Source organism: Dama dama, chromosome 17 (genome assembly GCF_033118175.1).
Source record: "Dama dama isolate Ldn47 chromosome 17, ASM3311817v1, whole genome shotgun sequence".
Classification (NCBI taxonomy): domain Eukaryota; kingdom Metazoa; phylum Chordata; class Mammalia; order Artiodactyla; family Cervidae; genus Dama; species Dama dama.
In genome coordinates, this window is record NC_083697.1 from 32,063,277 (window position 1) to 32,135,365 (window position 72,089).

General features: G+C 36.2%; 1 protein-coding gene and 1 non-coding gene across 2 annotated transcripts; both read left to right on the top strand.

The window, feature by feature from the left end:
• The first annotated feature begins 11,828 nt into the window (after positions 1 to 11,828).
• EIF4E (eukaryotic translation initiation factor 4E) lies at positions 11,829 to 50,843 on the top strand. The gene is made up of 7 exons (XM_061164361.1): positions 11,829 to 11,963; positions 35,630 to 35,736; positions 41,099 to 41,194; positions 43,997 to 44,060; positions 44,909 to 45,022; positions 47,072 to 47,211; positions 49,269 to 50,843. The coding sequence occupies exons 1-7, from the start codon at positions 11,946 to 11,948 to the stop codon at positions 49,381 to 49,383; spliced, it is 654 nt and encodes a 217-aa protein (XP_061020344.1). The 5' UTR covers positions 11,829 to 11,945; the 3' UTR covers positions 49,384 to 50,843.
• Positions 44,481 to 44,596, top strand: LOC133071965 (U5 spliceosomal RNA). The gene has a single exon (XR_009696578.1). It is a non-coding gene; the product is annotated as a U5 spliceosomal RNA (small nuclear RNA).
• Positions 50,844 to 72,089: the final 21,246 nt, after the last annotated feature.

A 72,089-nucleotide genomic window follows, 5' to 3' on the forward strand; every position in this document is an offset into this window, starting at 1 on the left:
AGGTTGATACAAGACTTTGGAGAACAATGTGAATTCCAATATGTGTAAAAAGCAAAAGTTCTGTTGTACAAATTCCATTGCTGAAAACTTATCCTGAAGGAATTATCTAATCTATGTAAACAAATTTCTCATGAATGTATGCATTAGTGCATTTTTCTTAATAGGAGAAACCTGAAAATAACCAGAGTATGTAACCATGAAGAATTAGGTATGGTAGTGTATCTACTTAATAAAGTATTCTGAGACCACGAAAGTTACCAGTGTTGACGTGACACACTGGGAAAGACACAATATTACTGACGCAGTATTTTTGCCAAAAATGTACAAGTTCAAAAGTGTTGCATGAACATAACAAGTTCACAATATTGTAACCCTATCAGCATCAAGTATTCAACTGTCATAGGAAACAATCAGACAAACTAAATTAAAGGATATTCTTCAAAACATCTGTCCTTTACTCTTTTTTTAAAAATTATTTATTTATGTGTTTTTGGCTGTGCTGGGTTTTCGTTGAGGGGCTCTGGCGTTCTCTAGTTGCAGTGAGTGGAGCCTGCTCTCTAGTTGTGGTGCACAGGCTTCTCGCTGCGGCGGCTTCACGTTGCAGAGCATGGTTCTAGGATGCACGGGCTTCAATAGTTACAGTGCATGGGCTTAGCTGCTGCAGCACCCAGGATCTTCCCAGACCAGGAACTGAACTTGTGTCCCCTGCGTTGGCAGGCGGATTTGTAGCCATTGGATCACCAGGGAAGTCCTGTCCTTTACTCTTAAACATTTATTTATTTATGTTTTAATTATTTATTCGTTTGGCTGTGCTGGATCTTGGTTGGGGCACACAGGATCTTTGATGCCTGTTACAGCGTGCAGTATCTTTAGTTGCAGCATGGGAACTCAGTTGCTTGTGGCATATAGGATCTAGTTCCCTGACCAGGGATTGAACTGGGGTCCCCTGCATTTGGAGCTTAGCGTTTTAGCCACTGGACCACCAGGGAAGTCCCTGTCCTTTACTCTTGAGTGCCAGTGTCTGAAAAGACAAGCTGAGGAACTATTTCAGATTAAACTGAAGAGATATGACAACTAATGCAATGCATGATCCTAAGTTGGAAAAAAAATGTAAAAGTCATTATTCAAACAATTGGAAAAATTTGAATATTGAGTCAGTTATTATATTTTAGGTAAAAGTTTTGAATATTACGTTTCCTGATTTGTGTTATGGCTCTGTAAGAAAATATTTAGGAGGAACTTGTTGAAATATTTAGAGGTCATTGTGTCTGCAACTTGCTCTCAAATGGCTTGGAAATACTGAAAGAAAGATTGAGACAGATAAGGCAACATGTTGACAACTGGCTAATTTAGAAAGGTTTGTGGAAGTTACTATTGAACATATTCTGTAGTTTGATAATTTTTCAAAATAAAATGTTTAAAAAGTATTATCCAGTCCACAGTGTTGAAAATTTTTGCAATAAGAGACCATGTGAAAAATGCATAGTTCAAAATTGCATGTGCCCTATCATAAAAGCATAAAATGCTGGCATATAGATATATTAGGGTAGTAGGGGGGATTTTCCTTAAAAATTTTTTTCTTTAATGCTGTTTGTTGTTGTTGTTGTTGTTGTACAGTCACTAAATTGTGTCCCACTCCTTGTAACTTCACGGACTGCAGAAGGCCAAGTTTTCCTGTCCTTCACTATCTCCCGGAGTTTGCTGAAACATGTCCATTGAGTCGGTGGTGCCATCCACCCATCTCATCCTCTGTCATCCCATTCTCCTCCTGCCCTCAGTCTTTCCCAGCATCAGAGTCTTTTCCAGTGAGTCGGCTCTTTACATTAAGTGGCCAAAGTATTGGAGCTTTAGCTTTAGCATCAGTCCTTCCAGTGAGTATTCAGGGTTGATTTCCTTTAGGATTGACTGGTTTGATCTCTTTGCCATTCAAGGGACTCTCAAGAGTCTTTTCCAGCTCCATAATTCAAGAGCACCAATTCTATGATGTTTGTTATATTGTATTTAAAATGAAACCATTATAAGATTAAATGCATTTAAAAAAGAAAAACCAAGGGGTAAAAAAGAAAAAAATAATCACCAAGCTGAAGAACAGTATAAAATAAAACAATAAAAATAAAATAATTGTTTAAAGAGTTTTTTTAATGTGGGCCATTTTTAAAGTCTTTATTGAATTTGTTATAATACTGCTTCTGTCTTATATTTTGGCCCAGAGACAAGTGGGATCTTAGCTACCCTGCCCAAGGATGGAACCCAAACCCACCTGCATTGGAAGGGGAAGGCTTAACCACTGGACTGCCAGGGAAGTAATAAAATAATTTTTTAAATTCCAGTTTTACTCTATGATTCCTTAAACTTTTTTTTTCCCTTGGCCATGTATCTTCAGGGCCCTTTGTTCCTCGACCAGGAATCAAATGTGGGCCTTTGGCAGTGGAAGCAGGAGTCCTAACCACTGGAAAGCCAGGGAATTCCTTCCTTAAACATTTTGAAGGACAAAAGTTTAATTTATAGATTCAAGCCAATTTAAGCAATTGTCCCATCCCAGCTTCAGATTGAAAGGCAAATAAACACATTCCCCTCTGGAAGTAGGTGTGATTTTTTTTTTTTTTTTTTTAATGGAGCTAAGCACTAGACGTAGACCTACAAGACCTTCTAGAACTAACACCAAAAGAAGGATGTCATGTTCATTATAGGGACTGAAATGCCAAAGTAGAAAGTCAAGAGATATCTCAAGTAACAGGCAAGCTTGGCCCTGGAGTACAAAATGAAGCAGGGCAAAGGCTAACAGAGTTTTGCCATGAGAACACACTGGTCATAGCAAACACTCTCGTCCAATAACACAAGAGATGACTCTACACATGGACAACACCAGATGGTCAATGCTGAAATCAGATTGATTATATTCTTTTTAGCCTAAAATGGAGATGCTGTATACAGTCAGCAAAACAAGATTGGGAGCTGATTGTGGCTCAGATCATGAACTCCTTATGCAAAATTCAGACTTAAATTGAAGAAAGTAGGAAAAGCCCCTAGTCCATTCAGGTATGACCTAAATCAAATCCCTTATGATTATGCGGTGGAGGTGACAAATAGATTCAAGGGATTCAATTTGATAGAGTGCCTGAAGAACTATGGACGGAGGTTCATAACCTTGTACAGGAGGTGATGATCAAAACCATCCCCAAGAAAAAGAAATGCAAAAAGGCAAAGTGTCTGTCTGAGGAGGCCTTACAGTGGCTGTCTGAGGAGGCTGTCTGAGGAGGCCTTTTTCAGGCCTTAGCTGAGAAAAGAAGAGAAGCTAAAGGCAAAAGAGAAAAGGAAAGATATACCCATTTGAAAGCAGAGTTTCAAAGAATAGCAAGGAAAGATAAGAAAGCCTTAAGTGAACAATGCAAAGAAATAGAAGAAAACAATAGAATGGGAAAGACTAGAGAACTTTTTAAGAAAATTAGAGATGCCAATGGAACATTTCATGCAAAGATGGGCACAATAAAGGACAGAAATGGTATGGACCTAACAGAAGCAGAAAATATTAAGAAAAGGTGTCAAGAATACACAGAATAACTATTTAGAAAGAAATCTTAATGACCTGGATAACCATGACGGTGTGATCACTCAACCTAGAGCAGACATCCTGGAGTATGAAATCAAGTGGGCCTTAGGAAGCATCACTAGGGACAAAGCTAGTGGCGATGATGGAATTCCAGCTGAGCTATTTAGATCCTAAAAGATGGTGCTTTTGAAGTGTTGCACTCAAAATGCCAGCAAAATTTGAAAAACTCAGCAGTGGCCACAGAACTGAAAAAGATCCGTTTTCATTCCAATCCTAAAGAAGGGCAGTGCCAAAGAATGTTCAAACTACTGTACAATTGTACTCATTTCGCATGCTAGCAAGGTAATACTCAAAATCCTTCAAGCTAGGCTTCAACAGCACATGAACAAAGAACTTCCAGATGTGCAGTTTGAATTTAGAAAAGGCAGAGGAACCAGAGATCAGATTGCCAACATCTGTTGGATCGTAGGAAAAGCAAGGAAATTTCAGAAAAACATCTACTTCTGTTTCATTGACTATGCTAAAGCCTTTGACTGTGCGGACAACAAACTATAGGAGACTCTTAAAGAGATGGGAATACCAGACTACCTTACCTGCCTCCTGAGAAATCTGTATGCAGGTCAAGAAGCAGCAGTTAGAACTGGACATGGAACAACGGACTGGTTCCAAATTGGGAAAGGAGTACGTCAAGGCTGTATATTGCCACTCTGCTTATTTAACTTATATGCAGAGTACCTCATGCAAAATGCTGGGCTGGATGAAGCTCAAGCTGGAATCAAGATTGCTGTGAGAAATATCAATAACCTCGGATATGCAGATGACACCACCCTAATGGCAGAAAGTGAAGAGGAATGAAAGAGCCTCTTGATGAAGGTGAAAGAGGAGAGTGAAAAAGCTGACTTTAAATTCACCATTCAAAAAACTAAGATCATGGCATCTGGTCCTGTCACTTCATGACAGATCGATGGGGAAACGATGGAAACAGTGATAGATTTTATTTTATTGGGCTCCACAATCACTGCAGATGTCGACTGCAGCCCTGACATTAAAAGACGCTTGCTCCTTGAAGGAACAGCTATGAAAAACCTAGACAGCATATTAAAAAGCAGAGACATCACTTTGCCCACAGAGATCTACATAAATCAAAGCTATGGTTTTTCCAGTAGTCATGTGTGAATGTGAGAGTTGGACTATAAAGAAGGCTGAGCACCGAAGAATTGATGCTTTTGAACTGCGGTGTTGGAGAAGACTCTTGAGAGTCCTTTGAATGGCAAGAAGATCAAATCAATCAATATTATAGGAAATCAACCCTGAATATTCACTGGAAGGACTGAAGCTGAAGCTCCAATACTTTGGCCACGTGATGTAAAGAGCCAACTCATTAGAAAAGACCCTGATGCTGGGAAAAATGGAAGGCAGGAGGAGAAAGGGAGGACATAGGATGAGACGGTTGGATGGCATCACCAACTCAATGAACATGAGTTTGAGCAAACTCCAGGAGACAGTGAAGGACAGGGAAGCCTAGGAGTTCATGGGTTCATTGCAAAGAGTTGGACATGATTTAGCAACTGAGCAACAACAACAGTATCTTCTATCAGATATGTGATTTAATCTCCCAAAATAATGATATAGTTAAGTTGTAGTGTGGTACAGTTGACATATAATGTAACATTTCTTTTTAAGACAAAAAATGTTATTGAGTTACATTTAAATGTTTTCATTCAAATAGTTTGAGCCAAGTACTATTGATTGATTTGCTCTTCAAGTATTAATTACATTTAGCTAATCTTTTTTTTTGTTACTTAACAAAACAGTAATTCCCCTTTAGTTTTTCAGTTTCAACAATGACTGCTGACATTTTCCTATATATTTCCAAAATATATTTCAAAGTGTAAAAATTAAGCCCTAATAAAGGAATAAGATCATGTTTACTTGCCATCTTATTTTATTGCAAAATGAAATAGATATCCCATTTGACTATTATTATCATATGAACCTATTTTCTTACCCTTCAGGAGAGAAAAAAATATAGACATATACGGGGAAATGTTTAAGCAAGGTCAGATTTTTTTTAAGGTTCCATCTCCATAAACTGCCTCACAATTAAACTAACAGGTTTCATAAATCTGCCCAGCATGGTTTTTTTTTTTTTTTTTTTCCATTTCCCAGAAGTCACTTTTTATAAACTAAGTACATCCAGTGGAAAAGACCCTGATCCTGGGAAAGACTGAAGGCAAAAGGAGAGGAGAGCGGCAGAGGATGATTGGATAGCATTACCAACCCAATGGACATGAACTTGGGCAAACTCCAGGAGATAGTCAGGGCAGGGAGCCCTGGTATGCTGCAGTCCATGGAGCCACAAAGGGTCGAACACGACTTACTGACTGAAGAGCAACAACAGCAACATCCAGTCTGCTGATATGTATATCAGGGTCAAATCCTTTTCGCCTTCTTAAAACCTGATAATCTCAGGCATTGATCCCTGAAAATCTCAGGCATTGATGTGAGGAACTATGGGCCTTTGTTTCCCAACTTCCCATTTCAGAGCTGTGAATGCTGTCACATTTGCACTAAATGCATCCACAGACCTGACAATACCAAGTCTCCCCAAATACCAAGTCTTTAATAGTGATTTCTCATTTTTTAAAAAAAGATATAAATGGCTTTCTGGGAGTATAATTATGATTATATTATTTATTTTTACAAAACTAATCATGGTTTTCTATTAGCTACTAGAAACATGTAGGGTAATATCTGAGAATTTTTAGTACATCCCCTGTTTTTAAGAATTTAAAGGCAGATGAATTAAAAAATTTATAATTCACAAGTCTCCAAAGATACTGTTGGAGAAGAACACTTGACAAGCCCTAGGGAGGGTAGCCATCCAGACAGTTCCTGTAGATTTTGGCATTTCAACAGAGAATCATCACAGTCTGAGGACACACACAAAATCCAGTCCACAGGGGTAGTTTTCTTTTAGCCAAGCTACCAGAGCATAAGTAAAACAAGCTAAAAAACTTAATGCCATTTAAAAAATGGTCTCTGATCAGTGTAACTATTGTGGTCTAGACATTCATGTATCCATATCAACCCTACATATATACAAATCAATACCAGAAGATATGTTCATTATATGGTTGCTTGGTAAACCTGGAATCAATACAAGGCAATTGTATAGTTGTGGTGTCCCCAAGAAACCATTCCCATTGGGGGCCAATGGACCAGAGTTCATATTTTTGTACCAGGGTACTCTGTCCCCTCAACCCTGAATATTCATTGGAAGGACTGATGCTGAAGCTGAAACTCCAATACTTTGGCCACCTGATAGGAAAAACTGACTCATTGGAAAAGACCCTGATGCTGGGAAAAATTGAAGGCAAGAGGAGAAGGGGGCAACAGAGGGTGAGATGGTTGGATGGCATCACTAACTCAATGGAGATGAGTTTGAGGAAACTCAGGGAGATAGTGATGGACCGAGAAGCCTGGCATGCTGTAGTTCACAGGGTCGAAAAGAGTCAGACAGGATTTAGCGACTGAACAACGACTCTGTCCCCAGAACAATGCTAGATCATCAAATTTTGTTATCCTGGATTCCTCTGTTACACATGGCAAGCAGATCAACTTCCACCCATTAATACATTTCTTTCTCTAGACAATTCAGTGTAAGCACTTACTCAGATATGTAGCAATGAAAATGCAGTCATGGATTTTCAGAAAATCCTCTCTGAAGTTCCACCCAAATCTCTGAATTTTGGGTGTTTACAATCATGCAGATTATTTCTATAGACTACTGATTGCATCCCATACATTTAAATTTTTTTCAAATTTCAATTTTAAAAGATGCATTAAGTGTATTTATAGTAATTGTTGGTACTAAACATGAATTTTTCACATACTATTTGCAGGTTATTTCTCATTGTTTCCAATGACTGACTTTCTTATTAGGCAGTCCAATTACAATCTAGTCAATATCATATATTGTTAAGAGCCCTGAAGGCAGAACTATTTCTGGGAAAGTTATTTAACCTCAGTTTCCTTATCTCAGAAAGTTCTTTTGAAGATAAAATGAGGTACCATCAACACATGTAAACTGCTTAACATGATGCCTGGACATAGACATATTTTTTCTATTGCATTATTAGTCCTGAGGCCAGACTTTGGTGAAGTTTTAAAAATTAGATTTGTGTTTTCCCCAAATATTGGTTAGCAGTCTACCTACAAATCATCAAGGAGCTAATATTATGCTAGTGGAGACAACCGACAATTAAATATTTAATATAATACTGGGTTTAAAGCAAGGGTAACAAAGTGGTCTGATAAAGCAGTGCAGGGGGGATAAACAGTAATGACCATGATGATTTAGACAGGGTGGTCAAGGAATGCTTCCTTCAGGGGATGGCACTGGGACGGAGATCTGAATGCAATGAGGGAAGAAGCTCAGTGCCTGTCTCTATCATTAGGTGGATGAGTTTATTATGGTGCTTGTGAGCTGCACCGTCTCGGTTCTTAGTCACACTTCTTTATATGGGTAGTGAACTATTTATATACCCATGACTTAGGATGGCAAACAGATTTTACAGGCCAGAAAGGAAGTGCCTGGGCGTCCCATGTCCCGTCAGTATCCTTCAAATATTACACATTTCCCATTACTAACATAGTTCTTCTTGAATTGTCAAGTTTTGTAATTGAACTTAGTACTAAAAGTTCTTCAAAGAGACCTAGGCATTTTGGAAGACCCTGTTGGAGGAAAGCAGCTCTGGTATGGAGGAAAGAATATCTTAGAGTTGAGAGAACTGGGTTTGGATTCCGGTTCCCCATTGGCTGGGTAGATTTGCCTGTGTCCCCTAACTTTACTGAGTCTGTCTATAGATGGAGGTGATAATGTTTAATTATGCTTAAAGACAGTGAGTGGGGGTTGGCTCTCTGCATAAAAGAATTTTTAAGCATACTATACTATACAAAAAGTAGAAATCAGAAATTTATGTTCATGTGATATTTTATCATGGTAATTATAGTTAACATAGTGCTACTATGTTGTAAGAACTATTCTAAGCATGTTAATGGATTAATTTATTTCTCACACTGATCATGCAAGGTAAGTACTATTATTGGCCCATCTAACTCATGACAAAAAATGAGGCAGAAAGAGACAGATATCTGCATATGGTCACACAGTAAGTGGTAGAATGAGGATTATGAACCAAGAAAATTTGACATTGGAGCTCATGTTCACAAATACTAAACTAATTGTAATTTAAAAGATTATTCATCATGTTAGAAGCCATCGTTTTAGGTCCTTCCTAAAGTAACATCACTGTAGAAAGTAACGATAGCAATTTAAAAAATAGACTGTAAAGTATAACCAAGTTTGAGAGTGAAAAAAATGAAAAAAAGAGTGAAATGGTTTTTTAAAAAGCGTTAACTAGAAGTTGATTTAGATTATATCTAAAATTAACACCCAACATTAAAATATTAAGAATCATTTACTTTATTATGCAATTTCATATCCTCAGTCTCAAAACCTACCCATTTTAAGACAAATGATTGCTTTGTACTAATCAGAGTCTAAGAAAGGCATCTAATTTAAATAGACTGTCTAAAATTCCAAGGCCTATTTAAAAAAATTTCTAGACACTGCAACAGTAATATTTTTGAGGGACTGATCATAGCAGATGTGATTAGTTTGAACCATAGTTAAACAGTGTCCAGTAAAACAATGACTTTGGTTATCTAGAAACTCTAAATAAAATTCCAGTGACAAAATACATGATAAAAATGATGTGATGTTTTTATTATGATGTATTCTATTAAATTATTTAAAGTCTTTTTACTATGAGTTAAATCTATAAAGACTAGTAATGTATCAGCTTCAGGAATATACTATGCAGAGAAAAGATCATGACTATTTACAGATGTTAAATGATAACCAATTATTCCAGGCTTTTAAATAATAGTTTCACTTCACTTCACCATGATACTATGCTGGGTCATTAGTTATGTATTAATTATATAACTCCAATAAATATAAAAGTGTTTTAATACTATATCCCTCTTTAAGTACAAGCACAAATATGTACTTTTTCTGTGGATTAGAAGATAAAGTATAAAATTTCTGCTCTGTGTATTTCAGGTTGGTAAAACAAAGCAACTATATAGATACATAGATTAAAAACCTAATCACCAAGTTTTTGACATGGCAGAATCTGATGGTAATATTAAGCAAAGACATATGAATGTGCCATAAAACACATGCAACAAAGCTCATACAAAATAGAAATTAGCTGTAAAGAATAGGAGTATATACACATATATTGTAGAAGCACAAGGATGATTGACAAAAGTGAGGTGTGTTTTATCAAGAGAAAAGCTAATAAAATGGAAGCTATCATTAAAAACAAGTTTTAAAGACATCACTGGTTTTCAGTCCCACATGGGAACTAAAATCTCTTCAAATTTTAAATCTCTTTTGTTCTGTTAACTAGCAGCACTGGGAAAATAATACATCTATACTATATAGTCAGAGCGGGTAACAGGATACTAATTTTAAACAACAGAAAGTAAGATGGAGCTCCACTGTAATTACTTCGGATAGGCTAAAAGTAGATAGTCTCTGTAAATAGAAATCCATATTATCCATTTATTTTTTCAGAATTCTACTTTAAACCTACTAAAGCTAAACTGACTGGTCAGAAGCTTTCATTAATTGTCTCTGACATCCAGGTAAACCAAAGCATATGAACAGGCCGTGGTTTTTGAGTTCTTATTACAGCCTCAATTATGTGTTAGTCAGCTCAAGCACCCATTATGTACTCAATAATAGGTATGACACAGTTAAGAACATCAGCAACACTATAAGCAGGCAGGCACAGGCAACCTGCTTATACTTATTTTTCTGGTGTTAACATTCTTAAAAAGCATGGAAAGTAGAAACTTTATAATGTCTTCCTCATTAAACCTTAGAGTAGCACTCTACTAGATATCTTTACCTCTGTCTATAGCCGTGCAGAGTAACACTGCCTTGAGAAATGACAGCACAGTATGTTACATGGAAAGGAGATGTAGGATGCCATAGTGGGGATGAATTTCTAATTGCCAGTGATTATTGTGAATATAACAATATTTTCCTGAACATTAAAGTCTCTGTGGAGGGTAGCTACAGTTAAAAAGGGGGACGGGGGGAGCTTGTCCTGAAACTTTAAAATTGCATTGGTGTACATGATAATGTAACAAAGTACACAAAAGAAAAAACTTTTTAATTGTTTAAAAAAAAAAAAAAAACCATCAAGGGAAGCCGCTGATCCTCAGGAAGACACGAGGTTGCCTACTGAAGCATTTATAGAGTCCGATGCTTCTTCAAAACTGGTTACAATCATTAGCACAGCAAACCCTTGTGAGGTAAGTGTATTATTATCTGTGGTTCATAAATGAAAAAGCTGAGGCACTGACTAAGTCACTTGCCTAACGAGAATGAGTCAACGTCAAGAGTCATAGTTGACCTGGCCTAACGACTCCTGACCGTCAGTCCAGGGCTTAGTCAGCGGGGGCCGGAGTGGCTTCCCTGGCTGGCACCTGGACTTGGGCTGTTTCCGTTCACGTTAAAGCAGAACAGTGGAAGCGAGAGGACACAACTTGCAAATCATTTTTACTTCCACGCAAGATCTAACTCTAAGGTCTTAATTTCAGGAGTTGGAACAGGAAAAGCTGTCGGGTGCACTCCCCCTCCCCCAACCTGCGGCAAGTGGGTACTGTGGGCGGTGCCGCCACCCCGTTCGCAGTGATGGCGATGAGTGACCACCAGTGTTAGCGGAGCCAAGGGACCGGGGAGGGTTGACTGCTCACACAACTATCCTCCATCGCCAGCTCTTTGTAAAACTAAGAGAAAATGGTGAGACCTCAAAAGAAAATCAAATAAACACACAGGCAACTCGTCCTAGGACCTCAACTAAGCAAATGAAGCCTTATTGAGCGTGCTGAGCCTTCGGTTCCCAACCTTCCAGGGAAGATGGGAGGACAGGGCGACAAAGGGCACAGGAGGCATGCCTGGCAGTAAGTGCGACAGCATCTATCCAGGCGGAAGAGCAGGGCACTGAAAACCACCCTGCAGAACGCGAGTGTCCGCAGCGCCGAGAACCGCGAACCGTACCCATCGGCCACGTGACCAGTTCTTTTTTTTTTTTTAAACTTCTTTGCCTTAAAGAAAAAAAAAGGGGGGGCGAGAAACTTCACTTCCCAGAAGCCTCTCGTTAAACACGCAGCCGCAGTCTTGCGCAGGCGCCGCCAGGGCCAAACGGACACGTCCGTCACGTGAACAGTAGCCGGCCAATCCGGTTTGAATCCCCTTTTTTTCCTCTCACCCCCCCCTTCAGGAGCGGTTGTGCGATCAGATCGATCTAAGATGGCGACTGTGGAACCGGTGAGTATTGCCTTTGGCCCCCACCCCCACCGGTCCCCGCGCTCCGTCTCCCTTCGGACTGGGGGACCCCGCGGGACGGCGTTCCCGGCGCGCATGCTACCCCTTGCCGCCCCCTCCCCCTCTTCTTGGGCCTGACCTCCCCGCGGACAATTGGGGGCGCCCCGGAGGTTGGCCGCTACGGCGTGTGGAGCACACGTTCTGGTGGGGGCCCGAGAGCTCGGGGAGAGAAGTGGGGGAGGGGCGGCGCGGCGCCTCCGGCAGAGCCTTGAGGGGGCCACGAGGATGGAGGGTGTTCGGGGCCCTGGGCTAGGGTGGTGGGAATTGTGTTTTCGGGATAGGAGGGCGCAGGGCCGGCTCCGAGCAGGCGTCGGGATCCGCAGGGACGGTGGGCGGCGAGCCGGCCTGGAATGAGATGGAGGAGGGAGCCCCGGGGCAGCCTTTCCCTCTCTCCCTCCCGAGCCTCTATCCAGCCCAGGGACTCGGGTGCGGCGCGCGTGCCGGGGTTCATTAGACGGGTGGGCCGGGAGGCCGGTGGGCGCGCGTTGCCAGAGGGTGGGTTGCGCGGGAGTGGTGCCGCGGCACGCGCGGAGAAGCTTCGACCTAGCCGCGGGGAGCCGAGAGGGGCGAGCGCATGTTACTCCAGCGCGTCGGAGAGTTGCCGGGGTTGGCGGCAGGGGAGGCGAGAAAGGTTTGGGGTGGGGAGGAGAACCCCGTGCCGCGCGGTAAACCTCTGAGAGGAGGATGAAAGGGCGGGGTGGCGGGGGTGGTTAGAAGGGGGACCACATTGTCCTCGCCCCTCCGTGCTCGAGACCGGGCTGTCATGGAGGAGGGAAGGGGGAGGAGCGAGGCCTACGGAGAGCTGCAGCCGGTCTGGTTGCCGGCGGGACCTGCTGCATTTCACACGCGCCTGTCTTCCATTCATTCATTCTTTCCGCGCTGTGCGCACGCCTCAGAGAATGCGACTGGGTCTAGATCCGTCTGTTCTTCCGAGTCTTTATCGTCTGGAAGATTTCACAGACGCAGTTTATTGGAAATAGAAACTTAACTTTTCAAGTTAATTTTCCATTTGATTCTCTCTCTATCCGTTCTACTGGCTTCCCTCCCATTTTAGGTATCATCTTAAACTTCCTTGAAGCAAGTTGATCCCAGAGTACAAAGTTGATTGTTCCCGCTCAAAGGAGAGAGTATCTTTGACATAATTTGGTTTTGCCGGCACTGGCTCACTGAAACTTCTAGGCCTATGTTGCCGTTTTAGGAATATCGCATCTAAGTGATAATTTAGAGGCGTAATACATTCGCCAGAAAACCTTTGATACTCTGGAACCAATTCCAGACCTTCGTTGCCAGATGTTTTCGTGTATCTTTAATGGTAGTTTGTGATTTTGATAATGGTTTCCCAGTTTGCTTTGACTCTTTTTAAAGATTTCTATAACTACTTTGAAAACTAGGTATGGAAACGTCTGTAGAATACAAAAATACTTACTTTTCATTACATTGATGTAAACTATCCTTAGCTTACTGTCGGAGTTTAAGGCAGAAAGCTTGGTTATTTCTTCTTTTATTGGTACCAGTATGTGTTTATTTTCCTGGAAATTAGATTGACTACAGAATTCTCTTTAAGTTGCTGATACAATTAACTGATTTTTAGAACATTAATGTTAAATAGCTAAACGATAAATATGTAAAAACCTTTAACTTAAAACCATTTAATGGGCTATATGATACTACTTATAACTCTCTTGCCCTCTGTGCTAGCATCAGTTAAAAGCACTATAGCTGGTCATAGGGGCAAGGCTAAACGCTCTAAACAAAACAATAATGTATTCTCTGAAGTTTCAGTAACATTTAGGTCCTTTGGGTTTTCAAAGCTATGCTGTTTTGTTTCAACAGCAGGGAACAAAACTACAAAGTGTTGAAGGAGTGTATTTAGTCAGTAAATATTTATAGCCCCGGATATTTTTAGGAGCTTGTACCAGGTGTTCTTGAGGATACAAATTATACAAAATGGGATTCTATACCTTGTTCAGTGTAAACTTTTAGAAGCTTAATTTCTAATGATCCTGGTCCGTGATAAAGTATAGTATTCCTTCTAGTTGTTGACCCTTGGGAGATTTGAATACTTCATTTAAATTTGGGGAGTAGGGAACCTAAAAATCTGGTTTGTGAAAGTCGAAAGCCAGATTGAAACTATAGTAGTTTGAGGATGCCTGTAAAATACTTCAAAGGGTTCCTTTTTAGTGTAAAAATGTGATTTTAAAAAAAAAATTTTTTTTTTTTTTTTTTAAGTATTTTTAATGTACCCTTGTCTGCAGATTAGTCATTTAGAATTCTTTTTGGCAATTTTAAATAGTGGCTTTTTTTTTTTTTTTTTTTTTAAAGCAACTGATTAGTATTTGTTGCAATTGAAGTATCCTTGTAAAAGCCTACAGAAAAGTGTATTTATTCATTGCTATTTCAGTTAGCTTGTGAGTTTCCTTATTCCTTTTTTGCTGGGCATAATCATAAGCACCTAAAGAGTCATAGGTTTTTCCTGCTTGTCCCACCTTGGTAGGCATTTGGGGAATTTTTGTCTCTGAAAGTTACGTAAAATATCAGTTATTTTCAATTTGATATGTAATTATCGAGCGTGGGTGTGTGTGTGAGATCAGTTAAATTAAGATGTGTCTTACACGGAATCTAAAGAAATGATTAAAATGAACTTACTTTCAAAACAGAAATAGACTCGCGGACATAGAAAACAAATTTATGGTTACCAAAGGGGAAAGGGAGGAGAAAGGGATAAATTAAGAGTTTGGGGTTAACAGAAACATACCAGGATATATAAAATAGAGCACAGGGGCCTGCTTTATAACACAGGGAACTATATTTGGTACCTTGTAATAACTATAATGAAAAAGAAGGTAAATATATATGTGTCTGTGTGTGTATATATTTAAAACTTTGCCAGTATACCTCAAATTAGCACAACTTTGTAAATCAACTATACTTAAAAAAAAAAACCCACGACAGAACACATGGACACGCAGAAGGATACTGGATAATACTAAATTTGTTAAGAAGGTTGATAGGCAAATTAAAGGAACCACTTATCTCTTAACAGGTACTGTTGGAAAATTTTGAACAATACTCTCTTGTTAACTCTGTTGGCATTTGAATTGTGGCCTGGTCAGAATTAGAGCTTGTGAGTAGATCAAAGTTAGACTTAATATCAGTTGATAAAAATGGCAGGCCATCTTGCCTCCAGTGGGTCATTGTTTTGGTAGCTTTTATCTTCATTCTGTTTTCTTCATTATTGGGTTGTTTTTTGACTTGTAATTCTTTCAAAAGTAAGAGATTTTTTATTTCCTTAGTTAAACTGTAGGTATAGTTTTGCTTGCTTTTACATTATATCTTTTGAATTTTTTTAAACTATACCTTAGTTTCATAGGTGGAATCCACTTGGACAGTCAGCTAATCTAATGTTTCCTTTTCTATCCCTTAGAAACATGTTTTGCAGAGTTTATAAAAAGTAAAACTTAAATTCATGTGACAAATATGTTACATAATGCCATGTTTTTTGCTAAACAAAGACTGTTGACAAGCAGACCTTGCATATTAATATGCGTGTTTTTCCTTTAAGAAAACGTAGTGTTATAAGAGTCCATTCACCAGCCAAAGAAATTTGGTTCTAGTGTTTATATTTTACATTTTACTTTGTTTTTTACTCTGAATTCATATTATGCCTAATTATTTGACTTAGAGAAGTCCAGCTTAGAAACAGACATAGTCTGCACTCCAAAGTTGCAGAGAATAAAATGTTTAATGAATTATGTAACCATAATCCAGTTTGGATAGAAAATTCTACACACAAAAAATTTTTAAGTATTCTATTTAATTTATATAAGATTAAGAACATAGAAGTACCTGCAATCCTGGATGTAACAAGGAACCAGTGAAGTAGTTGTTATAGCAATGGTAATTTCGTCTTTCCTTCTCTGCTTCTATTAGAAATTTTCTTGCTGTTTTGGAGTTGCTCCATCTTTGTCATAGAGAATTTTTTGAGAAGTGGAAATGAGCCTGAATTACAATCTAATTTTAATATCTGTGTTGAAACCTTGAAATTTCTAAAGCTAGCTAGAAAATGGGAATAAGTACAGTGATTTTGATTTTCAAATAACAATATTTAGAGATGACAATTTGTCAGTTATGAAGAACTAGATAAAGTTAATATTCCATTGATGTACTGCATGCAGGTGTATTCATGCATGGGTATGCTTAGCTTTTCCTCTCTTTGCTAGGAGGTTCACATAGCTGACTTTATTTTTATCTTTTCTTTGTCATTATTCAGAAATACAAAGCTTATGACCTGTAAATGATTGATACTCTTCCCACTGTTTACAGTAAAAATCAGTAGTGTTTTAAAAGTTCCTATATGTGTCTAGAGAAAAAAAATGACTTTTATCTCTTAAGTACTATGTAGTCATTTCTAGTCTCTTACTTCTAGAACCTGAGAATGTGATCAGAAAAATAAGATTTTCTTTTCCCCCAGTTGGAACTTTTGATACATCTTTCATAGAAACAATGGGAAGCTGTAGTTTTTGCTCACTGTGTTCACTAAGAGTCTGTGGAACTATAACAGATCTAATCAGCTTTGCATTTCTAGGGCTACAGATTTAAAGTTCTAAGCAACTGACTTAATAGAAATGTTCTTTTAAATACAGTCTGTAATAGTGAATTTTAACTTAAGCAATCTTTATAGCTTAATAATAGTTAACACATCAGGCATCTTACTAAGTGCTTTACATATATTCATTTAATTTTTTAGCAGCCTTATGAGGTAGGTATTATTCTTATTTCACAGATAAGGAAACCAAGGCACAGAGAAATGAAGTAACTTTGTGTGACTAACTTGCCCAAGATCACACGGCTAATAAGTGGTGGGGTGGAGTTCAAACTAAAGCAGCCAAGTTCCAGAGTGTGTTAAACATGATACTGTCTTTCCAAGAGGCATGTAGTGTGTGTTCCTTGTGTGACTTGGAAAGATTAATTTGATAAACTTAATAGATACTTTGCTAAAGCTTTAAAAGAAAATATGTGGACGTTTGTTTTTAGTTTCTGTTGTCCTGCAATGTTTGCTGATATCCAAAGTATAGAATCTTAAGAAAATAGCAACATTGTGTCGAAAGTCTAAGGACTAAACAAGTTAGTTATACTGTTCATTCTTCAGTAAATGGTCTAGGACTTTGTGGGTTGATTTCTAAGGAAAGTGAATGATCTCTTCCCTTCTCCCCCTTCTCATTTGATTTCTGGACCTTGTCAATTCAAATGATTTGACAGGTGAAATATTTTGCTAGTGGAAACAGTGTAGTAAAATTTTTTGAAAATTGGCAAATATGGCATCTATTCTCAGCTACCTTTGTACTTTTAGTAATTTTGGTGAAAGAGACCGCAAAGAGTTAAGCAGTTTTGAAAAAGTTTCAGTTATAGTATGTTACTCATCTTAAAAGCTGAATTATTTGGAGGAGGTGGTAGTAATAAGACTTAAGATTTCTCTGAGTAATCTTTGAAGTAAATTCTTTGCAGTAATCTATAAAGCTAAAATGTCTTTAGTTATGTATTTTAAACTTGTTACTGTAAAATGCTGTGCTTATTATAATGACAGCCAACAAGATTTTAGTATTTATGTGAACTAAAAAATTGTTATAAAAAATTCTTATGTGATTTTCCATGGGTCATCTTCAGATAACAGTTTATGTAACCACAAAGTCTGATAACTTAAAGTATTAACTAAGGCAAGAAATATTTCAGTAGAGAGAAAATGCACATCTTTTTCTTGTAGTTTTAAAAAAATTTTAATGTTGTGGGATAAATACTTTTTATTGGTGAAAAATTCACATTTCAAGTAACTAAAAAACAAAAATTCTGCCAGGGTCACATAGTTCCTAAGTGAGAGCGCTGGAACTCAAACCCAGGTTCTGCCTACAAGCTTTATTACTACACTTAGAAAAAAGAAACTAAAATTCAACCAACACTCAGAAGTCCAACTCTTTACCTTCAGGAAAAACTCTTACCTTAAGGATAGAACTGATTCATAGATTGCGCACAAATAAACATAAAATCAAATCTGAAAGGATGTATGGGTGGTTGCATGATAGGATTTATGAGTGATACAATTAATTTTTTTGTTTTGAACTTGAACAACTTGTATTCTCAAACAGTATTTAGTAAAATCACCTTTGGATCTTGATTTATAATTAATGCTATTTTAGCTTTTTTAATTACTTTTTCCTTAAAGGTGATGGATCTTTTTAGCAGTCTGCTGGAGCATGTGACCTCATTATCAGAATACGGTTTTTAAATGCATTAAATAAACTATTAATACTTAGGATTACAAGGAAAATAATTGAAGAACAGTGAGGATTAAAAGCGTTAACATGAAACATTAAGGATGCTGCCTGGCACAGGCCAAGTCCTGTCTTACTGGTGTGAAAAACCTATCTCCTGTTCTTTCCAACCACCTAGTTCTCTCCAAAGCATTCAGATGTTAACTGGCTTATTTGAGGATTCTTCTGAAAAAATGCTGTCCAAGAGAACTTTCTGTGATGGTCAGAGTGTTCTATATTTGTGCTTCCAATACAGTAGCCACTAGCTGCACTGTTGAGCCCTTGAAATAAAACTAATCCAACAAAGAAATTATTTTTAAACTTTAAATGTAATTTTTAATTACTTGTAATCTAATTCCATATGTAGTAAATGGATACTGAATTGGACAGTGGCTCTAGAATCTAGATATATCCTGGTATATAAAAACACATGTTGTATTGCAACTTTATAAGGAATAACTGGATACAACAAATGCCAGTTTGGTTGGGCAAGTTATTGTTTAATTCTAGGAAGACATCTTTCTAATTTTTCTTCTATATTCAACTTGCAAAGATAATTATTTGGTCTTGACAAAACTGTCATGTGACCTTGTTTTGCTGTTTAAGAAAGTGTGTGTGTGAATAGCCAGTTGTTGTTTACATTGTCCACAAATCAATTTTTGTACAAAAGAGTATACGAGGTTTTCTCAGGCTGTTCCCATCCAGATGGATCACTTTTAGGGGCAACCAGCATGGTCAGGTGGTCAGTTCATATCTTTCTGTGGAAATTTGTATATTCAGTGTCCCTCCCACCCCCACCCCGGATTTCCATCCAAGGATTCAATCAACTGGATCAAATTTTGGAGGGTTCTCTGTGCTGTGCCATTTTATTTAAGAGACTTGAACATCTGTAGATTTTGGTATCTTAGGGTGTCCTGGAACCAATCTGCCACAGATACTGAAGTGTGTGTGTGTGTGTGTGTGTGTGTGTGTATACTATATATATATATATATATATGTATATATATATATATACACTAAATTATATATATATACACACAAGCAAATGTGATATTGACCCTTGAACAACCTTGATTGGAAATGTGGGGCTCCACTTATGTATGAATTTTTTTTCACTAAATACATTCTATGATACTACATGATCTGCAGTTGTTTGAGTCCGCAAATGCTAGGTTTTGGATGAGAAGGGCTGACTGTAAAGTTGTGTGTGGATTTTTGACTGTATAGTGTCGGTACCCTTAACCGCTACATTGTTAAAGGATCAACTGTACATTCTTTACAAAAAATAAGTGGTAGCCAACTCTATACACTATTCTGGCCTCTTGTGTTTTTCTTTTATTATGTCTTTTAGAGCATTTCATATCAACAATCAAGTTTTCATTTTTTTTTCTGATGATATATATTACATGGTTTGATCTTAAAACATATTATTTCTATGTTGATGAACACTTCCTGGGGTCCAATTAAGGCATATAAGTATATCAAAGTTTATTATCCTGAATTGATTATAAGAGGGAGTGTGATTGTTAATCTGGGGATGAATTATAGTACCATTTGTGTTTATTGGTTTGGCTGTGTTATCCATACCAGATAAACTGAGGACTAGGTGATAAATTGCAGATGGTGATTGCAGCCATGAAATTAAAAGACGGTTACTCCTTGGAAGGAAAGTTATGACCAACCTAGATAGCATATTAAAAAGCAGAGACGTTACTTTGCCAACAAAGGTCCGTCTAGTCAAGGCTATGGTTTTTCCAGTGGTCATGTATGGATGTGAGAGTTGGACTGTGAAGAAAGCTGAGCGCTGAAAAATGGATGCTTTTGAAGTGTGGTGTTGGAGAAGACTCTTGAGAGTCCCTTGGACTGCAAGGAGATCAACCAGTCCATCCTAAAGGAGATCAGTCCTGGGTGTTCATTGGAAGGACTGATGCTGAAGCTGAAACTCCAATACTTTGGCCACCTGATGCGAAGAGTTGACTCATTGGAAAAGACCCTGATGTGGGGAGGGATTGGGGGCAGGAGAAGGGGACGACAGAGGATGAGATGGCTGGATGGCATCACCGACTCCATGGGCATGAGTTTGAGTAGACTCCGGGAGTTGGTGATGGACAGGGAGGCCTGGCGTGCTGCGATTCATGGGGTCGCAAAGAGTCAGACATGACTGAGCAACTGAACTGAGGTGATAAATTGAACAGTTAGAAAGATTTGTAACTACTGTAATTATTTGAGAAAAGCAGTAGAAAATTCAAAGATGTGAAAGATTGTTACAGTTATGCTATCTATAATCATACCTCCCTGTATCCATGTAGCCATACTTTTGAGTAGTCTACAGCTCCCCTCCTGTCGTACACACACATCCCTTACCTCCCACCCTACGTCCCATCCCGTTTAGCCATGTAACTTACTTTGGAATTCCAACCATTTGCTAGTTTAGTGCTGTGATGAATAACTCTTATCTGTACTATTCTATACACGAGGTGGTGTATCTGTAGGGTGAATGTTTTGGCAACAAATTGAAAATTTAAAAACTCTACTGATAAAGCACTTCTGTTACTGTCATTGGCTATCAGGCTACAATTTTTTTCTTTTTAGAACTCCTTTCTGAGATATTTATATGTAGAAAAAATATACCCGTGTCTGTAAGTTTTAGAGTAATAAACTGAAGACTCGTCATGTAAGACATCATTAGTGCTTCCGCGTTGTACCGCATGGTTACACTTTAATTTCTCTGCCTCCTCACCTACTCACTAACCTGACTTTCATGTTAATCATTTCCTTGATTTTTTTTGAACAGTCTAATTATCTTTAGAGTTTAATATCCAGTCTCTGTATCTTTCAGCTGTTTTAATTTTGAAAAACTAAAAACTTAGATGATGTATAAGGAAGGCACAGTATTGCTGCTGTAGCTGAACACACCTTCTGGGTTATAGCTTGGTTTCAACTTCCTGAAATTTCTACTAGAGCCCTTCTTGGGAAAACCAACGGGTGAGATTATGTTCTGGGAAACACAGGACTCTATAGTTACCTGGTGGGGCTGTGAAATGGGCCAGGAGGGGAGAACCTTCAGTTAATAAAGAGGTCTCTTGGAGTGAGTTGTTCTGTATTTAAGAACAACAAAATATAATTTTGGTGTCAAATTCTTAGCTGTTCCAGGGAGCAGGGCACAGAAGAGGGAAAAGGGAGCTTTGTTAGCGTATGTTTAAGCTGAGTTAAGTGTATGTAAACACCCAGGCCAGACAACATGTCAATCTTTTTAATAGAAGGTAGAATAGTAAGCCCTTTGGTCATAACAGATGCGAAATGAATGTAGCCAGAATCACATTGCTCCAGTCTAGACTGTTGCTCTCTATATCTGGTGCACACCTGTCTTGCTTGGATCCCTTTAGACTGTGTTCCTGATGTGCTGTCTTGACTTCTGTGTTGCACCCCTCTGTTTGCTGTATCTCTTTTCTTCCTCTGATTATAGTTACTTGTTTCACTATGGTGGATCACATCTTCGAGAAGATTTTTGAGAAAAGGTGCATGAGAAAGAGTTTTGAAACCATGCATATTGAACATGTAGTTTGGGTGTAGCCTTTTCTTCAGAATTTTTAAGTCCCATGGTCATTTTCTCTTATAATTGTTTAATTCAGGAATTACTCTGATGGCGTTTTTTTTTTTTTAACATGACCAGTTCCCTTTCCATTCCCTAGAAATTTGTCAAGTTTCCTTGTCCGCATTTCACAGTGACATACTTTAGTGTGAATATTGTCTGTTGTGCTGGGTACTCATTGAACTTTTTAAATATAGCAACTCATATCCATCTCTTCTGAGAGATCTATTGGTGATTTTCCTATCCCCATTTTTCCTCTTTGAAACAGTTAATTATATATTGGAGTCACTGAGTCGTTCATGTCTGCATGCTCTGACATGCTCTTGTGTGCTCTCTAAATTAAATCTAAATTTTGCTCTCATTTCCCATCTCTTTTTGTTTTGTTTTCTGTGCGTGCTAAGTTGCTTCAGTTGTGTCTGACTCTTTGCCTACCCCATGTACTGTAGCCTGCAAGGTTCCTCTATCCATAGGATTCTCCAGGCAAGAATACTGGAGTGGATTGCCATTTCCATCTCCAGGGGATCTTCCCAACCCAGGAATCGAACCCCAGTCTCCTGCATTGCATGTGGATTCTTTACCATCTGAGCCACCAAGGAAGCCCTGAAATGGAAGTAGAGGCATAAAACATGAGATGCTCATCCTTACTCCTAATAAGTGAAATCTGAATTAAAACTTCGCTGAGACACCATTTTTCTATCATTAAATGGGGAAACTCTGAAATATAATTTTTATTGTACCCATAAATCCAGTCCAGTGATAGTTGGTTGCCATGCCTCTCCTCCAAGGAATCTTCCCAATCCAGCAATTGAAACTGCATCTGTTGTGTCTCCTGCATTGGCAGGCAGGTTCTTTACCACTTCCAACCTTTTCTGTCTCATAATTTAAATTTCCAGATGTTCTCTCTCTCTCTGATCTTCTGAATGCTCATTTTCATAGCTTCCTGGAATAATTGTATGCGTGCACAATCTGAACTTTTGGAGGACATACATAGGTACATATATTTAAAGGCATGATCTATCCCTGGCTATGTTTTCCAAGTTGCTTTTCTTCTTTTTATTCTTGAACTCATGGCAGCAATCCTAGGGACTTGGAGTGGTTGGGTGGGGTTGGGGATGGAGAGACCTAGTTATTTCCGAAACAGCTTTCACTGGATTCTTTTTATCTATTTATTTTTGACTATGCTGGGTCTTTGTTGCTGCACATGGCCTTTCTCTAGTGGCGGTAAGTGTGGGCTGCTCTTCGTTGTGGTGTGCAGGCTACTCGTTGAGGTGGCTTCTCTTGTGGAGCACAGGCTCTATAGGCGCACAGGCTTCAGAAGTTAGGGTACACAGTTGCCATGTAGCATGTGGGGTCTCCCCGGACCAGGGATTGAACCGGTGTTCATTCATTGCAAGGTAGATTCTTAACCATTGGACCACCAGGGAAACCCTCACCAAATTCTTTTTAATTTACTCCCTTCACTCCAAGTTATAAAGGTGCTGCCAGGAGACTTTAAGGTGTGTATTGATAGTTACCACTTGTCCATCTACATTCCACTTTTCTTTCTCTTTTTTTTCCCTGCTCTCCCCATCCATGATTCTGGACCACCTTCTTTTTTTTTTTTTTTTAATTCACTGTGGTTTTAGTGTAATTTTGACTAGGAACAAAATTAGAATCATTTATTTATGCAAACATTTAAGTGCCTATCATGTGCCACGCACTCTTGAGTGCTTAACCCAGCTCTCCCTTAACCTACGAGATACTGGATTACTGAATAGAAATGAAATAAAGAACTAATACTTATTATGACATTTAAAAAGTAACTTGTTGCATTCTGATTATAGAATACAGTGTTAACAATTTTTCTGTATAACTAGGCCAAAGATGCCAGGAATATTAACAAACCTAGGACGTTCTTTGCAGCAATCATATACTCAAATGCCAGAGTCTTGAAGTGCCTAGCAATTATAAATCCTAACAGTTTGCAGGATTCATAAATAAAGTGAGAAATACAATAGAGGACTTTAATAAGTGAAGAGTCATGATTTGCTTTTCAAAGAGTTACTATTGGAAAGATGGTAATTTTTCTGAAAGTTAATGTGTACATTCTGTATAAACTGAATCAAAATATTTGCTAGTGCAGTGAAAGCTACACTTGATGCTGGGGTTCACAAGCTGGCCTTAGGGCTGCTTTTTTGTGTGGCCTGCTAACTAAGAATGGTTTTTATTTCACAAGGTTGTAAAACAAAACAATGAATAAGTGATCAGATTCCCAGCCTAAAATATTTACTCTCTGGCCATTTAAAGAAAAAGTTTATAAGTTTATTTGAAAGACTAAACAAATGAGAATGGCAGTAAATTTTTGGAAAGGAGGAGAAAAGGGGAAACAAGAATGTCCCCTGCGAGGAGAAACATTCAACAAAGCTACTTTTAAAAATGTGATGTTGGTGCAAGTAGGGACTGACATCTCTGGAACAGACTGAGCATTCCAGAAGTAGACACTATATGTATTTGGGCTTCAGTATTAATTTTGTCATAATAAATTTGGAACATTTAGATATGTATGAAGAAAAAAGTCATCTGTAATCCTAACAGTATGTTCTCTGGTTAATATTTTGGTTTACTTGTTTGTGGACTCTTCCCCCCCCAACCATGTCTCTCTTTGTGCCTTTTCCTTTTCCTTTAACTTTTTTTAGAGCAATTTTAGGTTCACTACAAATTTTTTTTTTTTAATTTTATTTATTTATTTCACTACAAAATTGAAAGGAGGGTCCAAAGGGTTCTGATGTATCTCCTGCCCCGACAGGCACAGTCTCCCCCGCAGTCAGCATTCCACACCAGAATGGTCCATTCTTTAACACTGGATGAACCTACATTGACACATCATTAGTACCCGAAGACTGTAATTGACATCAGGATTCACTCTTACTGTTGCACATTCTGTTTGGTTTGGACACTTGACATAACCCATTTACCATTATAGTTTCATACAGATTGTTGCACTGCCTAAAAGTCTTCTGTTTATCCCTCCCTCCTCCACAACCCTTAGCAACTACAGATCTCTTTACTATCCTTTGTCTTTGCCAGAAATATAGTTGTTATCATATAGTTAAACAGTATGTACCCTTTAAGTATCCTTTCACGTAATAATATGCATTTAAGATTCCTCCATGCCTTTTCACAGCTTGATAGCTTGTTTTCTTATTGTAGAATAATATTCCATTGTCTGGAGATACCACAATATATTTGGGGCTTGTTAAATTAAAAAAGTGGCTCCCAGCCCCCTAAAAGTAGAATTCTCTGTTTATTTAGTCCTGAAATCTTTTCCGCATTTACGTTAGCACTTTAAAATGATTTTTCCAAGCTAGTTCATAAATCATAAACACTGATTTATCTGTTAAACCTGTATGTTTTTTGCCTCTACTTTTGCTTACTAGTATAAAATATATAAAGCTCCTATTATCCTGAGAGTTCCTTTGAATAAATACAGAATTAAAAGTATAACTGGGTTAAAGATTATAGATGTTTTTATATTTGGAAGTTTGGATGGTTCATTAAGTGAAAGGATATAACCATACTCTCTAAACCTGGGGACATTTGAAACAGTGGCTGCAGTACCTGGTTTTTTAGTTTTTAAAGAAATGCACGTTGATGACTTTGGAAAGATGATTCAGATACTCAGAGAATATAAGGATAAATCTAATATTCTTACCAAAACCATAGTTTTAGTAAGAAATTTTAACATTGAAATTTAAAATTTTAACATTTAGCATTCAGTTCAGTTGCTCAGTTGTGTTTGACTCTTTGCGACCACGTGGACTGCAGCACGACGGGCCTCCCTGTCCATCACCAACTCCTGGAGTTTACTCAAAGCTATACCCCCTTGCTATTTAGCATTATAGAACTTAAAACTAATGCATGGAATTTAAAAAGAATTCAACTGCTTGTTTAACTGTGACATGTTAAAATTGATTATTTAAACTAACGTTTAATCAGTATTGTTACATTTGAGTTAGGCTTTTCAAATTAAAAGAAACTTTAAAAAAATTTTTTACCTATTTTTTGCTGTGCTGGATTCTCATTGCTGTGTGCGGGCTTTCTTTAGTTGCAACTTGTAAGGGCTCCTCTAGTTGCAGTGTTCGGGCTTCTTGCAGTGGCTCCTCTTGTTCTAGGGTGTGCATACTCAGGCTCAGTAGTTGTAGCCCACGATCTCTAGAGCATGGGCTCTCAGTAGTGGTGGCACATGGGTTGAGTTGCCCCGTGAGATGTGAAGTCTTCCTAGACTAGAGATAGAACCCATGTTTACTGATGGCAGGTAGATCCCCAGTGAAGTCCAGGAATGAAGTTTAAAAGAAGCAGTAGTTAAATTCTTTACAATGTTTGCCTTTCAAATTATAATTATAAAACTTTAAAGAATGAATGAAATATAAATTATTACCTTATTGGAACCAGTATAATTTTGTGCAGTGTAGGCGCTTGTCCTAACATTTTAATATTACTGATTTATTTGAAGCACTAATTTTTACTTTTATATAATGTTCAACATATAAATTTCTCCATAGTTAGTTTAAAATTAGTCTTGAATTGGGAGATTGGTATTGACTGCACTACTATACATACACTACTATGTGTAAAATAGATAACTAGTGAGAACCTACTGAATAGCACAGGAAATTCATTGCTCTTTGACAACTTGATTGGGAAGGAAAGCCAAGAGAGGATATATATGTATATGTATAGCTGATTCTGCTTATATGTATACATACATCCCTTCTTTTTCAGACAAATTTTATTTTCTTGGGCTCCAAAATCACTGTGGACGGTGACTGCAGCCATAAAATTAAAAGATGTTTGCTGTTTGGAAGGAAAGCTGTAACAAACCTAGACAGCGTATTAAAAAGCAAAGACATCACTTTGCTGACAAAGATTCGTATAGTCAAAGCCATGGTTTTCCCAGTAGTCATGTATGGATATGAGACTTGGATCATAGTGAAGACTGAAAATGAAAATCGCTCAGTCACGTCCAACTCTTTTCGACCCCATGGACTCTTTGTGACAGTCCATGGGATTCTCCAGGCCAGAATACTGGGGTGGGTATACTGGGGTGGGTAGCTGTTTCCTTCTCCAGGAGAGCTTCCCAACTCAGGGATCGAGCCCAGGTCTTCCACATTGCAGGCAGGTTCTTTACCAGCTGAGCCTCCAGGGAAGCCCTGAAGGCTGAGCACTGAAGAAGTGATGCTTTCAAATTGTGCTGGAGAAGACTCTTGAGAGTCCTTTTGACTGCAAGGAGATCAAACCAGTCAATCCAAAAAGACATCAACCCTGAATATTTATTGAAAGGACTGATGTTGAAGTTTCAATACTTCAGCCACCTGATGTAACGAGCTGACTCATTTGGAAAAGACACTGATCCTAGGAAAGATTGAAGGCAGAAGAAGAAGAGAGCGACAAAGGATGAGATGGTTAGATGGCATCACCGACTCAATGGACATGAGTTTGAACAAACTCAAGGAGATTGTGAAGGACAAGGAAGCCTGGCATGCTGCAGTTCATGGGGTTGCAAAAAATCAGACATGACTTAGTGACTGAACAACGCAACTATAGTTGATTGACTTTGCTTCAGAGCAGAAGTTAACACAACATTGTGTGTTTTATACTCCAGTAAAAACTAAAAAGAATATATGAGTCTTCTGGTGGCCTTTGGTTTAAGTAGCATTCACATTTAAATTTTATTACTAACCTTATTCTAGATCATACATGTTTGTTAATTCTTTTGTCTCTACCACACTTTCTGAATTTGTAGACTTGTCCTAAGCAACTTATGTGCAGAATAATTTGGTTGACAAATATTAATGCTGTTTTAAGAATTAGTTTATTTTAAATGCCCACAAGTCTTTCTGGTTTTAAAAATTAGGTTCTAGAAGATCAGAAATTCAAGTATGACCTATAGGAATTATTTTATATTAGTGAAAAGTGGCTAGATGTAGCTTGCTGACTATCCAAAAACATATTGCACAGCAAACTGAACTCAAATCTAGTGCTAGTCTTAAATTTTAGATAGCTCTTATAACTTAAATTGAACAGCTATTAAATTTTGGAGTAATTTTTGGACACTATACAGTTTATGCAGATAGTCACAGCTCTTCCCTCTATACCTCAATTTTCAATTTTTTTCATTGTTTAGGTGTCATATTAAATTAGTTTAAAAGAATACTAAAAAGTAGTGTCTGGAATCAGAGGTAATATATGGGATCTCACAGTCCTTTGCATGAAAAAATTGTCTATTTGAGCAGTCTATTTAAACCCTAGAAGATTTGTATTTTGCTAAATCAACATTTATTGTTTATCTTCTCCAGCTTTTTAGTTTATGGCACAAAGGTGTCACCAGTTTGATCCTTTGATACAGACAGGGAATACTTGCAAAATCCATAGCTATACTTTTCCTGATGAGTGATGCCAGGTTAGCTGGTATTCCTTTACTATAGATAATGCAGTTGAGAACTAACACCCAAAAATAGCTGGTTTAACTATTTGTGGCAGTTTTTACTGTTTATACCAGATTTTTCGTTCCTTATAAGGCATGTGAGGCTATTTGTTTTTGTGTACTGGATAATTATACTAATTTACATATGGGAGAGTCTGTGGGAAGTGCATCTTTGCTGAAAAGAGACCTGGGAACTGAACGTGTGGATAATAAAAGGAAGAGTAAAAGAATCATGAATTCTATTTACATATGTCACTTATATCAAATAATAGTATTCTTAGAGTTAATTATTTGTATCCAGAAAAGAGAGTTTTTATCTATGTTTACCTGTAGCTCTAAGATATTTTGATGTATTTAGTATACTATCTTGCATAATATAGAATCCCTATAACTAATCATTGGCATTTACATATTTTTTCCTAGTGGAGTGTGTGTGTCTGTTGGAAGAGTGAAGTGTACTATTCATGTCTATTTTGTGGCATGCACTTGAAAGAGAGTGAAGGTGTGGGACCTGAGGCTGTGGTACAAAGCATGGTATTAATGTATACTGTAGGGTTATGCCGCCTAGGAGTGTCTTGGTAACCATTCTGGACACTTGTGAGAGTGAACAAGGGCTCTAGTAATAATTATGCTGAAACAACAAACAGGTAAAACTTAGAGACATAGCATTCTTATTTGTGAATCTTGACAGTCCTGCAATAAAATGTCAGGCTATAGAGAGTACATGTTAGTGTCCACGGCTTAAGTTTGAAGAGCAGAGAAGTAGTAGTTTCAACAGTATTGTGAAGATTGAATATATTGAGATGAAAGTGAAAGTCGCTTGGGCTTGTCTGACTCTTTGTGACCCCATGGATTATATGCAGTCCGTCTAATTCTCCAGGCCAGAATACTGGAGTGGGTAGCCATTCCCTTCTCCAGGGGATTTTCCCAACCTAGGGATCAAACCCAGGCCTCTGCATTGCAGGCGGATTCTTTACCAGCTGAGCCACAAGGGAAGCCCTATATTTCTTCCTATAGGCCCTATAGGGCTTCCCTGTATTGAGATAATGTATATAAATGTAGCCTATTGCTTGTTAGTAACTGCTTAGTAAATGTTACCTATCATGTAAAAGAACTCATAGGTTGATACAAATATGAGGATTGGTGTTACCACTTGAAAATCATAAAGCACTGCTGTCCTTTTCTATTCTTTGCTTACCCTTCTGTTCATTATTTCATATCTTTAAAATGTAGTGCTTTCAGTTTGCTGAGGTACTGTGTTAATAAGCTGGTAGTTGCTGTTCAATCACTAAGTCATGTCCAACTCTTTGTGACCCCAAAGGACTGCAGCACACCAGGCTTCCCTGTCCTTCATTATCTTCTGGAGTTTGCTCACCTCATGTTCATTGAGTCAGATTATAAATTGTAATACTGTACATTAAGTTTTTAAAAATTGAAGTATAGTTAATTTACAACGTCCTGTTTATGGTACACAGCCTAGTGATTCAGTTTATTAGTATATGTATGTATATACATATAATGTAATGTATTTATATATGTATGTGTGTACTTCTCTGCATTCCACTATAGGTTATTGCAAGATATTCAGTATAGTTTCATGTTCTGTATAGTAGGACCTTGTTTATTTTATATGTAGTAGTTTGTATCTGTTAGTTGAAAGCTCTTGCTCTCCCTCTCCATATTTTTTAAAGAATTACTTATTTATTTTTGGCTGTGCTGGGTGTTTGTTGCTGTGTGCAGGCTTTCTCTAGTTGCGGCGAGCAGTGCACAGGCTTCTCACTGCAGTGGCTTCTCACTGCGGTGGCTTCTCACTGTGGTGGCTTCTCTTGATTAATGGCACAGGGCTCTAGAGTGTGAGGGCTTCAGTAGTTGTGTCTCGGGGGCTCTAGAGCACGGCGTCTGTAGTTACAGTGCTTGGGCCTAGTTACCCTGTGGCATGTAGGATCTTCCTGGACCAGGGATTGAATCTGAGTCTCCTGCATTGGCAGGTGGATTCCCAACCACTGGACCACCAGAGACGCCCTCTTCTCCATATATTTTTATTTGAATCTCATAAACTCAGCAAATCCAAAACCAAGTTTAATAACTTGTTCTTAAACTGGTTGTCTCTTCTATTCCCTTACTTGTTAGTTGTATTTAATAACTTTGACCTGTCAATTAATGGCTTCCACTGCTTCCATGTGGAAAGATAAAGTTTCAGCCTCAGGCGTTTTAGAGTCTTGCTCCAGTCTACTGTTCTGACTCTATCTTTGGTTTCATGAACGTTCACTTTAGACTCCCTGCTTCCTTACTGTCTCTCGATAAAACACTGTACCATGTCACAGCTTTATTCACCTTTCTACCCACCTGAAATGTGTCATACAGTGATTTTTCACTTGCAGATTGTCTTTTAGGTTGAAGTTGTATTTGATTAATTTGAGAGTAGTCATGGTCTTTAAAATGAGCCTTTCCTGGTTTGTCTGGGTAGTTTCTGGGATATTTAAAGTGTAATTTTCAGTGAAATTTCCTTCTGTGGGGTGACTACCAAGCTGGGTGGTCACCAAACTGGAGGGATGTTACAGGACATTGCAGTAGAGAATTTTGTTTTTAAATTGGATGTAGGAAATAGCTTGGCTGTCCAGTCTTTTGGACCAGGGATTGAACCTGGGCCATGACAATGAAAGCACTGAGTCCTGATCACTGGACTGCCAGGAAATTCCCCCTTTTAGGGTTCTTTTGAAATATGTTACTTCATTCTTTTTTGGTATATGTCTATAATTAATTTGACATATGTCTAAGATTGAAGGCAAAAGGAGAAAAGGGTGGCAGAGGATGAAATGGTTAGCATCACCGACTCAGTGGACATGAATTTGAGCAAACTTTGGGATATAGTGGAGGACAGAGGAGCCTGGTGTGCCGTATAGTCCATGGGGTCATGTGACTTAGCAACTGAACAACAACTATAACTGTAAACTAATTTTTGATCAAAGAATTTAATAATACAGCATGGCCATCATTCTGGACATTACTTCTCATTATATAGTACTACCACAGATTTATAAGGCATGGGAGGGACTTCCCTGGTGGTCCAGTGGCTAAGATTCTGCATTCCCAGTTCTGGGGGTCTCAGCTTGATCCTCGGTCAAGGAACTAGATCCCACATGCTGCAACTAAGACATGTTCAAGCCAAAAAAAAAAATGACATTGGAGCTTCCCCATAGAACAGACCACCGCCATAGAATTAATCTTAAAGGTTAAAATAACATCGAACATGGCTGTACTTTGGTGTGTTTTTTTGCTTTATCTAAGTTGAAAAAATGCACCCTGGTTATTTATATCAAAGTTAAGAGATTTTAAACAAAAAAATAAAACAGTAAGTTGAAAGAAATGAACAGAAAATGATTTTATAATGGGGCATGCCTCAGTAGTCTCAAACAAAAATGTTTTCCTTTGCAATAATGTACAACATAGTTGTAGAATCAAGAGGTTTTCAGGGTGAATGGTTGATTGTACGCTTTTTAAAGCTTTGAATTGTTGTGATAAGTAGATGGCCATAGCACAACATGACCTGACGAAATTTGTACTGAGAAAATATGTCCTTATAATATTAATGTTTTCATAAGTAATTTCCATCATGAAAATGATTTCTTACTAGATTTGGCCTGTGCCATGTTTTTGTAGAGTATTTGAGTAATTTTTATTGTGTCATGGAAACAATTGGCTGTTAATCACTTTTATCTTATTAAGAGGATTTGAGAAATTCAAATAAGCTTAAAAATTTGCACATCTATCAGATTCTAGATAGTAGCTTAAAAGGCTAAAAAAGACAGGAATTCCCTGGTGGTCCAGTGGTTAGGAATCTGTACTTTGATTGCAAGGGGCACAGCTTCCATCCCTGGTCATTGTGGCCAAGGAGGGGGGAAGGCTTATATTAAAAAACATGTCAAATACTGAAAAGAAGAGACAAAGTGTTTTAGAGTATTTTTCTTAAAATCTAGCTTGTTTGTGTGATACTGAAAGCAAAGATGAAAGATTTTAAAATAGTATACTTGTTCATACCTACACACATTTATTTAAAGATTAGTAGCTATTTTTAAAGACTAAAATTTCAATTAAAATAGAACTTTCAATTTAAAGGAACACTTTTTAAGGAAGTGAGCATATTTGGTTTTAGTTCTCAAATATCTAGAGACTTTAGATATCATCTTAGTCTTCCATCATTCTCCTAATGGTGAAAAGAGTAGAATAGGAGAGAAGAATGTACTTACTTAGGAAGTGACATTTTGTATCCTCTGAAACTTATAGTTACTCCTAGTGTAATTCATTGTTTTTTATGTGCTGCTGAGGTATTGATAAAAGATGTAAACAAACACTGTGGAATTGTACTATTGTGGATTGTAATGAGGGTTTTGAATTCATGAGTACATTTTACTAATCATTGTCCTTAAGGTAAATAAGAGAATTTGCAGTATTTCTTAACTTTGAGGGGAAGAATACCTTTTTTAAAAAAGTTCTTTTGCCATGCTGCATGCATGTGGGATCACAGTTCATCAACCAGGGATTGACCCCTGGCCCCTGCAGTGAAAGCACCACATCCTAACCACTGGACCACCAGGGGATTCCCTCCATCTTCTATTTTACCGTAATAATAAGGTGGCTCAGTGGTTCTGCTTGCCAGTGCTGGAGATGTGGGTTTGATCCCTGGGTTGGGAAGATCCCCTGGAAAAGGAAATGGCAACCCACTCTAGTATTCTTGCTTGGGGAATCTCGAGGACAGAGGAGCGTGGTGGGCTGCAGTCAATGGGGTCACAAGAGAGTCGGACACAACAATGAAAGTTAAGACTGTCTGCTAGCCCTGTTATCTGGATCATATGTATGTTATCTAGGTCTCTTTTTATAGACAGTTTAATCTCTTGATCATCAGTTGCTGTAGAAAATTTTCTTTGCATGTTTGATGATGTTTGACTGTTTGAATCTCACTCCTGCAGCTCCCTTTTCTCTGGTACACTGTCCCTGAAACCCACCTGCCTTATCAGTCCCTAATTGTTTCCTACTTTCTCTATTCACTCAGACTGCCCCTGTTTGGAGACCATCATTAATTTTAAGCTAGTGAAGAATGGCATTTGGTAATGATTATCTATTTGAAGATTTAAATGGATTGTGATGAGAAAATGCTGGTAAAAATGTGATATTAAGTCATTGGCTACTATATGTAAATTTTAGGGCCTTAACTACTCTGTGTAAATATTTAAAATTTAAGGAATTGAGCCAGTAAGTTTCTGTTGGGTGTAGTATTTTCCTCATTGGCATTATAGTTGTGAGCAAAATCGAGATAAAGCCCTTGCTGTGAGTGACTTCATAGGCTAGTAAAAAGTAGTTCCTGGAGGTGTCGTTTTGATTAGAAAAATGAATTTTTATTTTGTAAAATGTGTATCCTCTGTCTGCTCTGAAGTCTTTTAGATCATACATCTCTGATTTATAAAATGTTAATGTGAATATGTATCTTTATTGTTTTTCTGGTTCCATTTAAATCTGATATCCAAACCCTTGTTGCAGTGCCCTCCTCTTTTGTATCAACTTGTTTCAGTTTCTGGTCCCTTTTCTTAGCTGTCTTTTTGTTGACACCAATTTACAGTAGGGTGAAGAGTTACATAGATTAATGTGGATAATATGCATTATTCCCAGTCTCCATTTTTCCATGACATTTTAAAATGATGATGATAACTATGTCTCACTTCAGTTCAGTCGCTCAGTTGTGCCCAACTTTTTGCGACCCCATGGACTGCAGCATGCCACGCCTCTCTGTCCATCACCAACTCCAAGTTTACTCAAACTCATGTCCATTGACTCAGTGATGGCATCCAACCATCTCATCCTCTGTCGTCCCCTTCTCCTGCCTTCAATCTTTCCCAGAATCCGGGTCTTTTCAAATGATTCAGTTCTTCGCATCAGGTGGCCAAAGTATTGGAGTTTCAGCTTCAGCATCAGTCCTTCCAACGAATATTCAGGATTGATTTCCTTTAGGATGGACTGGCTGGATTTCCTTGCAGTCCAAGGGACTCTCAAGAGTCTTCTCCAACGCCACGGTTCAAAAGCACCAGTTCTTTGGCACTCAGCTCTCTTTATAGTCCAACTCTCACATCCATACATGACTACTGGAAAAACCATAGCTTTGACTAGATGGACCTTTGTTGGCAAAGGAATGTCTCTGCTTTTTAATATGCTGTCAAGGTTGGTCATAACATTTCTTTCGAGGAGCAAGTGTCTTTTAATTTCATGGCTGCAGTCACCATCTGCAGTGGTTTTGGAGCTCAAAAAAATAGTCTCTCACTCTTTCCCCATCTATTTGCCATGAAGAGATGGGACTGGATGCCATGACCTTATTTTTCTGAATGTTGAGTTGTAAGCCAACTTTTTCACTCTCCTCTTTTCACTTTCATCAAGAGGCTCTTTAGTTCTTCTTTGCTTTCTGCCATAAGAGTGGTGTCATCTGCATATCTGAGGTTATTGATATTTCTCCCGGCAATCTTGATTCCAGCTTGTGCTTCATCCAGCCTAGCGTTTCTCATGATGTACTCTGCATATAAGTTAAATAAGCAGGGTGACAATAAACTGCCTTGATGTACACCTTTCCTGATGTAGAAGATTTCAAATCAAGCTGGTGTCCAGCTTTTTTCCTTCGGGTCATTTGAAAATGACAGAAGTTGCTCAATTTAAGTTACCATATATCATAACAGTTTGACATGAAGGCAAGGATCTGTGTAGTATTGCCTTATTCACTTTATAAAGGTTTTTTGTGTGTCATGTAATATAGTTAATCATGCTCTCCAAACTTGAGTTGAACCGGCCCTCCCCACTAACCGCCCTGCCATGCACAGCACTTTAATGGTGTGTTAAAAGAAAGATGCTTCATTTTCCTGTTTTGCATGGTGTCTCATAATCTTATGTTAAATGTGTAAGTGGAAGATAACAATATATATTTTAAATTTGAGAAACATTTTGCTCTTAATGAAGAGATGCTGGAAGAGTCTGGTGCTTTTCTTAGAGTTTGGCTAGTTGTCTACTTTATCAAATGCTTCTCCTGTAATTCATTCTTTAAAAAAATGTTATGGACAGTATTGGTTCAGATTTATTTAGAGTATTGCTATCATAGAGATTAAGTTTTCCAACATTGTAACTTAACTATATTTCAATAAAAATGTACAAATAAATTTCTTGATGTTGTTTTTTCATGTTAAAAAGTTTATAATGTTTAATTATTTTCCACTAGGAAACCACCCCTACTCCGAATCCCCCGCCTACAGAGGAAGAGAAAACAGAATCTAATCAGGAGGTTGCTAACCCAGAACACTATATTAAACACCCTTTACAGAACAGGTAAGCTTTCTGACACATGGATTTTTTTGACTTGGGCAACAAGGTAAATGGTGAATGGGACAGGTTTGGAGGGGAAGGTTAGATAAGACTAGTTTTACGTATGTTAGGTTGAGGATTCCATTTTCTCTTGGATGACCAACATCTGGCAAGCAGTTGTACGTGTGAATCTTGAGCTCAGAAAGTAGAACTTTGAATGGTAGTTGAAACCAGAGTAGTAAATGAGTTCTCTTAAATGAATTTGACTCACAACAGAGGCTTGGAATATTAGCACATAGGGGATTTTTTTGGGTAAGAGTACCTATGAAGAAAACAGTCGTGGTGCAAAGAGAGAGGGGGTTGGGCAGGGATGGACTGGTGGTTTGGAGTTAGCAGATGCAAATTATTTTATATATAGAGTGGATAAACAACAAGGTCCTACAGTATAGCCCAGAGAACTACATAGTTAATATCTTGTGATAAACCATAATGGAGAAGAATATGAAAATATGTATTCATATGTATAGCTGAGTCACTTTGCTGAACAGCAGAAATTACCATAACATTGTAAATCAACTGTACTTCAATAAAATTTAAAAAAAAGAATGCCTATGGGAGTGTATAGACATATATACTGTATAAACTAGGACAGAGTGTTGGTCACGGAAACCAAGAAAATGGTTTATTTTAAGGACAAGGTACAGCATATATGCCCCAAAAAGGTCAAATATTCATTGGATTGAACAGTAAGTCCTTGCTAACATTGGAGAACGTTTAGTAGAGTAGATGATGGAAAAAGATTGGTGTAGTTTGAAGAGTGAATAGAAATTATACAAATGTATAGAGCAGGAATAGGCAATTTGAAGGAGAAAGTTCAGATGGTCTGTGAAGGAGAAAGAGCCTAGGGTATGTGGAGTCTGGATATTGGTTGGTTTGTATTTTAAGAGAAGTTTAGAAGAGGAAAAGAGAGTTTTGGATGAGTTAAGTTTTCATAGTTGCAGTGTAGTAGTTTAATACTTCAGTATATGGTTTTTCCTATCTCCACCCTACCAATTCCCAGTATGTTTGTGTTTTTACTTAATTATCTTTCTGGTTTATCTGATAAAACTTAACTTTAATTCACTGAGAGCTGATGGTGGGAAAACTCAGAAACATTTCCTCAGAATCTGGAGGAGAGTAAATTGGATAAATTAACTTTCGAGGATCTTTAATTCCTTTCATTCCCCCTCTCCCAGACCCTACAAGTCTATAATTAGGTTTCATTTATCTGAAAAATGTGTTGTCCCTTTATGTCCTTTTTTCCCCTTCATTATCGTTGTAGACCTACTGAAGTAATAATCCAAATATGTTTTGGTAGTTTTTTCATAGGAGATGGTTGATTCAGCATACCCTCCAGGGAGGAACAAATCAGTTCTCTAGATACTGTGGATTGTCAGCCAGTGTGTGAAATACCAAAGGTCAAATAGTTGATAAAAGGAAAAAAATTATTTTTCAGGAAAGCATTGTGCCAAAGTAATACTAAATTGATTACAGTTGATTAGTGGCAGTTTTATGTAGTTCATCCTAGCAGCAGTACTAAAACCTTTATTTTTCCCCCATCTTTTCAGTGGTATCGTATAAAAAGCTTACTGTCTTCTGTCTGTGAACACAGTTCTTCATGTTGCTATTATTGGGAGATAAGGCATATATCCCTCATAGCTTAAGATGAAATCTGAGATTCCTGAAAGGTGCCCTTAGCAGTGAACAAACTGATTAAATCCTAAAATGAAATTTGTGAGGATTTTAATTTCTCTTCAATATCTATTTCTTGCATAAAATAACATCACAGTGAAAACTGTTCTAAGACATTTTTGGTTCTGATTTTGGTAATTTCTTCATTATATACTTTTTGTAAATAATTTTGTAAGGAATTGTTTTCTTTAAAAAAAAAAAAAAACACTATAGTATTGTAGGAAAGATTAAATCATCGAGGCACGAAGTATACAAAGTGTAAGTTCTCTGTTTTTCTCTGATTCCTTCTTCCCCATTTTGTTTTGCTCCACTCCCCAAAATAGTGTTAAAAATTTGGTTTGTGTTTTTCCAAAACCTTTCAATGTACATATATATACTTTTTTTAAATACAGATTGCCATACTTTTGAGTTTTTTGTTTGTACATGTGAATTTTAAGTCTTTATTTCAATCGACAGCCTTGTTAGTATTAAATGAATATATAGTCGTGTATTTTATCAGGCTTACATTAATGAGTATGCAGATTTTTTAAATTTACGTATACATCCTTATATTTTTTTACACTTGTGTGAATATAGTGGTATATCTATATGGTAAAATTTCAGAGTTCTTAGGTTTAAGACTGCCCATTATCTACCTTTGTAGACACTGCCAAATTATCCTCCTTTATCTGCTTAGAATTACTGATTTCTGCATCCTTGCCAACTGGTACTGTCAATCTGTTAAATTTAATTGCCTGTCAGATTGGTTCTAGTCTGATTTGTGAAAACAATGTCTTATTGTTTTAAATGTGCATTTCTTCTATTGAAGTTTCTAAACAGTTTTGTTCAAGACAATTGCTTATTTGTGTTTTTACCTGTGAGAAATCTGTTCAGTTCTTATTGTCTGTTATTTTCTTTTGGATTATCTTTTCAAGTTTATTTCCAAGCATTGTACATTAGGGATGCTAACCCCATCCAAGGGGGGGGTTAGGTTGAAAGTACACTTCCAAATCATTTGTCTTTTAACATTGTCTAAAGAGTTATGTTATTTTAAAGGTTTTTTATTTTCATATAATCAAATACCAACTTTCCTCCATGGTTTCTGGGTTTCATGTCAGTCTTAAGAGAATTTTACCCACACAGTTATCCAATTTTTTTTTTTTTTTTTTAGCCCACACAATTAACTGATTTAATTAGCAGCCTAGAAGTCGTCTTGCATGTATATATTATGTTTATTATATTTTTTAAGTTATTTATTGTAATTATTTAAATATTACTTCTTTGGGCTCATGACCCCTTTACATTGTTAAAAATTATTGAGGATTCCACAGTGTTTTACAGCTTATGTAGATTTTCATCTATTGTCATTTGCTGTATTAGAAAATAAAATAATTCTCAAAAATGTAAAATTACATATGTACTTAACTCATTGAATGTTAATGTAAATGATTTTTATGGAAAAAATTTATTCAAAATAAAAAATACATAGTGAGAAGAACAGCATTTTTGTAAATATTTTAAGTGCCTGACTTAATAGAAATCAGCTAGGTTTTCATAGCTGGTTCTGCATTTTTCAGTCTTTGGAGATATGTTGTTTCAGAGGAAGTATAAGGATAAAATATGACCTCAAATATACATGGTTGGAAAAGGAGAAATTTTAATGGCCTTTTATAATTAGGAATATCTCCTTCCTTTGATACTAGGTTTCTTGCAGGCTAGTTGCAATGTAGAAACTGAAACCACATCCAAGAACTTTTTTCTACTCTGTTACTTTAAAATCCATTGATCTGTCTTGCATTTGGAATATATCCTTCTTCACTCATGCATACTACTGGTCATTTAGAAAATACTGGTTCAGTGAGTTTGTAGATCTAAATATTGGCATTTTTTCATTCTATGATATCAAAACAATAACATCATCATTACTAAATGCCTCAGAAATGTCCCCAAGTTTTGTTAAATTGTCATGCTCAATGGCACCTGCAGGCTTTCCAAAATTCTGATTTTTCTCCTGAAAGCTCAAATTTTAGCAACATGCTCACTGTTCATTTTTCAAGAAGTAACCATGCTTGATCAGCCTATTCTTCCAGTAAAAGTGGTGTTCTTTGAAAAAGCAACTAGTTCTCCTCACAACTCAGTTGCCTAAGCATTGTATTTGGTGTGCAGAAGTATTTTTGTGCAGAAAAAAACATGTACACAAATTGAAATTTAACAAAACAAGTATTTTATTACTGTTTCATCAGTGGCGTTCTTAACTGAAACTGACAGTTATTCCTCTGAGAGTTGATGATAATACAGGAACAGTGACAAACGGTAGACATGGGTGCCACTGTATGATTCTTGTTAGGCACATCACCGCTAGGTTTACTGTTGTTTTTGCATCACCAGTGAAAATGTCAACACAGTGAAAAGTAAAATATCTTAGGATTTTTATGAAATGGTTTTTACGTATCAGTGCTCCATCAGGGTCTTAAGATGCCTAAGGGGTCTTGTAAACCACATTCTGAGAATTGTTGATAGGCACTTAAGATGCTTCCAGTTTTCCAAATTTAAGAACCTTCTTGTACAAGTATTTTGCTTAGTCATCCAGTTATTTACTTATAATAAACCTTTAATAGCTGAATGCAATTTTTTTTTTTAAAGATGGAATGGAATTTTTTTATTTTCAGTTGAGGTGTAACAATTTCAAATGTACAACACAGTGATTCAGTATTTGTATATATTATGGAATGATCATAATCAACATCTATCACAATACGTATTTATAATTTCTTATAATGAGAACTTGTAAGATTTAGTCTCTTCACAACTTTCAAATTTGCAGTGCAGTATTATGAACTATATTTACTATGTTGTACGTTGCATCCCCATGACTTATTTATTTTATAACTGGAAGTTTGTACCATTTGATCCCCTTCATGCATTTCCCCACCCCTTTTCGTCTGGGAACCACCAGTCTATTCTCTATATCAGTGAGCTTGGGGTGGGTTTTTCTCCTTTTTTTAAAGTTTTTTTTAGATTCCATGTATAAGCAAAATCATATAGTATTTGTTTTTCCTGTCTAGTGTGTGATTTATTTAGCTTGTTACAAAGTTCTATGGTCCATCCATGTTGGAACTAGCAAAATTTTCTTCTCTTTTATGAGTGAATACTCCATTGAATATACACATTCATGCATACATACATATTTTCTTTTTTCACCCCCTGATGAACATTTAAGTTGCTTCTGTATCTTAACCTCTTGTAAAGCTACACTAATCATGGGGATTCATATATCTTTTTCAAGTTAGTATTTTCATTTTCTTCAGATAATACCCAGAAGTGGAATTGCTGGATCAAATGGTAGTTCTGTTTTTAATTTTCTCAGGAAAGACTAAATTAGTTTTAGACATCCAGGGTACAGTACTTGATACTGTGTGTTTAGTAGTTTTTCTGCCTTGGCTTTTTCAAAATATTTTTTTCCTTGATCAGGGGTTGGCAAATACACATTACCAAGTAGGTGTTGAAATGCATCTCATTTTTATGTCTGAGATTATCAAGCATTAATCATAAAGTTATAAAATATATGTCCACTTGGAAAACTGTCTTCAGACAACATTTTTATTAATAAGTGAAACTCACTGCTGCTTTGAACATGGATGTAAAACTTCTGTTGACACTGACTTTCTGTTTTTAGATGGGCACTCTGGTTTTTTAAAAATGATAAAAGCAAAACTTGGCAAGCAAACCTTCGATTGATCTCTAAATTTGATACTGTTGAAGACTTTTGGGCGTAAGTAACCATTTTAGGATGTTTGTTGTATTGTGTACTTTTTTATTTTAAGTTGTATTCACAAAAAGAAGGGTAAGGTGAAGAGTTAATATTTACTTTTTTGCTTGTCCATCTTCTCACAACTGTTAGAATTGGTGATTATTTCTTACCAGTTTTAGAAAGCTTCCATCTTGTCATCATTTAGCTCTGCCTCTTCTCTATTTCTTGTCCTAAGATATCATTCATTGAGAATCCTTTATTGTCACTGGAACTTCTGACAACTTTTAGGACCTTGTCCCCTTTCTTGGTTACCTAGGCAAATTTGCTCTATTTTTAGGTATTCCAGAGCTTTCTTAGGAAAAGAATGCTTTTCTTAGCATTTCTGCAGATGCTCTTTAGTATAAACTGTGGATTTCCTGTGATAAAGATACTGAGATTTCAAAGGCTGAACTGCTCATAAATCAGAGTTTATCAAAGAATGACAATATCTGTGGTGATAGATAATTTTATTATACTTTGTGGTCAACTTAAGAATACATGAAATATTTTTGAGATTTTGTTTCAGATTGAGCAATATAATTTAATTCAGAGCTATAAAGTTCTTTGCAGGAAGTTTTGGAATATTGATTCTTTAAAAACTGTTTATTTAGTATGTCTTATTTGCTTGAAAAATATATAGGGAGAAACTGTTGGACAACATGAAAGATACAGCTTATTAAAAACATGTTTAAGAGCTGTAAATTATCTAGCAGTTATCTAAGTATTCTAATTTGTTCAGTTGGTATATTTTGGATCGTATCAGTGATGTGATTCCTGTGTTTTAATGTTAATGCTTGGGTGTATCACACAGATTGTGGTTAGAAAATTATAAATTAATAGATTATGATTAAAAATTTTATACATATGATGTATACTTCAGCATATTAGGCATTTAGTATGCATTTGAATCACTGAAAACAAACAAAGCATAGAATAATTAAAGAAACTATATTGGGATCACTTTGGTCACTTTTAATTGAACTTATGGGCTTTTTTTTAAAAAGTTTTTAATTTAGTGAAAACATTTTTTTAAAAATGAACTTCATTTGAAACTCCTAGTAATTCATAGGTCTAGTTAAATTATGGTTCTGTTTTGCCGTTCATCAAAACATTGAGTGTTTTTCTTCTCTAGTTGTTTGTTTTTCTTCTCTAATTGTATTTTTTCAAGAGTTTTCTGAAACATAATAGTCTCCAGTACCCTGTGGAGGAGGGAGAGCAGAGTCCTGAGCTGTTCTCCCACTGAATAAGATTTGCATTTATCTGAGTTTGTTTGGCTGTCACCAGTTTTACATAATTATATCCCTAAATGGCCTCTAATTAGAACATGACACCACAGTTTTTAGGCATGTAAGCAATATTATTGCTTAGTGGATTTTTATGCCATAATTGAGAGATAAATCCTTAAGCTTTCTATCTTTGTCACTTCTTAGTTTCTCACTTTTGGTGGGCAAATTTAATGAAATAGCCTTTGAGGTTTGTTTTTTTTAATCTAGTCTTGTCTGTAGCATTAGGATTCTATTTAAGTGTGCCATTACAGATTCTAGTTGTAAACTTAGTAAGAGACCTTAGAGCATGATTAAGGAGAAAGAAGACAGCCGAAAGAAGCATTGGTCTTTTCTACTTTGAATGCCATTGAAGAATGTCCCTTCCACACTAGCCATTAATTGTGAAGAAATGGTGGTTCTAATTCTGTAGGTACTGTTAGTATCCATGTCTCTCTTCTTGCCTAGTGGAATCTTGTCAGTGACAATCTAATTTGGAAAGAGTTAACTATTAGATAAAATAACCCAGCAAGCTGTATGCTGTCTTAATGCTCTCTCATTCAAACTGGATTTGTTGTTAAACTGTGCAATGTCATCCAAAGAATCCTTGACTCTTTCTTAAAACTCTGCTTGAAGTACAGACTGGGTTAAAATAGCAGTAAGAAAATCTTACTAAGGAAAATAATACCATCTGTGTGGTATTATTGCTAGTCATATAAGATCATCACTTCTGTATAAAATACTGGAGACAGGCAAAGCATTCTTACTCTATTGCCAGTTTTATAACAATTTTGCTATGGTAGACTTCAAGAGATCAGGTGATCCAATCTAGCATTCTACCTTCAGGCTAGTGGAATACCTAATTCATCCCAAATGTTTAATCTGTTACATTGCTATTTGGGAAATAGTTTAGAAATACACATTCTGTGGTTCCAGCCTATATTTAAGGAATTAAAATTGTAAGAAGTAGGATGTGGAACTGTTCTGTCTTTAAAAGCTCCCGCAAAGATTATTATGCTTGCTGACTTAAACTAGTAATGGTGTGTGGTGTTTGGGGACCACTGATCTTTTCCACTCTTGCGTACTTTCACAGATAATAATAATGTTGACTTAGTTTAGTCATTGCAATCCTGATGATCAGGGAGTTTTTATCTTACTTTCTGTAGATTTGTCTTTGTGTGTTTAAAACTGCCTATTAGCCTCATGGATTCTTTCATTTACTTAAAGCCATCTTGTACCTCTCTTCTCAGTTTCTTGTAATAATGTGTATATATTAACTAATACATCAGAATTGTCAGGATAAAATCACTGAAGATACTTTCTAAAAATCATCAGATTGATTCTTAAAGCCTACTGTTATTAAGATCTGTTTGGTCTGTTTCAGAAATTGACTCCTTAGGGGGAAGAAAGTAAACGAGTTTTTATCTTGTTTATTTTTATCATATTCTCTGAATGTACATACAAACACCTAAACTCTGCACTACATTTTCTATGTTTATAATTGTTCTTTTCTTTTACCTAGTCTTTACAACCATATCCAGTTGTCTAGTAATTTAATGCCTGGCTGTGACTACTCACTTTTTAAGGTATGCTTAATTGGTGACTTCATATATTTATTATAAGACTAGACCATTCAGGTATTCATTAAAATCTTACTGTGAACTTAGAAATAGTTAATGTTGTGATGCTTGGAGAATAATTGTATTAGTTTTACCATATTTTAGCATAAGTATATTTTGGCTTCTTTTAGTATAAATAATTGAAATTAAGTGAGAGTTTGGCTGTATGGGCACATACTGTGATTGATTTTGAGGAGAGCTTTGATTATCCAGTCCTGTTTCTTCTTTATATACTTGAGTAGACTGAAGTGCAGAGTTTGTCAGGAGTATGTGCGTCCTTGAGATACTTTTATGAGTTTTGTCAGCTATTAGTGGGTGGGACAGTCATTATCTCTCTGAAGTGGGGTAACTTTTGTATGTATTTTTTAGATACAGAAATGTGTATATATACTCTGGTTTCTCTTCAGATCGTATAAATCTTTCGCCTTTTACTAAAGATTTCCGTGGAGAGGAACAACTCTGAGTCTTAAACTAATTTTTTGAGGCCTTGCTTTGGCAAGGCTAAAAAAAAAAAAAAAAGAAATGTGTATAGCTTCTCAAAGGTGTATGTTACTCAGAATGTTTTAGAATCTCCAAATTAAGTCAAACCCAATATTTGATAGCTACTAAGTGCCCTAATCAGGGCTCTGTTCTTGCAATTCCATGTTTTTGCAATCCCGTGCCTCTAGCTTTAAGTTTTGTGTGCTTTTCCCACTACCTCAATAACAGTTTTATGAGTATAAAGTAAACAACATGGTTGTTGCTTACTGCTTTTAGTATTATCTGAAGTTAAACTAACAATATTGTCTCATATTGTTGTATCTCTAACCTTGCAGGATGGTATTGAGCCTATGTGGGAAGATGAGAAAAACAAACGAGGAGGACGATGGCTAATTACACTGAACAAACAGCAGAGACGAAGTGACCTCGATCGTTTTTGGCTAGAGACAGTAAGGTTTTAAAATTATAAAGCTGTTTCACAATACTAAAACTGTGTTGCTAGTTATTCAGTTGCTAAGTTGTTTCTGATTCTGTGACCCATTGAACTGCAGCACTCCAGGCTTCCCTGTCCTTCACCATCTCCCATAGTTTGTTCAAACTAGTGTCCATTGAGTCAGTGACACCATCCAGCCGTTTCATCCTCTGTTGCCCTCTTCTCCTCTTGCCCTTAATTTTTCCCATCATCAGGATCTTCTCTAATGAGTCAGCTTTTTGCATCATGTATCCAAAGTATTGGAGCCTCAGCAGCAGTCCTTTCAGTGATATTCAGGGTTGATTTCCTTTCGGATTGATTGGTGTGATCTCCTTGCTGTCCACGGGATTCTCAAGCATCTTCTACAGCACCACAAGAGTCTTCTCCAGCACCACATGCTCAGCCTTCTTTGTAGTCCACCTCTCACATCCATACATGACCACTGGAAAAACTATAGCTTTGACTCGACAGACCTTTGTCAGCAAAGTGATGTCTCTGCTTTTTAATATGCTGTCTAGGTTTGTCATAGCTGTTCTTGCAAGGAGCAAGTGTCTTAATTCCGTGGCTGCAGTCACTGTCCACAGTGATTATGGAGCCCTAAAAAATGAAGACTGACTCTTGTTTCCCACATTTTCCACCTCTGTTTGCCATGAAGTGATACAACCAGATGCCATTATCTTCAATTTTTGAATGTTGAGCTTTAAGCCAGCTTTTTCACTCTGCTCTTTCACCTTCATCAAGAGGCTCTTCTTCACTTTCTGCCATTAAAGTGGTAGAAAACTTTGTTGCTTTTTATGTTGGTTACTCAAAGAGAAGATAAGGATGCCACTCTAGAAATCTAGATCAGCACTTAATTTTGTTCTATCATGTGAATGACTCATATATATTTACATACTAGTACAGTAAAATGCCCTGCCACATATTACAAATCCAGAAAGTGATTGGCAATTGACTGACTTACCACAATAAGGTCATCCTAGTTATTTCACTAAGTTCAAAATTATGGTAACTTTCACATTTTGTATGATACATGTTTTTACAGTCCTTAGAGTATTCCTTTGGGTACTCAACTTTTTAGATCTGTGAAGGAAATAGTGAAATTGTAGCTTGATATCATTCAGCTTATATGTTGTGATGTAATTTGGAACTTTTGGCTTCATACAACATTTATTAAATTGAGATAATAGACATTTTCTCTAGTGAAAGGTTTTAAACCCCAGGCTTTTAAGGTCAGGGATTATACTTTTTTTTGTATCCTGAACACTGGTCTGGACTGTAGTTAGTGTTTTAAGCATGCCACATGGCATGCACCATCTTAGTTCCCTGACTGGGGATCGAACCCAAGCCCCCTGCCGTGGAAGCATGGAGTCTTAACCACTGGATCACCAGGGAAGTTCGTGGTTAGCACTTACTAAATTGAGCAATAATAAATATTTCAGTAAATGGCTTTTATTGAGGAAAAACTTAGTTTTCTTTTGGGAGAGATTATCAGTAAATACCGTTTTAGAACTCTTTATTAAGTCATTTCAGTTTTGCAAGATGACAAAAGTTGTGGAGACGGATGGTGGTACAGTGTGACTATAAATATACTTAATATCACTAAACCATTCACTTAAAAATGGTTAAAATGGTAAATTTTATGTTACGTATTTGCCATATTTTTTTTTGTAATTAGGGAAAGTTCATGAAAAGCAGCAAAAACAAGAGGCATTTCATCCATGAGCAACTTTTCATTTATTCCATTAAAACTTGTTTATTGGCAAGTATAAGCAGCAGCAGAGCAAATGAATATTAATAAAATAATTCACTTTTTATGTGCCCTGACATCATTTGCCCAGTTTACTGAAAAAGTTAACAAAACTGTTAATGGTTTTGGTATTAAAGCATCAAATTAAAAAGGCCAGGACAAAAAACTATATATATAAACTTTCTTAGCTTTGTATATAAATATATGAGACATTTTGCAACTTAAGAAGCTGTTTATAATCTGTTGAATGTAAGCTGAAATTGAGTGTTTTCTTTTAAGCTGCTGTGCCTTATTGGAGAATCTTTTGATGACTACAGTGATGATGTATGTGGAGCTGTTGTTAACGTTAGAGCTAAAGGTGATAAAATAGCAATATGGACTACTGAATGTGAAAACAGAGAAGCTGTTACACATATAGGGTAAGTTCTGCTGTTTGTGTACTTTTAAAATAGAGAACTAAAAGCAGAACTGCTTTTAAAAAAATATGTTTATGTAGATCATTATTTTTCTTGTTTTCATGAACACATTTATAACCTTGAACTGCTGTACTGGTGTTCTGTGTCTGGTTCATCCTTTTTCATTTCTGAAAAATTTCTTTTTCCTCTCAATGGAGTATAGAATCACTGGAACACTATTTTAGCATGTCACATTTTATTTATCAAATGAGAATGTGTCTTTTCTTTAATGTACTTTAAAAACCGCAGTGCTAATGTATAATACTCAATACATTGGTGAATATTGGCAAATGGTATATGTGTATTTTGCCACATATGTGTACACTTACATGAAATTTCCATTGAAATATAAGTGACAGTAGCTTGGTTTTGTCCATGCTTAAAGCCCACATGTATATATTTTAAAACTTTTTTGGCAAATACTACCATTTGCAAAAATTGCCTGTCATTTTTCTCCCCCTCAAATGTCAATGTTAATTTTTACTAAATTTAAATTAGTAAAACTGAACTTTAAATTTTATATTGAAATTAAGTACAGGTCATAGGTCTCAATATGTTTGATTTGCCCCTTTGTTGATTTTTCCAACAATATGAATTCTATGAACATAATTCCTTTCTGGCAAGTATAATTAAAAGGTGTGGGGATTTTCTAGGTTTCATTTTCCAGAGGGTTTCTGTAAGAGAAAATTGATAATTGATTGTCGTCATATTCCTGATCTTTTTGTCAGCATTGAATCTTACTGATTGTGGGGATCTCATATTTCTTTGAAAGTGCATTAAAGAAATTAGATATGAATTTCTTTCCTCGGGAAGATTTTTAATTGTGTCAGTGTTAACAAGTTTTGAAATCTTTAAACATTTGACTTCAGTTTTTCAAGGAAGGATATTTTTCCACCCTTTCAAGTTGCATGGCTCAGTACTCTTGCTTTCTGGCATTTTTAGTGATTAAGTATAATTGAAGATACATTGTATCCTAATGTCAACCTGATATTAGTTGTAGTTTTAGGTATCATAAAATTATTTTCAAATACCTTATTCTAGGGAAGGTACTGAAATCTTCTGGAGGGTAGAGTATGAATAAATTTTCCGAGTATACTGGAGGATTCAGCTCCATGAGAAAATACATATCTTTATTTTTGTTTCATTTGGTGCTTATTTTTAAATTTTGCTCTTCTTAGATACCAGGTTTCTAGCCTGACCTGTGATGTTCTCAGATCATATGGTGATCTGTGTCCAGTTTTACCTTGTCAGCCTTACCTCTCATATTTACTTTTCTTGCGAGCTATAGCCAGTGAGCTTTATTTTTATTTTTCAACTTTCAGATGTGCTTCATTCTCTTAGCATTATACCTTTGACCTCATAAATTTAAAAGGAGAGATTTCTTTGTTTTCCAGGAGATTAGATCATTCTTATTAATGATATTGCAGCCCCTGTACTTACCCTCTTTGATACTCATATTTGTCCTTAAAATAGAATCACATATGATTTGAAAATATTACAAATTGCTTTCGAAGTGTTTAATTTTTGAGTGTGCTTTCTTGTCAGTAATAGATAAGGTAAATGTAATTGTAGTAACATAAAATATTTACTAAAGTTTATATGTAAAATATAATTGAAGCATTTTAGATCAAAAAATTAAAATAGGTGCATATAATTGATTTTACACAAATTAATTTTGCATGTGATGCAGCTCCACCATATGTATTTGTGATTATTTGAAAATAATCAAATACTCTAAACTATAAATACCATGACCCCAGGGACTGTCACTGCTTTTGCTTATTATTAATTTATTGATAATTACCACAGTACCTGGTACATAGTAGATTCTCAAATATTGGTTAAGTGATTAACCAAGATTGTAGTGAAAAGGAAGAGTATGTTTTGCTAAAAGGAAAATGTGCAGTTTCTTATTTCACTCTCTAGTTTTTTGGGTTTTTTTTAATAAAGAATAGTAATGCTGGATCTGGGGTGTATGTTTGAATAAAAATTAATGGCTACTTTTCTTTTTCTTCCTCTAGGAGGGTATACAAGGAAAGGTTAGGACTTCCTCCAAAGATAGTGATTGGTTATCAGTCCCATGCAGACACAGCTACTAAGAGCGGCTCCACCACTAAAAATAGGTTTGTTGTTTAAGGAGACACCTTCTGAGTATTCTCATAGGAGACTGCGTCAAGCAATCGAGATTTGGGAGCTGAACCAAAGCCTCTTCAAAAGCAGAGTGGACTGCATTTAAATTTGATTTCCATCTAAATGTTGCTAAGATATAAGAGAAGTCTCATTCGCCTTTGTCTTGTACTTCTGTGTTCATATTTTCTTTTTTTTTTTGGCTAGAGTGTCCATTATCCCAATCAAAGAATTACAATACACATCATCCCCAGAATCCATAAATGTGTTCCTGGCCCACTCTGTAATAGCTTAATAGAAATAACCATCACAAACACATTTGACCCATCTACAATATTAAAAAAAACACTTGCATTTCTGTACCTTACAAGAGAATGACTTTGTTTACGTTCCATTGTATGCAGGGGCATATTTTGCTGGTTTGAAAGAGTGTGATGCACACAGTTTCCTGGCAATTTCCTTTGTTTCTTTTTACGGCACTGTCTGTGCTGTACTCTTGCTGATGGCTGCTAGATTTTAATTTATTTGTTTCCCTACTTGATAACATTAGTGATTCTGATTTCAGTTTTCATTTGTTTTGCTTTAGTTTTTCTTTCTCATGTAACATTGGTGAAGGATCCAGGAATATGACACAAAGGTGGAATAAACATTAATTTTGTGCATTCTTTGGTAATTTTTTTTTTTGTAACTTAAACTACAACGCTTTGCTACAAATTTATGCATTTCATTCAAATCAGTGATCTATGTGTGATTTCCTAAACTTAATTGTGGATTATAAAAAAATGTAACATCATAATTACATTCCTAATTAGAATTAGTATGTCTGTTTTTGTATCTTTATGCTGTATTTTAACACTTTGTATTACTTAGGTTATTTTGCTTTGGTTAAAAAATTGGCTCAAGTAGAAAAGCGGTCCCATTCATATTAAGACAGTGTACAAAACTGTAAATAAAATGTGTACAGTGAATTGTCTTTTAGACAACTAGAATTGTCCTTTTATTTCTCCATCTCTGTAGAAGGAATTTGTATTTCTTATTGCAAGGCAGTCTCTATTGTGTCTTCTCTTGTAGTGTCTTCCACATGAACAGCATAAGTTTGGAGCATTAGTTTGGTTATTTTGTTTAATTTTTAATAAATTGAATAGGTAGCATCATATATATGAAATTAAATTGATGTGGCTTTTTTTTTTTAAATAAGGCTCAGTCCTTTAGTCTTAGGTAAATAATGTACTCTTAATATGTTAAAACTCATGAAAATTGCGACCTTGATGCATCACCATTTGATTGGTAGGGATAGTAGTTCTAAAACTTAGTTGTTAAATTGAGATGTTCTTCTTTAAATGTCAAAATAATAGCGTAAGGAAAGACTTGTAGGTGATGGGGGTGTATGCATTAAGAATTTTGTTAGTGTTGCTGTCTAAAGAGAATAGGAATAAACAGGTTATGAAGACTCATAGTTTTAATGCTAACTGGTGTATGGCTTTATGTAAAATTGAAAACTTGATCTACTCTTTAAGTGAATTTGAAAACAGCTTGTCTGTAATGCATAATTGTATATTTCAGATTCGATAAAATGAAATATAACTATTGTAGACGGAAGAGTGAGCTTGAACTGTAGGTAGAACAACCATTAGTTGAGAGGAAATTTTGTCTCTAGATGGTGATGATGAATTAATCATTTAAAACTGGTAAGTTTGACAAAAATCCTATGTAAAATAAACATGAAATTAATAGTACTGAGAATTTGAAACTGTTTAAAGGGTACCACAAGCTACCATCTGAGTACTGTCAATACCACAAACACCACTTGTTCAGTATTCTATAAATACTGTGTCTTTTATATTTATAATCTCAATATATGTACCTAATAATATCTTGTTTAAATCTGGGTGATTGGTTAAGGTGATTTATTGTCTTTTGGTATATGTAGTTGTGAGCACTTCAAGAGCTTGCTTAAAAGTAACAGTGGTAATGTTAGTATGTTGGCAGTGGGTGGCATTGGAGGAATGTATCAGAAATCAGTGCTTTATTAATTCTAGGATGCAGTCCTTTTTAAGAGGTATCAGCCTTTGAGAGTAGAGAAGAGATAATGCATTAAATGTACACAGTTCTAAATTGTTAAGAATCCTAATTTATGGCATTTTATTATCCTCATTATCAGCTGAGAATCATAGTTGGTTTTAAGTCTTTTTTTCCAGTAAGGGTGGAATGATTCTGAGTGTCTTTTGGCAAATATCACTTAAATATCACAATAACTTGCAAAGTTTATAACTATTAGCATCTTTTCTAAATATAAGATTAGATTGTGCATGATTTTCTAATTTACTTTTTCCTTTTTGTTCAACAGGATATTATAGCTTAAATATATTTTCATAATAGATTATTAAAACAATCTTTAATGGATAATTAGTATTTCATCATAAGGATATGCCATATTTCATTTAACCAATTTAATTGTTAAAATTCTAGTTCTTCAGAAGGATTTGAGTTATACTATGAAAGAATCAAAAAGTTAAAATCCTTATTTCATAGTTACTATGTGCCAGGCAGTGTTCTAAGCACTTCATATGCACTTTAACCTGCACAATAATCCTTTGATGTAGGTGCTCTTACCCCCTTTTTACAGATGAAGAAACAGAAACAGTGAGGATTTAAGTCACATAGTATGGATTTGAGTCCTGGAAATTTTGTTCCAGAAATTCTGTAAAGCCCATGATATGGTCTCAGAGGTATGGAGCCTACCTCATGGGCTACAGTAAATTGTAACAGATTGTAGTCAGTTTATGTAGGTCAGAACATTTTAAATTTTACTTCCTTTGTAATGAAACGTTTAAGAGATGGGGAGTCTCCTGAGGGTACTCTGTTCACACTCAGCTAATCATTTGGCTTTTTTTCCTGAGAACATGGAGACAAAGGTACAGGAGTTTAGAGGTACATAGATCAAGTGAATATTTTCATATCCGGTTTTAAGTATCTATGTCCTGTTATCTTCTAAGATAAATGGCAAAATAAAGCAAAGTTTTCGAGTTGAGATTCTTAAATGCTGAAGTTTGCATTCAAAAGGATAATTTTAATTTACTAAGGCAGTGTGATAATGTGATGTTTTACATTTTAAAATTAAAACAAGTTAATGACAAGTCTCTGTGCTACTTTTTATCTAATTGTTGGATTGGATTGTCTTCATTTACTGAGTCGAAGGAAAAAAGAACTGAATTTTCTCATTCAAGAGTTAGACCCAGATAAATGCAAGGTTTCAGATCAAATTGACCCTAGGTAGTGCTAGCAGGTGTTTCTCTAGACCAGTATAGAAATTGTGTATCTAGAAACTTATACAGAAATCAGATATTGCTGTGACATTGTGTGTATGGAAGTTGCTTCAGTTGTATCTGACTGTAGCCTACCAGGCTCCTCTGTCCATGGAATTCTCCAAGCAAGAATACTGGAAGTGGGTTGCTATGCCCTCCTCCAGGGGGTCTTCTGATCCATGGATCACACCCATGTGTCTCATATCTCCTGCATTGGCAAGTGGGTTCTTTACCTCTTGCACCACTTGGGAAGAAGTATGTGCTATATATATATTTACATTTGTGACAGGAGTGTGCATTTTGGGGTTTAAACCTGCTCCTTTATCACATACAGTTGAAGAGACACCCCTCTTAGGTTGTTGTCTTCAGTAGCCCGGATCAGCTCATTTGCCCATCAGTTGCTAAAAACAACCAGCTCATTATCTCTACTTCTCAACTCACAACTAATGGACTTAGTGTGGAAGTTTCAGCCCCAGTCTGTAGCATCTTGCAATAATACTTTTTTGTATCTTGCTTACTGTGAATTTCGAAGTAGACATGAGGTAGTTACCCTGACACCTTGGATGGTTTCATGTTTTAATATTCTTGTGATTACTTATTTTACTGCCAGAAGCAAAAAAATGAAACTGGGTGTGAGGTCACATGTGCTATACCTTTCCCAATTCACAGGAACCAGATTCCATGTTTTAATCTTGCCCCCTTTTCTTTTTACTTCTGAGCTTGTAAATTCTTAATAGTTTTGCACAAAAGTTATATCCCTACTTTTTCTCCAAAAAACGCATTTTGAGTACCTCAGCTTATTGTGCTGTAGCTGGCTGGGTGTACAGAAGAAAACAAAATAGACTGGTCTGTGCTCTAAACTTTTAAAAGCAGGTATCCAAAATAATTCTTTCCACAGTTTCTGCAAATAGCTTGTATTACTGTAATAGAGTTTCTGTTACTAGGGATTAGTAGTCTATAGGTAAATATAAAACACCCTTTCAGCACTAACTTACAGTGAGTCTAAATGGGTCACACTACATAGGAGGACTCGACCAAACCCCCATGTGTAAATTACAGCTTTTGTAAGACTTAACTTCTACTTTACATTGTTGAAATCTGTATGACTCTCCAAGTAGTTTTGTGGGTGTGGCTCTTTTTCAGCCATGAGATTGTGCTTTTAAAGTTTCGTTGTTTTAGCATACTTTTGAATTTGTTGAAGCATTTTAAATGTGACTGTCTGCTTTGATGTGGTTTTGCAGATGGCAGTTCTCCGTTTAGTCACCTGTTTTTTTTTCAGTGTTTGACCAGACATAACATACCTGTTTTGACTACAGAAAGGTAGAAGGTGACAATTTCCTACCTCCTTCAATCCTGCTTTTCTTTTTCAAGGTACCACTCCAGTTTCTTATAGACGTCTAAGAATTTTCTGTGCATACACCAGCTACATGTGACTTTTTTCTTTGGACCCAAATCATTCAGCATTGCTTTTTCATTTAATAATCTTGAAAAGTTGAGTTTTATGTCATAACACATAAAACTTTCATATTCTAGTGATCCATTATATGAATGTATGCCTTATTGAAGGACTGGCTTCCTTTCTTGCTTGCTTGTAATTTTTGCCTTTACGGTTTCCTAGTGTAAGTTGTAGTCTTATCTGTGTATAGTGTAATTTTTTTTGATATGTGCAAAAAAAGCAGTTTCCATTTTTTTTGTTGTTTAGTTGCTAAGTCGTGTCCAACTCTTTGCAAGTCCGTGGACTGAAGCCAGCCAGGCTCATGTGTCTGCGGGATTTCCCAGGCAAGAATACTGGAGTGGGTTGCCATTTTCTACTCCAGAGGATCTTCTGAAACCAGGGATCAACCCTGTGTCTCCTCCTGGCGAGGTAGATTCTCTACCACTGAGCAACTTGGGAATTCCTTTTCTTTAGAACTAAATGGCCCTTAGTCTCTCTCTATGCATTCCAAACCCAGACTGTTCTCATGTGCATTAAAGGGTCATCTCCAGTGTTGTGGTTGTATTCTACAGGATGCTGCTTAGCAAGTTTTTCAGTTTTGGTCTTCATGATATTTTTATGATCAATATTGTTTTATTTTCTTCTAATGAGCCAATATTGTTTTAACATACAAGTAAAATAGTTCTCAGGATTGAACTTTTTCCACAGGATAAGCATTAAGTTGTTAATTTTGTTTTAGGCCTGTAAACATTTAAAAAGCTTGAATCAGCACTGATAACAGGACCTAGTTTTGTTTTCAAGCCTCAGACTGAATTTAACTTTGCGATTTTCTATAACTGAGGACGTTTCCCAGATTCATCTTTATATTGTCATAAAAAGTTTCTTTTGGCAGTTGTTTTTATTTTAAGGATGTTTGTTTTTCATAAGTTCCCATTTCACACAATTTTTCTCCTTTGAGAAAATCATTATTTACCTTCTCTTCATGTTTTTTTCAAGTGTTGCTATTTTATAAGAATTCTGATTTAAATGTTCATATCTCCCATCTTCACTATTCGTAGGTTATCCATATTGTCACTTTGTGACAGTGGCTTCCAAATCTCTGTCCTTAACCACAGCCTTCCTCTTGTCTTTCAGATCCATGTTTCTTCATGCCTACTGAACCTCTTTTCAGGGCAGTAAACTACACCTCATAGGTCATATTTGGCATGCATTCTGTTTTGTAATTACTGTTTTATTAAAGTTTTATTAAAACATGGACTTGCCCATTTGTTCACATGTCTTTTTTTTCCCTTTGGTGTGTGTTCTATAATGACAGAGTTAACTAGTGACTGAGACAGGCCTGCAAAGTGTTGGATACTTACTACTCTTAGGACCTTTGTAGAAGTTTGCTGATCCTTGCTCTAAATGTTTTGTGGTGACAGTGTCAGTAAATCTAAATGTCTTAACCCTGTTTTCATTTCCTTTTCACTTCCAGCAGGCTCCTAACCCCATTCCCACCTGATGACTTTGTCATTAATCCAGTCAACAAAGTGTGATTTGCCTCGATATTTACTTTTTTCCTCTCCTTGTCCTTGAGTCCACTGCAGTTTCTCTTGATTGTCCGTGGTATTGTCTGGGTTCTTAGCTTAAAGACATGCCACTGAGCCCTGTTTTACTTTTTCCATGTCCTCAAATGCTCGTTGTTTATGTTAAGATTTCTTTTACTTTCTGAAAAGCAGCCAAGGTAACCAGAGGTCTGTAACTGGGAAACACTGGAGCTTATATACTTATTCTCAGAATAATTGTGTTTTTAACTATAAAAGTGATTGCACAGTAGTTTCTAAGTCATTTAACAAAGCTTCTACTCTATTAGGACTGTCTTAACTACATTTTTTTGTATTACCTAAAGCAGCATGTGGTATGCCTCTTTGTTGCTTTATTATAGGAAGTGAAAAAATGAAGATAGAATGTGAGAAAAGATTAAGCCAGAAGTGAGGTTAGCATGCAAAATGTATTCCATAAAGCCCATTCTAATAACCAAATAAAATGGAGAAGCAAGTCCTTCAACAATGCTAATGTCATGCTTGAGCAATTGCCTTTTGTGAGACACAATTTTTGTGGTAAGTATCCAGCTGGCTAGATAGTCAAATAAAGACAGGATTCAGTAGATGCTCCGCAGTAAAGGTGAAGGCTACGTGGCAACCTGCTCTGGAAAAGCACACACATGCTTTGGTGTGCTATAGCCTCGGTTCACATTCTAGTTCTGCAGTCTATTCGATGTACCAACCTAGTCAAGTTAGTTGAGATTTCTAAGCCAGTTTTTGTCATCTCTGAAACGAGGAGTGATACCTGTATCAGAGGGCAGTCGTGAGACAAGGTTGGTTGTGTATAATTCAGTGCTTGGTGCAGAGCAAATCTGGAATGAATTTTAGCTTTCTGTAGGTCTTCCTTAAAAAAAAAACTCCTGCAGTGACTGACACTATATAGTAATTCTAGCTTTTATGGGATTGTTTTTTAATAGCCAGTGTAGGCTGGTAAAATGATGCAAATTGTAATTTGCATAAATGCAAATTGCCTAAATATGCAATTTCATTCCATAAATGAAGTTGGGTGTGGGGCTTGACCACATTTTGAGATCCAAGTTTATAATCCAGCCCATTGTATATATTTTCAGGGTGTGATGTAGTGATTCTTACAGTTTTGGGTGGAACAAAATTATGTGTTAACCCCTCAGGGTGGCTATATGTATGTATCAAATTGTATTATTTAGAATTTCTATTGTTCTGAAGCCACTATATGGTTTCCTTGGGCTGAATGTCCTTGTATTCTCATATCAAGGACTCCTGAACTAGGAATGGTAAGGGCTGCATAATTTCTTAAACCAGTTATATATTGCATACTCATTATCCTCAAATGAAATTCATAGGTAATATAACTTGCTTACCACTTATTTAAGAAAAAAATTCCCTGTCTAGAATAATAGAGCTAACAATAAAATAAGAGGGGAAATTAGAGGGAAGTTTTTAGGAAAATTATTTTAGCTCAAATGTGATTATTTAAGGAAAGTAATCTGATATTTGAACACTTAACCTAGTATCAGTGTGAACAACTCTAAATGCAAGTTAGCAAATTACTCTGAAATGGTAAAAATGCTTAGTTAAGTTCTAGACAAAAGTATACCTTTTTTCATCTTATACAAAATATTTCTGGAAAATTCAGTATATTAAAATTGTACAGAGATTATTTGGTGTTACATGTTAGATAATACAGTTATATTCAAATTTCAGTATTAGAAGTAGATTTTAAAACTTTTCACATGAATGGCTGGCCGGGTGTTTGAACGTCATTTGGGATACCAGCTCTTGGGTGTGTACATCTGTGTATTGCTCATCCCTAATAATTCCAGATGTACCTCACCTATAATTGTTACAGTCCAAGTGTCCCATAAATTTCTACTGGTTATGGTAGTCAGTGATACTGTGTCCCTTGAGAAACAATCCTTTTCAAATTTCATTGTGCACATGAATCAAATGGTCAGTCTGAAAGATTAGTCCTGGCATCAGGCCTTAATTCTACATTTCTAAGAAACTCCTAAATGGATCTTGTGATGATTAATGTGACCCAGGGACCATACTGTATGACATAATATGAATCTACAATGTTCAAAACAGTAGCTCAGATATTGGGCATTCTGTCATTGCTATAATAAGTTTCAAATAGCAGTGAGTTTTACTAGTACTGAAGAACTAGTTAAAGTGTTGCACTTAATATATTGTCAGCTAATTTGAAAAACTCAGCAGTGTGACCACAGGACTGGAAAAGGTCAATTTCCATTCCAGCCCCAAAGAAGGGCAATGCCAAAGAATGTCCAAATTACTGTACAGTTGTGCTCGTTTCACATGATAGTAAGGTTATGCTCAATATCCTTCAAGTTAGGCTTCAATTATAGTAACACGAACCGAGACCATCCAGATACCCAAGTTGAGTTTAGAAAAGAGAGGAACCAGAGATCAAATTCCTAACCTTCATTGAATCATAGAGAAAGCAAGGGAATTCCAGAAAACATCTACTACTGCTTCATAGACTATGCTAAAGTCTTTGTGTGCCTCACAACAAACTGGAAAATTGTATACCAGACTGCCTTACCTGTCTCCTAAGAAACCTGTGTGTGGTTCAAGAAGCAACTGTTAGAATTGGGCATGGAACTACTGACAGGTTCAAAATTGGGGAAGGAGTATAACAAGACTGAATACTGTCACCCTGCTTGTTTAATACACATGCAGAGTATGTTGTTCGAAATGCCAGGCTAAATGAATCACAAACAGGAATAAAGACAGCCGGGAGAAATAGCAACAGCCTCAGATAATGCAGATGGTACCACTCTGATGACTGCAAAGAGGAGCTAAAAAGTCTCTTGATGAGGATGAAAGAAAGAAAGCTGCTTACAGTAGCCTACAATAACACATTTTAAGTTGTGGCTTTGTTTATATATGTATATACCAAAAGTTTCACTCAGCTGTATTCTACCATAGGGAATGAAGGTATCTTGAGATTTTTCTATGCTAGTCTATTTTAAAATTTTGGTCTCAGTCCTTTTCAGATATTCACAACCTGCAGCTTGAAAAGATACCATGAAAAGTATCTCTAGTATTATGAACCTATTAAATTTATAAAGCAGTTTATATCAGTTGGCATTTTAAAAAAATTCTCTAAATCCTCCATTGATGGTTTACACTTGGTTAACTTAATTTTTAATTAGAGTCTTAAGTACAAAATGCATTCCTGGATAGCCGAATGAGTTATCTTGCCACTTGGCATGGTTAACTCTTAATCAGTTAAATAGTTTAGTCATTCTCCATAGTAATAATGCTGTTTTTGTGCTGATAGGTACTCTCTGGAATGTAGGTTTTCTTCAGGGTACGTGGTGAGACAATAATTACATTACATTGTAAGACAGCTATTTAAGATCACATGGTTCATGACTGCTAAACCAATCATTTGCAACAACACAGATACTTAATTTGTATAGCCAAAGAGCCTGTATTATTCTTACCCAAGTGTGGTATCAGCTTCTTAAGTTAAAAGTTAGAAGGTGGGGGGGAATATGTACATTAGTTTATCATACTGTAATTCTAATCTATTATAGGTATTTCTTACTACTCAGTGTCCCACAAGTATGAAAGTGCAGATTCAGTATTTAGTTGTTAAACACATATTCATGGAACACCTATTATGTGCCAGCCATTGCTGTTGAATAGACGTGAGAACAAAATAGACATGATTCCACCCTAATGATCATAATCCGTGAGTTTATATAATGTAAATGTGTGAAAGTACACTTCCTAAATGGTTGCTATGTGCCAGACTAGTTTATACTAATAAAACAGAACAAAAATCTCTTCCCGTAATTATGCCTTTGCTCTAATAGATTTGTAGATATGTTCATTTTCTACATGTATTTTTAACGGTTTTTGCTTTGTACAGTTCAATACAATGTTACTTGATGCTTAAAGATGACAGTTTTCATTGTGCTTTATCGCACAGGGAAATGGCTAATTTTCCATTGCAGTAGACATCACTGATGTTACCTGTCCAGAACCTTTTGCTTCTAGGAACTGTTGCTTCTCTTTACTCCCTGAGGTCCACTTGGCTTTAGGTCTGACTCTTAAATGAATCAATTTCATTTCAGACCAATAAAAGTTATCTATGTATGAACTACAGATAAGCATTTTAAAACTTTTAATTTTGACATAATTTCAAAGTTATAGAAAATTGGTAAGAATAGTATAAAGAATTTCCATATACCCTTCACCCAGATTCATCAGATGTTAACATTTTACCCATTTTATCTTATTTTGATTTTTTTGCCATGCCATGGTGCATGTGGGATCTTAGTTCCCCAATCAGGGATGGAACCTGTACCCCGTGCAGTGGAAGCACAGAGTCACTGCTAGGGAATTCCTGTCACTTAGTTAAAATATGTTTCTAAACCATTTGAGAATAAGCTGATGTCCCCCTCTGTCCTAAACACATCATTGTGTTTTCTAAAGTTTGGGGGGTATATTTTCTAAAAACAACATTTTCTTACATAACCATAATACAATGATCAAATCAGGAAATAAAGAGTTATTACAGTAATCTAAGTTTTATTCAAATTTTACCATCATTATTATACTGGACAGTTTCCTAGATAGCAAATGAAAGCCTCCATTTATACCTTGCATTCAGCTCTCATATTCCTTTAGTCTGTTATTTGAAACAAGTCCTCAGTCCTCTATGTTTAAGGAGATAACATTTTTGAGAAGTATGTGCCAGTATCTTGTAGAATATCTCTATCTGGGTTTGAATGTTTGTTCATGATTAGAATCAGGCTATGAACTTAGGGCAATTATAGAATAAATACGTTTCTCAGGGCATCTTAACCAGGGAGCACATGACAATCAGTTTGTTCGATTACTGGTGGTGGTAACTTTGATTGCTTGATTAAGGTGATGTCTGTGGGTATCTCCATTATAAATTTGTGATTTTTCCTTTGTAGTAGTTAAATCTCTTGTAGCAGAACTTCCTGTTTCTCCATAAATTATATCCTCAAAGTTTTGATGCCCATTGATGGTCTCACTTTCAGTTATGATTGGCAAGTGGTGATTTTTCTACTTCCGTCATCTCTGTATTCATTAGTTGGCTTCTTATTGTAAGAGCTTTATATAGTGCAGATTCAAGATTTTTTTGTTACAGCCAAAAAATAAAAATCAAAATTCCCCCCCAATATTTGATTGCTACTTCTTTTTTCAGTGTTTATTTTAAACTATTTTCTTTGCTTTTGTCTTAATAAAATATATATTTTATTTTTGCTTCTTGCAGTGGATATTTTAAGTTTTCAAAGCATTCTTGTGTTCTTTGTAAATATTAACTTTTCCATGACGTAATATTTTTAGCCCTTATTTAAAATAATGCTTAGAGTTTTACAATTTTCAGTCTTTTTAAGAAGCTAGTTAGATTTTTATTACTTTTTTACACTGCATTTTCTCAATGAGTAATAATTTTAATAATTTATACTGTTACATAATCACATTTACAATATTTAATGTTTATCTCTGACCCTGAAGTCATCACTTTTAAAAATAGTGAAATCAGCTTTATTCTTTTTATCTGACTATAAGTATTTGCTTATTAAAGATTCAAACAATTTAAACAATTTATATGAGAACTACTGTTAATGTTTTGATGGTCAAATTTTCATGTATTCATACTCATAAACACAGAGCTAGTTAAGATACAGGGCTATAATTGATTCAAATATTTTGCTAAAAGTAATATTAACTATAGAGGTTTATTAATTAAATATAATACAAAGGCTAGAAGTTAGTGGTTACAGGATTTACAGCAGTTTACCAAAGTCAAGACTTTGTACTGACTTTTGATTTTCTTGGCTTTCCCTTCATAAGTCACAAGATGGCTCTCACAGCTCCAGCCATAACTTCCTCAGATAGCCGTGTTCAACAGCACGAAATAAGCTGCTTCTCCTCATATCTTTTCAAGGAGAAAAAAAAAATCTTTCCTAGGAGACCCTAGCAGATTTTTACTTTACATTGATCAGAGTACATGGCCATGCCTCACCCTCAAGAGAGGCTGAGAAAAAGTGCTTCTGGCATTTTCTGCTTCTATATTGAGAGGTAGAAAGATAGCAAGAAAGAATGAAAGGGAAGGGCTGTTGGATGGACAGCCAACAATATCTGTCATATTTGTAACTTTATAAGGTGGCCGTGTCTTGTGTTTGTTTTGGTGTGGACATTTTCCTTACCAAACTCAAACCCCACATAAGCATTATTTAAAATCTATTACTTCAGCCTTCATCATGCTTATTTATGCACACATATAGAGAGGAGGTTTTGTTGGTTTGTAAAATAAGCTCACATTGTACACGTTTATCTGAATATTGCTTTTCTTGATTACTATTTAATACAAATAAATAGCATTTACTATTTATATCTGTATTAATCTGTAGTAATATATATATTACTATCTATGCCTATCAGATACAGATCTAATTTCAGCGCAGATCTAATTTCAGCTATTTTAAAGCTTACATGATCTCTGCTGTCTATGTACCATGTTTTATCCAACCATATCCTTATTGGTGAACATTTTTTTCTTATTTCCAGTTTTTCTCCTCTACAAATAGTATCATTACACACATCCTTCTTACGTATATGTCCTTATATTTTGAAACTTTAGATTATGTGGATGCTGACCCATTAAAAGTTAAAGGAGATATTGTCATACATGTGCATAATTTTATATAAATTTTAAAATGTGTAAATCCACATGTCCTTCTTTAGAAGAGTTCCATTTTCTTAGCGCCTTTACTCGTAGTTGTTTGCTCATTGTATTGTTTGTTCATTCCACCAACAAGTATTTCTGCCATGTGTCTGGCATTATTCTAGACACTAGATTAAAAAAAAGTTTCAGCTTTCCTGGAGTCTAGAGTCTACTGAGAAAGAGAAGCAATAAGCAATTACGTTACAACGACTAATACAATTCTATAAATATTGCACAAATGCAATAAGACAATCAGTTACACTAGGTAACTGATAAATGTAAGGAAGAATGAGTAAGATAAGCAGAGGAAGCTTTGTGGGAGGAGGATTCTGTATTAAGTGATAAGGGCACATTTCTGAGCAGTTGACTTTGGAGCAAAGACCTGATGTAAGTGAAGGAGAAAGCTACCATAATATCTAAGGAGGGAGTATTTAGGCAGAAGGATTGATGTTTTTTACATTTGAAGATGCATTTGAAGCTGGACAGTGGCTGAACGATAGAGAAGAAAGCAAAGAAGAGAGGTCAGAAGGGGCAGTCTAGACTAACTTAGGCCTGGTCAGTCATAGGGGCTTCTTTGATAGCTCAGTGGTACATAATCCGCCTGCTGGAGGAAATGGCAACCCACTCCAATATTCTGGCCTGGAAAATTTTATGGACAGAGGAGCCTGGCAAATTACAGGCCCATAGAATCGCAAAGAGTCAAACACAACTGAACATGAGCCAGTCAGCCATAGTAAGACCTTTCGTAAGGTGTTAACTGAGGCTCATAATTCTTGACGGTTTGATAGATATAATACATCAATGTTTTATTTCTCTGTATATTAGTGTTTTGAAAAATTTTCTTAGGTGTCTTTGGATTGACTTGTCTGCCTATTAACATTTACTCTTCTGCATATTTATATTCATAGTCCACTTTCCTGTCAAGTTGCTTTTTACTATTGTTTTCTATGAAATTACTTACTTGTTTTGCATCATAAATACTTTTATAAGTATTTCTCATCCAAAAACTGTGAACTTTTTTTAAGACACAACTATTTGTGTTGTTGGAGCTTACAGATTTATGATCATTATACTAGTTGCTTTTTATATAATGTGTCTTTTTATTTTGTTTACGACTTAAAATTTTTTTTTAATTTATTTTTAATTTTTTTTTAATTTATTTTTAAAATTTTTTGGCCACATCTTGCAGCATGCAGGATCTTAGTTCCCCGACCAAGGATTGAATCTGTGCCCCCTTCAGTGGAAGCACAGAGTCTTAACCACTGGACCACCAGGCAAGTCCCTTCTTAGAACTTTTAATATTATATTGTACATTGACTGATGTGAGTAGAGAGAAAAGTTTTCACCACTTACCGGCTTGTGACTTTGGACAAACCTCTCTGCTTTCTTTCCTTATCTATAAAATAAGGATTATAATAGCATCTACCTCATGGAATTGTTGTAAGCATTGAAAGAATTAATACTTTTAAAGTATATAGAACAATGTCTGGCACACTATGTATTATACAAGTGTCTGTCATCCTTCATTTGTTTAGTGAAAAGAAAAAAAATCCCAGATAGGGAAACATTCAGAAACTCTACCAGCCATCTATACCATCTTAGCAAAATACTCAAGAAAAGACTAAAATTTAACTAAGAAAGAAGCTAAACTAATTTTATTTTGTATTGTTAAAAAAGGAAAATGTAACACTGATCTTTTTCAAGGGGTGGGATGGGAAGATGATTCTTTTTCTCTCTTTCTCGCAGTCTTTTTTCCTTTTATCCTTGAAGCGTGTATGATTTTATTGAAATAATCAAGTTTTATGAGGCTAATTTAGGTGTGTGGATTTTCTCAAACAGCCTTAACTGGGGCTCCTAACCCCTTTAATCTACAAGTTTACATTTTATTTTACTATCTTTTTTGGGTTTTTTTGGATTTACGTTGTGGCTTGTGGGATCTTAGATCCCTACAAGGGACTGAACCTGGGCCCTTGGCAGTGAGAGTGTGGAGCCCTAACCACTGAACTGCCAAGGAATTCCCCATGACTTGGTTAGTTACTGCCTTTCCTTCATCTATATTTCCTTACTTTCTCCTGGTACTCCATGATTTTTTTATGAGAGATGCCTTTGGATCTGTCCAGCACAGTTGTCATCGCCTCTGGAGTCCCATTTTTTGCATGCTTGCTAATGTTTTGAGCTAGGCCTCTGACCTGACCTTTAATTAATTGAGGTCTAAGCAGTGACCTTTCTCTAATTAAAAAATTTTTTTAATTTAAGTCCATGGTTTGTGATTTGTAATCAGATTTTCTTAAGCACTTTCGTTTTGTATGCTTCAGGTCACTGCTTTGCCCTCCAGTAGCTCTGTCCTTCCTCACAGTGGCTGCCTAATTAGGGGCCTCGTTAGTTCCCTTTCGCATGTAGGCTTCCACCCTTGCTCAGGGTTCAAGTCCTGCTGCTGGTGTACCTGCAATTCTATTAGTTCTGAAAGGCACTGGGTTTTCTGTCTTGCACTCTGCTGGCACTCAAGCCAGAAGTTTGCTTATCCCCTACTCAGAACTCTGCTCGCCTGAATCCTCAGATTCTGGGGGCAGGAGGGATTCAGTCAGTGAGTCATTTCTCTGTTTATCCCTAAGAGCCAAACATATGAAAGGACTGAGACCTAGTATGATCACATGATCGTGTATCAGTGACTTTTCAGTCCTTACTCCAAGGCTCTTGCTCTTTCTACAAGACTCCCAGGTTTTGTCAGGCCTGAAAGGGTAAGTCCAGAGTTCACTGTCTTCAGAAGAGGTCTAAGGAAATTTGAGATCTAACTTATGCACACAACCTGCCCACTTGGGAGAAGTAGTTGGTATTTGGGCTGCAGTTCAAAGAGCTGAGCAATAGGAAGTACATTAACACTGCCATCTTCCCAGAAATTTCCCAATCTTGAGCTCTTAATTTTGGGTCACTTGTTAGACATCTCTTTATGTACCTTTTCGAAGAAGGATTCATGATATATTTTCTCAGTCTTTACATATCTGAAATGATCTTTTGGTTTCTTTTTACATGTTAAAGGAAACTTGAATAGACATAAATGGCTAATGATTCTAGAATTGCAGTTTTCTCTGAACACTTTATAGATACTGCTTAATTATTCTTGGTATTTGAAATTGCAGTCAGGCCCACCACTAATGTTTGCAGGACCCAAGGCAAGAGTTTGAATGGAGATCCATATGTCTAAAATTTTTAAATGTTTGAATCATGATAACAAACTTAAAATATCCTCTTACCTTGGCAAATAAAGTTTTATTAAAATAGAAAAAGATGTACAGTGCTATAGTTTTTATATGACAAAGTGTAAAATATCAAAGATGACTGAATTTCATTATTGCACATATCTGAGTATTTTAACAGCACTGTTTGGGTGAGTAATAAAGACATATGCCTTTCAATAATGCTTCTGTTTTGGGATTCTCCTTCAGGAACACTGCTTATTTTGATTCTATTCTCTACATATTTAGATATTCATTCATTGTTTTTTCTCATCGTTCCAAAACTAAAGAAATTTTCCCATTTTTCTTACTTTAATTCTAACAAAATCTTTGATTATATTCTTATAAGAATTTGTTCACAATGGCTATTGGCAGTAAAGAATAAAAAATGTATTCTAGGTATATAATATTTAAATATTTCATCAAAAAGGAAGTTAAATACTAAAATTATTTTAATATTTTAAAAAGTCTTAAAATATTCAAAGCTATTTATTAAAATTAGAATTATGAATATAATTGTTATCTCAATTTTAAATAAAAATTTAAATAACTTAATTTTTGGAAACTTTAATAAAATGTAATTAAATAGTTTTAAAAATAAAACTCCCTGCAATTCTAATGTTCAATGTCCATCTTGTTGCTAATGTACAAAATTAGTAACACACTTTGCACGTTACTTATTATTTCTACAACTACTTATGCAGAAATGTAAGATAATAATAAGTTGTTTAATATTGTGAAGTGTTGAACTTTATGTACCTGGTGTGAATGCCTTACTATTTGTGAATCATTGTTATTTTAAAATGTAGTCTTGTTTAGTCCCTTAACCTAGAACACCTTTGTCAATTTTCCTCCTTGAGATTGCCATTAGACGAAACCAGATCAGTTGTCTTGTAAGATGTCACATATTCTGGATTGATCTGATTGTTTAACTTAATCTTTTAACTCCCACATTCCTATTAACTGGAGGTTTAGCCCAAAGGTTTGGCTAGAAACACATTAAACTTTTTGTGTTTTGGCAAGAATGCTTCATGGTTAATGTTGTGTATTTAACATTGCATCCCATCAGTGAGCACATAATGTCAAGTTTGTCACTTGGCTGAGATGATAATGCCAGCTCAATCAGTTGTAAGATACATTTTTCCTTTTCAATAAGCAAGTAGTCTGTGGGGTGATACTTGATTCTGTGCCAATATCATCTTCAACAACCTTTTACCCAATGGTTTTAACATCTTGTCTGAATTAATTATTTCACTAAGAATTGCAGAAAGATTTTCCAGTTAAACAATTCCTTCTACATTTATTAGCTGACAGTCTTCTGTAAAGAAGAATTTCCCCTCATCAACAAAATATAAGTTATAGTTCTTCCCCAAAGGCAGGATAAATGTTTAATTCTTTACAGAGTGAGAAAATTGTCACCTATAATGGATGAAGGGGGCATAGGAACAGGAGAAGGACAGAAGTAATTCTTCTCTGAGTATAACTTTTTTCCCCTTTTTAAAAAACCATTAAAAAGTTAAAGTTTAGTTAATTTGCCATATATTAATTTCAGGTGTACAGCAAAATGATTCAGTTACATATGTATATATGAGTAACTTTTTATATAGTTTTTATTTTCTCTTATGAATGTGTCATATAGTAAACATTACATTTAGAAGAAATATAAAATGCAAACATCCAAATTTAACTTCAACAATCAAAAGGCCTATTTTTTATTTTATTTGGTAGAATCTATACAGAGAAAAGTATTCCAAGTGAATGTTGAATCTAATACTCTATTTGTATATCCTTAATGGAACATATCCCTGAAGAAGGAAATGGCAATCCAGACAAGTGTTGAGGAATCCCTAGAGAATCCCGTGGACAAAGGAATGTGTTGGGCTTCAGTCCATGGGGTCGCAAAAGAGTCTGACATGACTAAGTGACTAAACAACAACAACAAAAGGGATATATTCTAAGGACAAAAAGAACCGCAAATAAATTTTGAAATTTCACTAGGTAATTTTATTGCTGACAGTAATAGAGCCAAGATTTTCACTGCCAGAGAAAAGATACACAAAGATAAACCCAAAAGTCCAGAAAGTCCCTATAATATCAAATATGATAAATATTATTATGAAGTCATTTAAAAATATTTTAAGAATTATTTCCTAGTTTTGCCCATGAAAAGAGCATGAAACTAGTGATGCCCCAACTGGTAAAATGAGATTCCCAGGTATATATGACCTCATTCATAAAACTGATATTCTGTGGGAAAACTGTAAAGCTGGTTAATTTAGTGCTCTACTCCTCAGGTGCCGGCACGAGTGGAGAACACACCACACTAACTGGATGCATCACCCTAACCTTAAATGGGCCTCAGTGGTACCTCACGGTTGAAGTACATATAGCTCCTTGGTCCATTCACTGTACTACCCTTTTGATTATTTCACACTTCTCTTTCCCCCTACTTCCAAATCACTTCCTCTATCCTCACTCTGCCAGTTTTACTTCCTAATTCTCCAAGAAGATGGAAACGATCAGAAAAGAACTTCCTAGGCTCTGATCACATCTTATCCCACCTTGCATAGGACATTACTCCAGCATTTTCTCTGTATCATTTTCCCTCGCTACTGAGTTATTCCTATCAGTTATTCCTATTTCCCCTGTCCTTTAAAAAATTTCTAACCCCACCTTCTCTGCTACATACTGCCTTGATTCTCTGCTTGGCAGCAAAACTCAAAAGAATTTTCTGTATGTTCCATAGGACCCATATAAATTTATGGAATACTTCATCTCTCCAGAAGGTTTACTCATGCCCATTCCTACTCAACACATCCTCAAAAGGTAATCAATATTCTGACTTCTATTGTTATTTGTTTTGCCTAATCTTTAACTTCATATAAATGCATCATCCGTATGTATTGTTGTGACTACTTTCACTTAATACAGTGTCTGTGGTCTTCATTCGTTTTGTTGCAAATATCAAGAGATTCCGGGTTTTTTAATTAAATTATTATGTAGTCTTCCATGTGAGACTCTACCATGTTTGATTCATTCTTCTATTGATGGACATTTGGGTGGCTTCTATTTTGACTAGTTTGAGTAATGCCACTGTGAACATTCTTAAAAATATATTCTGATAGAAAGGTGCCCTCACTTTTCGTGGGTTTGTACCTAAGGGAAGAATTGCTACTTTGAGGGGTAGGTGTGTGTTTCATTTTACTACACAGTATCATTAATTTTTCTGTTGCCTATTTTCCGAAGTGTTTGAAATAATTTACCTTCCCATCAGCAATATATGAGCGTTCCAACTGTTGCTTCTTATCCTTATAATATTTGACAGTAATAGTCCTTTAAATTTTAGTCACTCTGTAATCTCATTATGCTCTATTATTTCTGTGACAAATAATTAAATACCATTTCATATGCTTGTCGGCTTTTTGAATGGCCTCTTTTGTGACAGACCTCTTTGGGACTTTTACCTATTTAAAAAAATTGGATTATGGTCATTTTCTTACTGATTTAGATATGTTGAATTTATGTCATGAAGATCTCTGTGTCTGTGATTTGCCTTTTTTTCCTTGCTTAATTTTGTCTTTTGATGAATATAGTTCTTAGTTTTAATAAAGTCAGTCTCTTATGTTAGCGTTTTTTGTGTTCTACTTAAGACTGTCATGAGGAAACTCTTGTTTTAGTCTAAAGGCTTTATTGCTTTACACATTTACAATTGTGATGTATCTCAAATTAAATTTTATATGTCACGTTTGGTAGGGATCAAGTTCTGTTTTGGTCTGTAGAATACCAAATGTCCCAATACCCCTTACTGAGAAACTATTCATTTCCTTATAGACCTGCCCTAATTAACCTAGGTCTTTTTCTGACTATTCTGTTCCGTTGGTCTGTTTGTATATCTTGTGCCAGTCCCACACTATCTTAACTACTGTAACTTTGTTCTAGTTCTTAAATTCAAATATGTTCTTTTCAAGCTTAATTGGGCTCTTCTGGTTCTGATTTTTTTGATACCTTATGCACTTAATGTAGATAAGACCCAATTTAGGTTATCAGCAATCAGTTGATAGAAAAAAATCCCTATATGGTGCTTGAGCAAATATTTTGAAAAACTTTAGATGGCAAAATCTCACCACTAGTATTTTGAGTTTCCATAGTACATCTGTTCTCATTCCTTCCTCCTCCCCATTCCTATGATGTATAGAAATGTACCAGGTTTTACAGTGAGGGTAAAGTTAGTTATCCCTTTATACTGGATCCTCATTTTGAGACTAGTGGTAAGAAGAGAAGGGTTAAGAATGATTACCTATGACAAAAGCACAGAATAAAGATATAGGTAACAAGTCCCCAGCTTCATCCCATGTATTATCATTGACACCAGAAACGGATTTATTAAACAATATATTGAGAAACTTTATATTTATACTGGTGGTTCTCAACTAGAGAGTGATTTTTACCTCCTGGGGGATGTCTGACGATGTCTAGAGACATTCTTTTGGTCATGATTGGTGCAGGAAGTGGGAGGGAGAGGAAGGTGCTTCTGGCTCCTAGTGGGTCCTGGCCAAGAATGTTGCTCAATATTCGACAGCAAGAACAATTGCACCACACAACAAAGGATTATCCTGCCAAAAAATGTCATCCTGCAGAGATTAAGAAACCCTGATCTGGATGGTTGCATCTTTCTCCAAAAGAAAGATCTTTGAGTCAGTACTTCACCCATTTAACTCTGCTATGGTATATGCAAATAAAGTTGAAGACAGCAATCAGGCAGTCTTGATGAGTGAATATGCTGCAGAAGGGTGGAGAGGTAGGATTTAAATGTTAAGATATATCACATCCAGTTAACCAGAGAATAAATTCAAGAACTGAAGGAGGAAATGGTAGTAATGTGAACTAGGAGGGGTCATAGCATCCCCCACCCCCAACACAACCATGGAGGTTAAAGTTGACAAACTGTCTCGCACCTTGGTGGATAACTATTCTCTCCTGACATAATTGTTTCATGGAAGGGGATGGAGATATGTCGTCCTACTCTCAGATATTCAGAGAGAAATGGAGTTTCTTTGGTAGCTACAATTTGAAGCCAGAGACATTATATATGTACATATTGTTCTTTAACAGTCACATATTTTTTCTGCTCTTCTGCTCCTTCTCTTTCACTGGTTCCTTCTCTCTCCTAGAGTTTAGAATCCCAGGTTTTGGAACCACCAATGTGTTTTTCCTCTTCTATCGGGCCATTTATATTAGCATATAAATACAACCTTTGTCAGCAAAGTACGACAAAGGTCTGTCTAGTCAAAGCTATGATTTCTCCAGTAGTCATGTATGGATGTGAGAGCTGGGGCATAAAGAAGGCTGAGAGCTGAAGAATTGATGCCTTTCAACTGTGGTGTTGCAGAAGACTGCTGCGAGTCCTTTGGACTGAAAGATCAAACCAGTCCATCCCTAAAGGAAGTCAGTCCTGAATATTCATTGGAAAGACTGATGCTGAAGCCAAAGCTCCAATACTTTGTCCACCTGATATAAAGAGCCAACTCATTAGAAAAGACCCTGATGCTGGGAGAGATTGAAGGCAGGAGGAGAAGGGGACAACAGAGAACAATATTGCTGGATGGCATCACTGACTCACTGGACATGAGTTTGAGCAAGTTCCGGGAGATGGTGAAGGACAGGGAAGCCTGGCATGCTGCAGTCCATGGGATCACAAAGAGGCGGACACGGCTGAGGGACTGAACAACAACAATGACATAATTATGACACTATTATGTCTACCAGCTTAAAACATAAAACTTCTGCTTGAATCATTCTCTGTTCCCCTTTTCAGCAAAGCTCAGAAATGTTGTGTTTACTCATTGTATCCAATTTCTCTCTTCAGATTTTTCCTGAAGTCACTTCAGTAAGACTCAGCCTGGACTTCCCTGGCAGTCTAATGATTAGGACACCACAGTTACATTGCATAGCGCATGGGTTTGATTCCTGATCATGGAACTGGGATCCCACATGCCACATGGTGTGACCAAAATAAATAATAAGGCTCAGGCTACATTCTGAATTATGTCTCTACTTCATCCTCGATCCTGTACATTCAGTACTCTGTGTTGCATTTCCAGATCTATTTCTTTCCATAGTGCTCAGCAACCTCTAAAATTATTGTTTATTTATTCAACATTTATTGATCACCTACTGTGTGCCAGGAATAGTAGCAGTTGCTGAGGCTATATCAGTGAACAAAATGGACAAAGATATCTTACTTCATATAGCTTATATTTCAGAGGGAGGAGACAAGATAAACATAATAAAGAAATCATATGGTTTTTTTTTTTTTCATTTATTTTTATTAGTTGAAGGCTAATTACTTTACCATATTGTAGTGTTTTTTCCCATGCATTGACATGAATCAGCCATGGATTTACATGTGTTCCCCATCCTGATCCCCCCTCCCACATCCCTCCC

Excerpts from the sequence above, each read along its gene's own strand:
- EIF4E (XM_061164361.1), top strand. Across the intron at positions 44,061-44,908 it reads GTGACTACTCACTTTTTAAG|GATGGTATTGAGCCTATGTG; the intron begins GTATGCTTAATT and ends CTAACCTTGCAG. Across the intron at positions 45,023-47,071 it reads ATCGTTTTTGGCTAGAGACA|CTGCTGTGCCTTATTGGAGA; the intron begins GTAAGGTTTTAA and ends TTTTCTTTTAAG.